General features: G+C 34.3%; 1 protein-coding gene across 1 annotated transcript; it reads left to right on the top strand.

The window, feature by feature from the left end:
* Positions 1-19,702: 19,702 nt before the first annotated feature.
* Positions 19,703-68,884, top strand: PPP1R3A (protein phosphatase 1 regulatory subunit 3A). The gene is made up of 4 exons (XM_004449277.3): positions 19,703-20,527; positions 57,914-57,972; positions 58,074-58,198; positions 60,094-68,884. The coding sequence occupies exons 1-4, from the start codon at positions 19,740-19,742 to the stop codon at positions 62,473-62,475; spliced, it is 3,354 nt and encodes a 1,117-aa protein (XP_004449334.2). The 5' UTR covers positions 19,703-19,739; the 3' UTR covers positions 62,476-68,884.
* The last annotated feature ends 3,205 nt before the right edge of the window (positions 68,885-72,089 follow it).

Below are 72,089 nucleotides of genomic sequence, written 5' to 3'. Positions count from 1 at the left end.
TTATAAACTTAAAAATATTTATTGATAAAGCAAGGAAAAGAGTTAGTGATCTTCGTAAGCATAACTTCAATAGCAACCTTTTGGGCTAAAACGTCTTATTCTCTGTATCAAATATATACTTGTATAAACTTGTCAGTATATATGCTTGATCATAATCTATTGGCATCTTTCTTCTTATGGAATGCAAGCAAATTGTTATTTACAATATCACTATGACTCTCTGAACAGCTGGATAGATGAGGCACCAGTATTGGGATTAGTCCCAATATTACTATGGAAGTTTTGACTTTGATTACTTGGAAAATTACTTTTAACGTTAATTGATGATTATAACCTATTTTTTTCTAAAACGTGGGTGTTCCATTGCATACTTAACATTTTGAATAGTGTTTTGTGTGCATGTAGTATGTCTTTTTCATCTTTGATAACACCTTTGCAAAATAACCGGTTTTTAGTGTTTGTCAACTAATGCAAGAGCTTTCATTTTTTCCGTATTATTGTGTATGATATATAGTACTCAAGATTTCTTGTTGCTTTAGTTGTCCTTTATCTCCTGGTAATATAAAAATGTACTGCTTGTGCATTTTTTATTTTACAAAACAATCATGCACATGTGTGGAATTCACATACAACACTCCTCCACCAACACACTACATTGTTGTGGAACATTTATTAGAGATTATTAAATAATATGATCAGACTATTACCAGTAACTATGGTCAATAGTGTACATTTGGTGTATTTTTTCCATACCACCCTATTATTAACACAGTACTTCTTTGGCATTGATGCAATAATATTACAGTACTGCTTTTGACTATAGTCCATAAGTTACATTAATTGTATTATTCCTATGCTTCTCCACATTTTTACCACCTTCTAGTTCATAGAAGGACATTCTTGTATTTGTACTTTTAACTACAATTCTTATCCACCTCTCTGGGTTCACTATGTTATTCAGTCCTTAGACTATTCTCTAGTTTTCTTTCTTTTAAAAGATTTATTTTATTTATTTCTCTCCCCTTCCCCCCACCCACACCAGTTGTCTGCTCTCTGTGTACATTCACTGTGTGTTCTTCTGTGTCTGCTTGTATCCTGGACAGCGACACTGGGAAAGTGAATCTCTTTTTGTTGTGCATTTTGCTGCATCAGCTTTCCATGTGTGTGGTGCCACTCCTTGGCAGGCTGCACTATTTTTTTTGCACAGGGCAGCTCTCTTTATGGGGCATACTCCTTGTGCATGGGACTCCCTGCACATATCAGTACTGTGTGTGGGCCAGCTCCACATGGGTCAGGAGGCCCTGCGTTTGAGCCCTGGACCTCCCATGTGGAATGGGGAGGCCCTATCAGGTGAGCCAAATCTGCTTCCCTAGATTTCTTTTTTTAAAAGTATTTATTTATTTATTTATTTATTTATCTATCCTCCCCCCCCCCCGCCTGTTGTGTGTTCTCTGTGTCTATTTGCTGTGTCTTCTTCTTTGTCTACTTCTTTTGTTGTCAGTGGCACGGGAATCTGTGTTTCTTTTTGTTGCGTCATCTTGTGTCAGCTCTCCGTGTGGGCAGTGCCATTCTTAGGCAGGCTGCACTTTCTTTCGCGCTGGCAGCTCTCCTTACGGGGTGCACTCCTTGCGCGTGGGGCTCCCCTACGTGGGGGACACCCCTGTGTGGCACAGCACTCCTTGCGCGCATCAGCACTGCACATGGGCCAGCTCCATACAGGTCAAGGAGGCCTGGGGTTTGAACTGCGGACCTCCCATGTGGTAGACGGACACCCTAAACACTGGGCCAAGTCTACTTCCCTTCTCTAGCTTTCTTTCAATTGACATTTACATCCCTAGACTACCCTGTTCAGTCACAATCCCATTTATAAACTAAGTGTGTTAGTTCTATTCACTATAATGTGTTACCATCAACTTTACCCATTTCCACACATTTACAGTCAAGTTAATGAAAATTGCTTTACACGTGAAGCATCAGTACCCCTTCTCAGCCCTCCTCTTATCTCCTAATAACCAATACTCTAGGTTTTAACTCTATGGATTTATTCTTAGTATTTAGTACATATTAGTGAGACAATGCAATATTTGTCCTTTTGTTTCTGGCTTATTTCACTTAACATAATGTCTCCAAGGTTCATCCATGTTATCATGTGTTCAAATTTCATTTCTTTTACAGGAGCATGGTAGTCCATCATATGTATATACCACATTTTGTTTATCGGTTCATTGGTTGATGGAAACTTGGGTTGTTTCCATCTTTTGGCAATTGTGAATAATGCAGTTATGAACATTGGTGTCCAAATGTCTGTTTGTGCCACAGTTTTTGGTTCTTCTGGATATAGTCTTAGTAGAGGAATTGGTTGATCATATGGCAGTTGTATACTTATCTTCCCGAGTATCTTCCAAACTGTCTTCCTCCTTTTTTACAATGCCACCAACAATGAAAGAGTGTTCCTATCTCCACTTCCTCTTCAGCACTTAATGTTTTCTGCTTTTTAAAATAATGCCTCTTCTATGCAGTGTGAGATGAAATATCATTGTCATGTTGATTTGAGTTTCCCTAATAGCTAGTGATATTTAACATATTTTCGTGTGCTTTTTAGTATTTATATTGCCTCTTGGCGAAATGTCTATTGAAGTTTTTTACCCGTTTTCAAATTTGATTACTTACGCTTGTGTTATTGAGTTGTATGATCTCTTATATAGAGTGGAAATCAAACCCTTATCGGATATATGGTTTCCAAATATTTTCTCTTATTGAGTGAGCTGCATTTTCACTTTCTTGACTAAGCCCTTTAACTTGCAAAAATGTGTAAGATTGAAGAGGTCCCATTTATCCACGTTTCTTTTCATTGCTCATGCTTTTGGTGTAAGGTTTAAGAATCCACCACCTATCACCAGGTCATGAAGATATTTTCCTACATTTTCTCCCAGGAGCTTTACGGTTCTATTTTATCTTTAGGTTTCTGATCCATTATGATTTAATTTTTGTATAAGGGATGAGATAGGGGTACTTTTTTCTTTCTTTTGGCTATGGATATCCAGTTTTGCCAGCACCATTTGTTGAAAAGACTGTTCTGCCCCAGTTGGGTGGGATTGACAGCCTTGTCAAACCCATATCTTGACCATAGATATAAGGGTCTGTTTCTGAACCATCAGTTAGGTTTCATTGGTCTATGTGTCCATCTTTATGTCAGTACCATGCTGTTTTAACCACTGTAGCTAAGTAATGTATTTTAAAGTCCAGAATAGACAGTACTCCAACTTTATTCTTTCTAAGATGTTTCTGGCTTTCCAGGGTCCTTTACCCTTCCAAATAAATTTTATATTGTGTTTTCCATTTCTCTAAAAAATGCTAATGGAATTTTTATTGGAATTGCATTAAATCTATAGAGCGATTGGGTAGAATTGACATCTTAATGTTATTTATTCTTCCAATCTATGAGGATGGACTGTTCTTCTGTTTATTAGGTCTTTTTTATTTCTTTTAGCAATACATTGTCGTTTTCTGAATACAAGTGCTTTATGGCCTTGATTAAGTTTATTCCTAAATATTTCATCCTTTTAGCTGCTATTGTGAATGGAATTTTTTACTGACTTCCACCTCAGATTGTGCCTTACTACTGTATAGAACCGTTACTGATTTTTGAATATTAATCTTGTATCCTGCCACCCTGGTGAAAGCATGATTAACTCTAGCTCCTTGTAGTTTTTTTGGTTCTTTCTAGGTATAAGTTCATATCACCCATCAATAGCCCAAGTTTTAATTCTTCCTTTCTGATTTGGACATATTTTATTTCTTTGTCTAACCTGATTGTTCTAGCTAGAACCTCTAGCACATTATTGAACAACAGTGGTAACAGTGGGCATCATTGTCTTGTTCATGATCTCAACAGGAAAGTTTTCAGTCTTTTCACCATTGAGTCCAATGTTAGCTGTGGGTTTTCCTATATCACCTTTATCATGTTGATAAAGTTGCCTTCAGTTCTTGTCTTTTGTAATATTTTTATCAAGAAAGGATACTGTATGTTGTCAAATGCCTTTTTTGCATCAATCGATATGATCATGTGATTTTTCATCTTTGATTTATAAGTATGGTGTAGTCCACTGTTTGATTTTCTTGTGTTGAACCACCCTTCATGCCTGGTATAAAAAGTGACTTGATCATGATGAATAATTCTTTTAATGTGTTGTTGGATTAGATTGGCAAGTATTTTGTCGAGGAGTTTTGCATCCATATTCATTAGGGAAACGGTCTGTAATTTTTTCCCCCATAATATCTTTATTTGGCTTTGGAATTAGGGCGATATTGTCTTCATGGAATGAGTTTGGTAGCAATTCTTGTTTAATTTTTTGGAAGACTTTGAGTAAGAGTGGTATTAAGTCTTCTTTGAATGCATGGTACAACTCACCTGTTAAAGCATCTGGTCCTGTGCTTTGCATTTTGGGGAGTGGTTTGATGATTGGTTCAAACTATTTACTTGTGATTGGTTTGTTGAGGTCTTCTGTTTCTTCTAGGGTCAGTGTAGGTGTTTTGTACATTCCTAGGAATATTTTCATTTTATCTACATTGTCTAGTTTGTTGGTGTACAGTGTTCATAGTATCATTTTATCTCTTATTTCTTTGGGGGTCCATAGTAATGTCCCTTTTTTTCATTTCTTATTTTGTTTATTTTCATCTTCTCTCTTTTTTTCTTTGTCAGACTAGCTAAAGGTTTGCCTATTAATCTTCTAGAAAAAACACCTTTTGGTTTTTTTATTCTCTTTATAGTTATTTTGTTTTCAATTTCATTCATTTCTGCTCTGCTCTTTGTTATTTCATTCCTTCTACTTGCTTTGTGAATAGTTTGCTGTTCTTTTTCTAGTTCCTCCAGCTATGTAATTAGATCATTGATTTTAGCTCTTTCTTCTTCTTTAATGTAAACATTGGGAGCAATAAACTTCCATCTTTGCACTGCCTTCACTGCATCCCATAGGTTCTTATATGTTTTGTTTTTGTTTTCATTCATCTCAAGATACTTATTGATTTTTCTTGCAATTTCTTCTTTGAGTCACTGATTATGTTGTTTAATTTCCATATATTCATGAATTTTCTCCTTTTCAGCCTCTTGTTGATTTCCAGCTTTATTCCATTATGATCAGAGAAAGTGCTTTGTATGATTTTGATCTTGCTGAATTTTTTGAGATGTGCTTTATGACCCAACATATGGTCTATCCTGGAGAAAGATCCATAAACACTTGATAAGAACATATATCCTGCTGTTTTGGGGTGCAGTGTTCTGCATATGTCTATTAGTTTTCGTCCATTTATCATATTATTCAAGTTCTCTGTTTCTTTATTGATCCTCTGCCCAGATATTCTGCCCAATGCTGAGAGTGGTGTATTGAGGTCTCCGGGGCAGGATGGAGCCACACGTGTCCCAGTGTCTAGTCTGTGCAGTCTGAAAGTGCCTGCAGTTGCCCAGAGATGCTGAAGAAACACCGGCCCCCTTTTTATCCTATGCAGGAGCACGGTGGCCGGGATGGGATCAAGGAAGCTCAACAAACAAGTCCACATGGACTGAAAGCACTTGCGGCTGTCCAGAGAGGCTGAGGAAAGACAACTCCCTTCTTATCCTATTGGGGGGGGGGAGGGGCAGGGATGGAGTCCCAGGGGTCCAACAATCCAGTCTGTACCAGCCAAAAAGCACCTAGAAAGGCAACTGTACGTTCTCAAGGAATTAAATCCTGTAAACCATCTTCACATTTGGGTTGAAGTAATTGAACTTCATTCTCCCCAAATAATTAATTTCTTTTCATATTGTGTTATTGGAAATGATAACGTAACTGTTTCCATTATTGCAGTAGTTATCTGAAGACAAGGACTCCATCATTTTATCCCTACTCCCTAACATGGTGACAGACACATATTAGGTAGCCAATAAATGATGATTAGACAGAAAGGAAAGTTAAGTTATATATATATATATAATATCTATGATGATTAAGGGCACAAACTTTTGAGACTTGGGTTCAATTTTCATAAATACCTCTTATCCAGACCTGTTTCTGTATCTGTAAAGTAGGCATAATAATTATGCCTCTCTTTTTGAATGATTAAAAGATTAAATGAGTTGCCTGGTAAATTAACAAGCACTCAATAAATGTGAGTCCTGATTATTATCATTTAACTCTGCTTCATTTTATCAGCCATTCATTTGCATATCAGCTAAAACCAACACCTTTCTCCTCTGATAAGAAGGATCACAGCACCTTAGATTGTAATCAAGGGAGTAGCAAGAGCATGTCAGGGAGTTATCATCCTGGGTTCTCTGGGGATTGTTAATGTCTGCTTGCAGGCGAGTTTTGGCCCTAGTGATGGGTAATATTCTTAGTGTTTTCAGGCAAAGTTAGGCTGAATTAATTTTAGAACTGACCCACTTACATATTTTTTAACTTTGGACTACGGCAGCTGAACAGCTAAGTTGGACGATTTACAAAGTGTATTATGGCTTATATGGGGCAGGTCACTCTCTAAATAGGACCAAGGGACCCGAGAGTCTGAGCAAGTCCTTGCTTAACAGATTCAAAATATCAACTAAATCCTTAACTCTTTGTGTTCTACTAGAACTTTAACAGTTTGGAGGGGGAAGAAATGAGAAAACGCTGTAGTCTGGTTAGATAATGAAAACCAAAAGGGAAAAAAAAATCATACTCAGAATGTCACAGTATAGTTACCTAATAACAGAGATAAGGGCAAATTTCAACTATATTCAGAAACTATAAAAAATATTATTTCCTCCAACAGCTGACATTTGTATAGATTTATTTCATTTTGTCATAGAAAATACATTATAAGACATATAACCATATTAACATTAAATTTCTACTATCTCACAGGAACCACTATATTTAGAAAGAAATTTAAAGGTAATAGAATTTTATCTCTTCATCCAAACTAAAGAATAATCTTATTTCAAACACTAGAGTTTATTTATTGGCAAATAGTTGCTTCCTTTCAAAATTCCATAAGGATCTGATTTTTGAAGCTTATTAAATATAATAAACAAATCAATAATAATTTAGTGAAAAACTTCTTTTAATTTCAACCATCCTCACAGACAATGAATGAGGACATTTAATTTGAGAGTCAAAGTCATACTCTGTTGACATAAAATGAATGTCTCCTGCTTTGCCTTGGCATTAATATTTTATCTAAAGTAAGGGAATATTATCTTGGGACAAGATTTTGGTCTAAGTATATAGTAATTAATTAATTGGTGAACTTTTCTTTTCAACTGAAGATAAGTTATAATAGGGACATTATTTTGCTAAACACTGGTAGAAGAATCTGAAGTTGTACTAATATTCCTCAATGTTTAACAGTAGTATCAGATTAACATATAAGAATGATGCATATTTCAACAGTATTGTTATTACATGTTTCTTCTAACATAGGAAAAGGAAAACATTGCTCCAAGGATGTGTTTTAAGTTATTGGAACTTATTAGTTATTTGTTATCTACACTGTGTGAGAAACACTTCTTAAAAACCTACCAGTGTAGAATGAAGTTGTTATTTGCTATTACATTAATGGGGCATATTAGATTAAAGCACTTTTCAGTAATAAAACAAAAATCTTTAATCAAAAAAAATGGAAATATAAGTACCACTCAAATTTAAAAATACTGAAAAATTACTACAAAATCGTTTGCTAGAGCAGGTTGTTTTCATTCCTAATGGAGAAATTGTGGGATAGTAATTCATGTCATCATTAAAATATCAGTATCTCACATATTTTTTGTCCTTTGGAAAAATAATTTATAAAACCAAAATCACATTGCTTCCCAACTTTGTACAGCTGTAAATTGTAGACTTAAAACTGTAAATCAAAATCTGTTTCACTCTTCTTTTAAAGAAACATGTTTGAAAGAGGAAGTTGTTTCTTGTAAGCATAAATAAAACATTGTGAGACTTTTAATTTATACTAATTGTAAAGTTTTATTTGTCTATTGTGCATGCTGACTGGAGATATTTTTTAGGGAGATAGGTTAATTGTGTAAAGACAGACTGATAGCAAAGGACTATCTAGAGTAAAGGACCACATTTCACTCTTTACTAGAGTAAAGGACCACATTTCATCTCTTACTCTGCTCTGCTTTGGACCCTGCCTTGTTTTTAGTCCCAATTCTACTTTCAGTTCTTTGTTTTTATGACATATTTCAAATTCCATATGAAGAACTTATAGGGAGTCCATTCATGGAGCATGCCTGCCACATGCTGGGGGAATAGAACCACTGTAATTATCTCTATTTTATAACGGATGAAACTGAGATGCAGAAAGGTTAAGCCATTTGTGAGAAACCACATATAAGTAAGCATTCTTTGAGATGGAGATATAAACCTTTAATCAAGAAGAGGTTAAAATGTCATGATTCCAAATCTGAAATAGAAAGTCTGAAATGGCAGATTCTTAAGAGAGAATAATTAAAGGAGTTGATGCCTCATTGTTTTTAACGATATCCCTTGCTGTTCCATCAAACCATTGAATAGATAAGAGGTGAGCAATAAGTTTCAAGCTGATCTTTTGTGTAGCCAGATAATTTAGACAAAAGCTCATAAGGACGGTGTAGAAAGTAAATTTACTCACCTGGTCTCCAAATTTCTCAAATTTCTGTAGAGGGTGAATGAATGACACTTAGATACATGAGCCAGAATGAATAAACAAGCTTTGTGGGACATAGAATCAGTTATAAAGTTAGAAAAGACCTTAAAGATCATCTAATTGTTTTGTGATAATGAAATTTTGTTATAACGAAAGGACTTGACTGGAAATCATATCTTCATTCTGTGGGACATGGGGATGAGAAAAAGTTTATGTTTAACCTGAGGGGATTATCAAATTAAAATGTTTTAATTCTACTAGTGTAGAAAGGATAGTATCAGATCTTCCCCATCCCTACCACTTTATCCCTTATAGTTATAGGAACTTGTGTTTTGTTGGGCTATTTTGATGTGATCTGGGGCTTTAGATGACTGCTTTTCAGGGTGGGCTGAAAGGCTTTTGGGGGAGGGGATAGAAAGATAATTGGTCTTCAGTGCAATAAAATAATAGTCACTATAACTCTTCATTCCCTTCTTTGCTTGTTCAAGTGCAAATTGTTATTTAGAAGAATTAGTAATTAATGCTTAATTGGTAAAGAGTTTCTGTTTGGGGTGATGGAAATTTTGATAACGGATGGTGGTAATGGTGGTACAACATTGTGAATGCAATTAACATATACTACATTTTAAATAAAAATTTAAAATAACCTATAGAACGGTACAACATAAACAGTGAATCCTAAATGGGCAGTAGTTAATAGTATAATTATAATATCGTTTCATCAATTGTACTAAAGGTACTACACAAGTGCAAAATGCTAATAATAGGGAAAACTGAGTGTGTGAGGGGTGTATTTTCTGTATATTTCTGCAAATCGACATTGCTCTAATAAAAAGAACAAAATGTACACAAACAGAAACCAGAGAAAACATTTGTTATAAGAGAAAAATCCAGTGGATAGTGTTTTTTGAAAAACGTAAAGTTTTATGCAAGTTTACAGTGAGAAATTACCTCATTTTAAGTTCAATGTATGCTATTGTTAACTGAACACCTGCTATGTGCTAGGCATTATACTTGCCCATTGAAAATATATTATCTCATTTAATATTCATAACTATACTGTTATCAACCTTGTTTCACATATCCAGAAAATGAGGATCCTTTAGAGAAGTCAAATACTTGCCAAAGGCCTCATGACCTTGAGTAATATTTTCTTTACTCAGAGACTCTTTTCATAATATGCTTTCTTTCCCCAGTGGATTTGAATTCAGTGGAATTTATTGTAAATTGGTAAGCAGATGAAGGGCACTGGCTCTGAGACAAATGCTACACTTTTACTAACTAACTGTGATGGAATCAAGGTACTTATTTCTGCCCTTTAATATTCATACCTGTAAAAAGAAGGGAATTTACCTAAAATTCCTTATTGCTTTAGAAATATGCTCTATTTTTTTTCAGAATGCTTTACCTAAGACCATATAAAAGATGTAGAAATAGCTTTTAAATTTTTCTTTTTATGAGACCAATTCCTTGTAATCAAAGCTTCACTATGAAGAAATTGTCCTCAGCATTTAGTTTCATAGATTATAATTACATAGATCACTGTAAGTTTGTACATATACAGGTAGGAAAATTGGGAGTATTGGACCTAAGGATCTATGTAAAATTTATATTTTTTAAACTTAATTTTTAAAAACGTATTTGAAAACAAGATGTTACAGCTGATGAAAACTTCACAAGAATAATATTGTCACTCATGAAGGTTTAAAAGATTAATTACACAAATAAAAATTGAGGGAGACTTGGATTGACAGCACTTTATCTTTAAAAAAATACAGATATTGACTTCCCCATTCTGTTATTATTCCTAATAGCTTGTGACCATAGTTCCTGCCAATAACAACTAGAAAAGACAGAAAAATGGAGTTATCAGACATGGATTTTAAAATCACTATGATGATTAAGTTCAAGATAATAGCTGACACAAATGAACTGGACTTATAAAAAATTGAGATACAATTGATATACCATAAAAGGAGCCCTTTTAAGGTGTACAATTCAGTATTTTTTACTACATTCTTGAAGTTGTACAACCATCACTGCTATCTAATTTCTGAACATTTACATTACTGCTTATATCCATTAGCAGTCCACCAATTCCTTTCTCTCCCCAACATCTGGCAACCACTATTCTACTTTCTGTCTCAATAAATTTGCTTATTCTGGACATTTCATATAAATTGAATCTATAATATTTGATCTTTTGTGACTGGCTTCTTTTCACTTAGCATAATGTTTTCATGATTCATCTTATTGCACTATATATCAGTACTTCATTCTTTTTATGACTGAATTGTGTTCCATTGTATGGTTATACCACATTTTATTTATCTATTCATCATTCATGGACATTTGGGTTGTTTTCAGTGTTTGGTTATCATGAATATGCTGCTATAAACATTTGTGTGTAAGTTTTTGTGTGAATATATATTTGCATTTCTCTTGGGTTTATATACCTAAGAATGAAATTGCTGAGTCATATGATAACTCTATGTTTAACTTTTTGATAAACTACCAAACTGTTTTCCAAAATGATTGTCCCATTTTTTTATATTCACCGGCAATATATGAGGGTCCAATTTTTCCACACTTTGTTAATACTTGTTATTGCCTATTTGTTATTGTAGCTACAATAAGTTATTTCATTGTGGGTTTGATGTATAATTACTAATGATGTTCAGCATCTTTTCATTTATTTGATTTATTGGCCAATTGTAAATCTCTTTGGAGAAATATCTATTCTAATACTTTGCCCATGTTTGAATTAGCCGTTTTTGTTTTTTTATTTTTTGAGCTGAGGGATCTTTATACATTCTAGATGCTATTTCTGTATCTATCAGATTTATGATTTGCAAATGTTTTCTCCCATTCTGTGAGTTGTCTTTTCATTTTTGTGATAGTATCTGTGGCAGTTTGGAGCTTTCATGGACCTCAGAAAATCCTGTTCTTAAGGTTAATTCTTTCCTTTGTATGCAAACCTATTGTAGATGGGACTTTTTGTTAGATTCAGTTAAGGGACACTCCTTTAGATCACTTCAGTAGGGCATGACCCAGGGTGGGGCATTATCCTTTTACTAGAGTCCTTTATAACCAGAGTAATAAAAATCTGCAGATACAGAAAAAGTCCCAGAGACAGAGAGAAACCTCTAGAGGTTGAAATCCACGAAACCAGGAGAAAGAAATATCACTGATGGAGCAGCCAGAAGCTGAAGGCAATGAAGCCCAGAGGAGAGGAGAACATATGTGTGTATGATCACGCACAGCTGTAGCTCGGAGAGAAAGGGTCTCCTGATGCACTGATTTGGATACTTTCACGACCTCAGAACTGTAAGGTTTAACCTAATAAATTCCAATTGTGAAAGCCAACCCGTTTCTATTATATTGCTTTGTCAGCATTTAGCAAACTAAAAATGTGTACTTTGAAGAACAGATATTTTTTATTTGAATTAAGACAAATTTATCTGGTTTTTCACCTCTTAAGTTTTTAGTGTCAGATCTAAGGGCATGAATATATGTGTACTTTTTGTCTATAAGCTTTATAGTTTTAGCTGTTACATATAAGTCTTTGATAGCATTTCAAATTAATGTTTGTATAGGTGTGATTTTATTGTTCTTCATATGGATATTCAATTTAACAAAGATTAAACATCATACTTAATGGTAGAATATTGAAATCCATACCCCATAGATCAAGATTTAGACAAGAATAGCAGTACTGCCTCTACTATTGAACATTGTACTAGAATTTTTTTGCCATAGCAATAAAACAAAAAATATAAAACAAAAGACGTAATAGAAATTACCTATTATTATACACAGATTAATATATATCATATATAGAAAATATAAAATAAATTGTATAAAAGCTAAAATATAAATAAATTTAGTAGGGTCATTAAATAATAAGTTATTACACACAAAAAAAAACAGCTGTACACCAACAAAAGGAAAAGTAGAAAATGAAATGTTTAAAATAACAATATTGACATTGGCATAAAAGAAGCTAAATATAAAATTAAAATATAAAAATAAGGGCTCCTCACCAAAAACTATATAATATTACTGAGAGAAATTAAAGAACTAAATAATGGAGGGTGATACCATCTTTATGGATTAGAAAACTCAATATTGTAAACTATCAATTTTGTATCATTTTCAACTCTCTTACAAATCTTCAAATAATCTATAGATAATATATTCCTAATAGAATACTAGCAGGGTTTTTCTGGTGTGTTTGTTAAATTAACGAGCTAATTCTAAAATTTAAATGGAATTACAAAGGGACAAAATATTTTTTGAGGAAGAACAAAGCTCAGACTTACTTTATGGAAACTTGTTATAAAACCACAATAGTAATTAATGTGTGATATTAGCACAGTAAAATAGATCAATTTTCCCTATTACAGAGGGGAGGGGAGAGGGAGGAGGAGGGGAGGGGGAGGGAGAAGGGAGGGGGGCAGGGGGAGAGAAATAAATAAAAAATCTTAAAAAAAAAAGAAATAAAAAGGTGCTCAACTTTAACATCAGGAAATCTTAAATGAGAACGACAATGGGATATCACTTTCCAGTCATCAGAATGACAAACAAACAATATAGACAATACTAAATGCTTGCAAGAATGTGAAGCAACTTGAGATCTCCTATGTTGCTGTTGGCAGTGTAAATTTGTCCTGCCACTTTGGAAAATTTTTTTGCAGTATCTACTAAGGCTGAATTTACACATACCCTATAATCCAGCAATTCTACTCTTAGGTATATACCTAACAAATGACATATACAAGAATGCTGTAGCAGAATTATCTTTAGTGGTCCATATCTGGAAATAACCCAAATGCTCAACAACAGAAAAATGAACAAATTATATTCTATTTATAAAATAGATATCATACAAAAAGGAGAATGGGACATTATAAAGGAAAAGAATCCAGATACCAAACAGTTTGGTTCCTTTATATAAAGTCCGGAAACAGACAAAACTAATTAGTGGTGACAGAATTCAAGAGCATGGTTACCTTTGGGAGGCAGCTGTTGGTAATGGGCATGAGAGAGATTGCTACCTGGGGTGCCGGCAATCTTTTTTTTTTTTTTAAACTACTTGGTAGTTCATGGTTAAGTTCACTTTGTGAAAAATTCATTGAGCTGTATACTTATGATTTTTGTACTTCCCTGTATGAATGTTATACTTAAAATTTTTACTTCAGCTGACACAACTTTTTATGAAGACTTTGGTTGACAAAGTTCTTATAAGGATGACAAATAGTGCTGCTAAAACAAAAATAAGATAGAACAGAAAACTATAGGGAACTAAATTTTGGCACAAAATAAGAGAGAGCTATATTGAATATATTAAAAAATGGAATGTGCTGTCTTATGAAGCAGTGTGATCCGTATCACTGTAAGTAACCAAGTTGAAGATGGAAGCCTTCCAATTAGTATTAACTTGAAAGGCAATCTCTGAAGGAACTCTCCAACTTCTAGGACCATAAAATTTTATATCTTATAATACTATACCATACAAATTCCCAAGTGGATCATACCACATGATTTGCCAAACAGTGTTCATTAGTGAGCAGATCATTTAAACTTTATTTAAACTTTCATGCTGATTCCACTTGAAGGAATATATATTTCTCACTTCCTTCTATTTTTTACAACTTTTTGTTATATGATTTTAAAATATACATGAGTAGGCCACTGGGCTAAGCAAGAGATTATGCCTAAATTTTTTTGCTAGTTTTAGGAGAAAAACAAAACAAACTAAACAGAAGACAACAAATTGCTCTATTGCTAAAAGATGAACAGCAAGTGGAAAATGGTGCTAAATATATCTACTCACTGCACCAGGAGTGTCTTTATTCCTTGACTAAATTATTCAAATTAGAAATTCATAAAGTGCATAGAGTCCATACAAACAATCAGGTATTTTTCACATTCCATGGCAAAGTGTTTTTTGTTTTGTTTTGTTTTGTTTTTTAATAATGGCTACTAATTCAGTTTAAGCTGAGCAATAACTTTAGATGCTTGGACCACTCCCAGACAGACTGGACCAGACATACCTGCCCCCAGTATGTCCACAGGGTTTACTTTGGATCTGCCCTGGGACAGTGACCGGCTTCACACAGAGTCAGTGAGGGGTGGGCGGAGCCAGCCATAGCCCATGAGAGCTTCTACTTTTAAATAGGCTTTTTCTTGTTTTGGCCCTTGCCCTTTTACTGCAGTTCTTTAACTGTATAATGGAGATTTGAGACAGATGTACCTTCCAGCTCTTGCTAATTGTCCAAAGCTTCTATGGGAGAACGGCGTCCTGAAGCATCTTATTCCACCATATTTATCCATATGATGGGGATTTTTTATTTTAATTTTTAAGAGGTACTAGGTATTGAATCTAGGACCTTGTACATGGGAAGCAGATATTCAACTACTGAGCTACATTTGCTCCCCAATCAGAGTTGTTTTTCACTTTTGTTCGCTTGTATTTGTTTTTAGGAGGTACCATTGACTGAACCTGGGATCTCATGCATGGGAAGCAGATGCTCAACCACTTGAGCTATATTTGCTCCCCCATAAGGTGGGATTTTAAGCTATCTTCTCCTTCTAAATTTTTATCCCTCATAATAATATCTGACATTTAAGAGTCTTGTTGTTTTGAAAGCTTTCCATGTATTCAGTAATTTGTCCCCTGTTACAACTCTTTGAGGAAAGGACTAAAGGAGATACTGTAAAATATCTCCTTTACAGATGGGTAAATGGAAGCGCAGATAGGTTAAGTGATTACCTCATGTCTCTTGGCTAACATAACAGAAGCAGAATTTGAGCTCATGCATTGTCTTCAGATTATATTCTTAAACGCTACAGCTATATTGTCTCTCAATAAAGGAATTATGCTAATATCACCAAAAAATTATAATATTATCACTGACAAGAATAACAATAACAATTCAAATGATTTTATTGGTTTTAATAGATTTGTGATTACTATAAGTACTTATTGACATAATCTAGTTTAATATAAGAAGAACCCAATTATTTAGGAATTATTAAAATTTTTTTATAGAATGAAAAATGAGACTCAGAGTAGTTAAATACCCTGCCAGAGATCAAACAGTTACATTAAAAAAACAAAACAATCAAACAACAACAACAAAAAAACGCTTTTGAATCAAATCTGTTTGACTCCAAAAAACTGGCTTGCGCCTCCAGAGTATTTCTTGGCTGATGCTCTCACCTGAAGTGATAGTGGGGGATGAAAACCGAGCAGAGCATTTTTGCAGGTTGGTATTTTAACACTAAAGTCTCTGCAATTGAAAAACCAGTAAAATTAACAACATAAACCCTAGAATCAGGATTTTTCATACAAGATCTGAAGCCTTGTTTACTTTGGGGAGAGCCACTGGAGTCTAGGTTTCAAATAAAAGCATTTAAAAATCTGTTCATGAAACAAAAATCCAATTCTAGCAAGATAAAGAGAAGCCTATAGGCAGAGACCTTGAAGCCAGGTTTATAAAGAATGTTCTCAAGATTTCCCAAACAATGGCTACGGCTCTTAGGACAAGAAAGTGAGACCCATCACAAAGAAGAATTTCTATTATTGCCTATCTCTCATTATATTCTAGATTATTGAGAAAATATTCTGTATTTTATATTTAATTTTGTAGCTTTAGGGTTTAGCACAGTTCCTGACACAGAGAAAGAGGTTAATAAATGTTTGTTTCATAAATAAATGGCAATTTCCATGACAAAGGAATTCTGTGGTTGCAGATTCCCTAGTTTCGAAGAGATCATAAATAATAAGTACCCAGCCATTTACACAAAATGGTTAAATGATTTTCAAGATCACACAGCTTCTTAATGACAAACGTGGCCCTGGAATCCAGGTCTACTAACTAGTAATGCAGAGTGTTTAGTGATATTTTAAAGGAAAAATGCATGTATTATGAGCATGCACTTTATGAATCAATTAACTCTTACTAAATTATCAGGTAGCATCTGTTTTTAAGGAGTTTGTAACATATTTTCCTTCTAGGGTTAATGGTGGAATCACACACAACCCAAGATAAGGATACAGTTGACAACTTGGATCTCAATTTTCTTACTTGTAAAATAAGGGGGGCTGCTAGCCTTGACATTTCTTTACTAAGCACTCTTAGAGCACTAGATTTCTAAAATTCTACTTTTGATTTTTGTAAAAGAGTTTAAAACACATTATACAATCCATATAAAAAAAGCATGAGGGCTATACTAGTTTTTTTTTTTTTCCCTTATAAATTAAGCTAAACAATCTGTATGCGGTTTTTGGCATCAAACTCTTTTGCTATAACATAATCGGTTACCTACACTGAAACAGTCAACTCTTCATGCAATAAATGACACATCCTTTAAAAATTTACCTTTACCTGGGAAAGTTTCCATTCTCTGGTCGTTTATCTATGCATTCCTTAATGGTAGATGTGAGCATTTTCAGAGGATTGTTTTTTACAATGACATCCGGTGAGCAAATTTGTGTCTCAAACTAGGTTTCAAGTAGTGTCCTTTGACTAATAGTCTTTTAAAAATACTCCTTTTTAATAGGCGCGTACCAGAGCGAGGGGACAGAGTATAATATTGTATTTGCCTAAGGGCATAGGTTTAAAAAAATGTTGAGAGACCTGCTGCAAAGAAAAATTATCTGGATGTTCCAGGAGATTTTTCATCAAATAGAAAAAAGCAGGTTCACAAAAGTTAATTTATTCAAAAGAGTAAACTAAATATAGAACACATGAGTATTAATGATTATTTCATAAGAATGATTAGGGAAGAGACTGTAGTTCAGTTGCGGAGTGCCTGCTTTGCATGTATGAGGTCTGGGGTTCAATACCTGGTACTTCCTAAAAAAAAAAAATCAAAACAAGGAGTGATTAATTTATTGATTATGAATTCTATTTTAGAATTTGGCATTGGCATCTGTATGGTATAATATAAGAACACTGTTCTAAAAATGAAAGAAATCTGTATTCCAGTCCCAGTTGTCACTAAAGAATTGGGTCTTTCATTGTTCTGGAGTTCAATTTTCCTAGGTGTAAAATGAGTGAAGGGACCAGTTTAGTTGCTTGGTAAGTGCCCTTAAAGTTCTGCTACTCTCTAACTCTCCCAAATTTTTATGTCAATTTTTTTGGTAAAAATATTTTATTGCCTTCATATCAAAAAGAGTACATAGTACTTGAGGAATGATCATGAAAATTCTTTTTCATAATTAGAACCTAAATTCCTATGACCAGTGGATCAGTAGACCAGGCATTTTAACCATGAATTTTTTTTGTGAAGCATCTTCAATCTGGAAACTTTTATTTAGTACACCTGGTAGTGGGCCTGGTCCTGTGTGGATTCTGATAGTGGACCTATCCCATTGATTTTGATATGCATCCCTAATTAAAAACCACTCTTCCAGATTCTCTTTCTACAAAATGTTTCTTGAGTTTAAAAGGTTGCAGACAGTGATCTACACTAAAAGAGGTGACAAATGCAAAGTTAATTTAAAATAAAATTGTTTCTGTTCTGGTCATCTGTGGATAAGCTCAATCTTTCTTATTCATGATTTCCACTGGCTCAGAGCTCACAGACCTTAGATATTTTAACTCTTTTGGTTGAACCTGTGACAACAGAAAACTAGGCAATAGAAATTTAGTTGACATTGAGAAGGAATATATATATACACACATATTTTAAATGCATATGAACACATATATTTTAAATTAAAGAATATATATACACATATATTTTAAATTATATGTACTTAAATACAGCACATAAATACATAAAGATAGGAAAATGATAACCCTTAATCTCTATATTCTATTTGTTCTGTCTTTTCCATCCTGCTCTCTGCTTCAGACAACTGATGTTTGAAAAAAGTATAATAGTTCCCATGCCCTCTGGTATCTAATTGAGTTTGGTCAATAGATAGGCCTGGTAGGATTTCAGATAAATGGAGAAGAGTGAATCCTAGGATATTTATATCCCTGGATCACTTCTGCTTTGTCCCTTGACCAAAGCTCACTGATCCTCTTAAGCTAGTAAATTCTCTATGATATTCTTTGCTTCCAGATTCTGATAATTTCTCCCTTCCCTGATCCCTCCAGGAGTGGTAACACCTCAGAAGTGACTAGGATATTGCACTCATTCTTATGGCTTTTCTGCTTTTACTCTTTGTAAACACACTTTGTAAATAGACTCTTGTAAAAGAATCCTGGAATTATCTTGAACATGTCATCTGTTTCCCACTTACTGGAATACTGGCTGATACAGTGTCATTTAAAAGGTATCATGTAAGGCTGGGGAAAGATAGAGGGATTGAGAGGCAACCGCTAAGGGATGGGGGCTTTTTCTTTTTGGAGTAATGAAATTGTTCTAAAATCTTTTGTGGTGATGAATGCAAAACATTGAGATTATGCTAAAAGCCATTGATTATAGGCTTTGGATAGATTGTGTGGTGTGTGAATATATCTCAATAAAACTGCTTAAAAATAAATGAATAAATGTGTAAAAATAACCAGAAATAGCAACTGTGTATGGCAGAGAAAGCATAGAGAGATTGAGAGTTGAAGAATTATCTTGTTTTTTCTTTGTTTGTCTGGCTTTTATTATTATTATTATTATTATTATTGAAATAACGAATATGTTCTAATAATGATTGAAGCGAGGAATGCACAACTATGTGTTTATACCAAATACTGTTGATTGTACACTTTGGATGAATTCTATGCTTTATTAATAGGTATCAATAAAATTGATTTGTTTAAAAAATAGTATTTTTATTCTATTGTTTTGGAATCAAGAAACAATATTAAAATTTCTCCTTGGAACTTAGGCTTATAAACAAAGGCCACTTTGAAAACCAAGAGTTAAATCTGAAACAAACTGGCAAGAGCAACATGAATGCTATCATATTAAAGGCCTTTGGAAGCAGGCTAGCATAGTTTACGCACCACAGGACCTATTTATAGAGCTGACTCCTTTTTGCAATGTCAGTGGTAACATTATACTTATTTTAATCCTCAGTATCTCAAATATCAGCCTGTACTAGTTGTACAGTTCCCTCTTATTTGATATCAGAGAGCCCAATGGAGCCTTCTGAAGAACCTAGTCAGATTAGCAAAGATAACTTTTTAGAAGTTCCTAATTTATCAGTTTCCCTTTCTGAAGATGAAGAAATTAAAACTACCTTCAAACCTGGTTTTTCACCTCAACCAAGTAGGCGAGGTTCTGATTCTTCTGAAGACATGTACCTGGACACCCCATCTGCAGTTGGGAGAAGAGTTTCATTTGCTGACACCTTTGGATTCGATCTTGTGTCTGTTAAAGAATTTGATTGCTGGGATTTACCGAGTGTTTCAACTAATTTTGATTTAGGGAAAGACAGTTTCCACAAAGAAGAATATGTTTTATCTAAACTATTTGATTTGCCTTCTTCAAAAGAAGATCTTATGCAACAACTTCAAGTACAGAAAGCAATGCTGGAGTCAACTGAGTTTCTTCCTGGGTCTACAAGTATGAAGGGCATTATTCGAGTTCTGAATATTTCTTTTGAGAAGTTAGTATATGTGAGAATGTCCTTAGATGACTGGCAGACACATTATGACATCTTAGCAGAATATGTCCCTAATTCATGTGATGGTGAAACTGATCAGTTCTCCTTTAAGATTTCATTGGTTCCTCCTTATCAAAAAGATGGCAGTAGAATTGAATTTTGTATACGTTATGAAACTTCTGTTGGTACATTTTGGTCAAATAATAATGGCATAAATTATACACTGGTTTGCCAAAAGAAAGAACAAGAGCTGGAGCCTGTAAAACCACGGGAAGAAGTGCCTAATAGACAAATAAAAGGCTGCTTAAAGGTAAAATCAAGGTGAGGCTAAATCTTACATTTTTTACTATTCATAATATCAAAGATTTTTCTGTTATTCTTTATTGCACATGTTCCAAGAAGTAGCCATTCTTTTGAAAAAACGTACTGCTTGTTATGTATAAAACGAGAGTGGCAGCCTTTAACAAGGCCAATGCAGTTAAAGTCAGGTAATAGCACTGTATTATCCCTTCTTTAAAGCAAGGAAAAAATATGGGTATAATGTAAGCAATGGGAGGGAGCACAATGTGTATAACTCATTGCCTAGTGAGTTATGCTGCTTAAGCTCAAACCATGAAATTTAGAGACTTCATATGTAAAAACTATTTTTTGAAATTTAAAGTATATTTATTTTCAGTGGTTTTTGAATGTTTATGCTCTACTCTGAAACATTTCTGATTCATATAGAAATGGTGTCTCAACAGGTACACAATTCTTGAAATTTGTATACTTACTCCAAAAGCTGCAACGGATGTCTTAATAACTGATTGAGTCACACAGGGATGTTTTGAATGATACATGTTAACTCTTATGAGCTAATAATTTAATGATAAACTAATAAAAAGACATAATATTGGAGTGACATATGAATTACATGTAAAATTTCATAACTGTAACCAAATGTAACATTATGGAAATGTTAGTATAATTTAGTAAAAAATTATGGAGCAGAATTTTTTTAAAAAGATCCAAATAGAAATAAAGATATTTAGCTATATAGATTAAGGAATTAGGATATGACTTCTAATTAGCAACTTTGCTCTCCTGTTAATATGAAAAAGAAAAAAAAACCTTGTTAAGCCTTTCTTAGTGCATAATGGGCTAATTTCTGTGACACTAGGTTAGTAGATAAAACCTTCAGGAGGAGAGAGACTCCTTCTGCTCTGCAAAGCATCCCAATGGGCAGGCCCTCACTGCTCCACCAGCTAACATCACAAGCTTTCACTGAATTCTGCTTAGAATCTGGGTGTCTGGATTCCTAACACTTTAAAAAATATATATTACACTATTTTTGCTATAGTTATGAGAACCTCTGGGTTTAGGGACTGTTCTTAAAAACATATGGTATGATGTTGGGACAATTTTAACCTCTTTATATCTATGCCTTTGTCTATTTTACTGGGACAAACAGTACCTCCTAAACTTGTTACTTCAATGCATTAATTCACTAAATACACTATAGGTGGAAGCAATTAAAACATATATTTCTATTTTCATTGTCATTTAAAGTATTTTAAAAATGGCTTAATTAGCTTTGTGAAGTATGTCAACTTTCTTAGTTCCAATCATATTTCCTCAGACTGTAATTGATGATATTCAGGAATATTATCATATGTATATATGCTAAAATAATAATGTGTTTATGAAAATCTCAAGCTACATATTAGCCATTTAGACTAAATAAGTTCATTATTTAACACAGCTAATTTATACATCTAAGCACACATATACTAAATATTTTACAGTGACTACATATTAAATATGCTGCAACTTTATATGCTAAAGAAAAGCAAAACTTAAGAAAGACACAATCTTATTGTCCAAAGACTCATAAAAGAAAGTGTTTAACTCAGTGGATTTTTCTGCAAGTTAAAGATGCAGCTTTAAAATTACAAGCAATACATTCCAAACTCTGGTAGAGGTAGGGAATTCCTTTAATAGAACAAACTTGATACTGGGAACAAATCGTGGGCAACTGATAGGCCTCATCTTCTACCCCCATCATGATACGATTGGAGCATCTCCTAGTATAAGATATGTCTGACTATATATATCCATACTCACATTGTATTCAGAATATTAATCATCAGATTCATAGAGGACACCTTTCAAGCTTTAATATTGCTTTAGGGAAAAACTTGAGAAGAACTAAACCACAAAATGGTCTAAAGGTCTGTAAAGTTTCCTAATGAGTTATAAAAATGGAAAAAAATCTCTCTCCTCCAAAACCACAAATACGTTTCTGCACTTCTATAACTTAAAAATGACTAACATAATTCAAACCACATTTTGAAAAAAGCATTTGCCTATGGAGGAGGCTTTTTGTGCAATTTCAGTCCAACATGAATTTTTACATCTGATTTATATACCACTCAAAATGGAGTGTATAAAGGAAATCCTGACAGATCCTTAGAACAGCATGTGCCATAATAGAATATTTATACAGCTTTTCCATTATATAATTTATGTGCAATGGGGTTTCAAATATTTCTAAAACTCACACAAGAGAGCATTATCAAATTTCTAAATGAATATTGCAGTTGGATTTCATTGTGAAGAATTTGGTTAGGGAAAAATGGCATACCTTATTAGTGTTATTTTATAAAACATGTATTGGGTAAAATAAAAATGAACTAATATTTATTTGATTAAAACATTGGAGCCTCTAAAATATCCTCCTCTCCCAAATAGTTACAGAATCTTCTTAAGCATTTCTAAAATTCCTGTGTAGCTTAATTTGGAGATCATTTCATCTGGAAGATAAATAATGAGGAGAAATGTATGTGAATTTTTGCTTCATACAACAAAGTAGATTAATAATAGTGTATGATATAAGTCAAAGTTAAAATGAAAATTAGGCAGTCCTAGTGTAGAGAGTAATATTGAACTTCAACTCCTCCTAAAACCAAAGTTAATTTCCTATCAGAGTGTCTGAGATAGTATCTCCTGAAAGTGTCAAAAACCCCTTCTAATAATAGAGAATGAACTGTGGCACCACATGGAGTGAGGCACGGTTTCTATGTCAATCACCCACCAAGGAACTAAGTTTTCTCTAAGGAGATTTTTTTCAGGTCAGAGTTTTCAAATCTCCATAGAAGAGGGGGCCATCTATTTTCTGTTGATGAAAGTTAGTCTATCCACTTTGAACAGAAAGAAATAACTAGTGGAATATAAAAGCAGAGTTTGTAACTCATGGGCAGGTGACCAAGAGTGACCCAAAGGTATTTAATTGCACTGAAAGGAATGTATCATGAGATATTTGTTAAGTGTCATCTCATATGTGGCACTGGGGTACGTGCTAACAAACAAACTAAACAGATGTCTGCTCTACATCCCATGGCTTTTATTTAAAATAATGACATGGCTTTAAATTTCTTTAAACATAGATAGATAAATAAGCTAAAATTAGAATGCAGAAGCAGGGTAACCTCAAATTTAAAATGTTGAGCTTCAAAGTTAGATATGCCTGGGTTTGAGTCCAAGCTCTGCAACATTTTAGCTGTGTAACCTTGATCAAGGTAAGCTTGGTTTCCCCATATTTCACAGGGGTTGTTATAAAATTTACATGAGATAATATATATAAATTTTCAATACAGTATCTGGCACAGAGTGTACTCAGTAAAGGTTAACTGTTGTAAAAAGACAAGGCTAACCCTAGCTTTGGGTGGCTCTGAAAAACCCCAACAAGGTTCAACCTTGCCCAAAAGTCCCTCTCCTTCTTCTTCTCAGAGCTCCTAAACTTTCAGGATTAGAGAATCATTACTTTGTCTCTTGCAGGATTTAAATAAATAAGCAAAAGTAATTGAAGAGCATATTTTTTTTTGAAATGTGTGTGTCACTTAATATCTGGAACATCTTAAAGCTGGAAGAGAAATTTTTAAAACAAGGTTTATTTTATTTATTTATTTCCCCCCTCCACCGTTGTTCGTGCTCACTATCTGCTCTCTCTCTGCTTGTTGTGTGCTCATTTTCTTTTTTTAGGAGCCACTGGGAATGGAACCCAGGACCTCACATGTGGGAGAGAGGCACCCAATAGTTTGAGCCACCTCCCCTCCCTTGAAAAGATTTTAATGATTAAAATTTCCAAATTCAATAGATGAGAAAACGGAAGGTCAGAGTGTGTGTGTGTATGTGTAGGGGAGATTAGTTTTGTTATTGTCCAGACATGTATATTAAGCCAAGTAAAATATATATTTTTTATCCATGTGACTGTACACATATTACTTTACTTCTCAACGTCTAAGGTCATTCATCTGTAAAATAGGGATAATGATGCCTGATGTTGTGGTAATTAAATTAAAACAAAACAAAAATTATCTGAAATTATCTTTTTAAAGCTAATAGAGTACTGGAAACATAATCATCAAAAGCCAACTATCATAATAATTATCATTATAATTATCGAATCTTATTCAGCTAACTGGTTTCCTGGTTTCTGGATTTGCATTATTTAACCATCCCTCATAGGTTTCATTACTCATGTTTCAAAATTCATTCAACAAAGTTTTATTGAGTTCTGTGTGCCAAACTTGTATAAAACGTGCAATTCAATTACTTTTGCTTGTTGATTTAAATTCTCCAAGAGACACAGTAATGGTTCTCTAATGCTGAAAATTTAGGAGCTCTGAAAAGAAAGAAGAGAGGGACTTTTGAGCAAGGTTGTGTGAAGCACTGAATCCGAGACACATGTCTGGAAACACAACCCTGTATAGCTAAGGAGAAGCCTCAAGGGAAAAGGGCTCACATGGGCAAAAAAAAGGCCAGAAACTAAACAGAGAAAGAGAACACCAAAACCAAGTTTGGATTCTCTGGGTTTACAAAGGAGGCCATGGATAAAAACAAAATAACAACTGTTTACATTTTAGGTTTTCTAGGAAATGTTATCTAGAACGGACATTGGAAGCTGGCTATAGGAGTGCCTTTCTCAACCCTCTTCCTTTCCTTCCCACCAACTTCAAAATATATACTCTGAACTGCTGGGTGAATAAGTTGACTTCATCTGGTTTTGTGTTTTAAGTAAAATTATTACATTACTTTAAGTAAAGAAACAAAATGATAGAGGTTTGTGACGGTATTTATACCTTGCCCAGGTGCATGCAATTAAATTCCTGAAAGAGTTTAATGTCAAAGGGGAAAATTGATTAATTCTTCATTTTGTTTTTTACCTGAGGGTTAGTTAGAAGAACCAGCACATTCAGGAATGGAAAAGAGAAAGCCTTTCTAAATCACGACTTTAAGAACACAGTTTATCTTCCAGGGTGGTAAAATCATTAAAATGAGGCCAAGAAAAGCATTAAAAATGGGGCATAAGATATGGCTATGTAGCCTGTTACAGTCAGAGTCATTGAATTGTGACACTGCCTTAATTTACAGTTACAGTGTAATCAGGGTCCTCAAAATATTGCAAAGAGGTGTAAACAGCTCCACGAGGCCTTTGGGACTTAATGTATTCCATAACTAGCTCAAGTCTACACTAATTGTGGAAGCTAGGTCTTTTTAAAGGGAGGGACCTCTGGCAATGACATTTGGAAACAAAACACAGCTACACAGGACCTGTCAAGAGGAATATTTGGAAACTGGTTGACAGCAAAGAGCCAAATAGAGTTTTCTTGGAGATCCACCAGTACTTTCTGTATTCCTGGTTTTTTGGAGCTTCAGGCTCATGTGAGCATAGACTTTCCCAAGAAGTTGTGAACATTTGCTAAGAAAAGAGGACCGAAAGGGCTCCAACCATTTAGAGTTTCCCTCAAGCACCAGCTGAAATGAATTGCTTTGGATGTCATATCTCAAACAGATCCTCTGGAATCTCAATGAGCCAAACTTCACCACCGGAAGCCATCTGCAGCTGTAAAAGTAGAGTGGAATTCAAGAATTCTGAAACAGAAGTGTTCCCGAAAAAAAAGGAATGGCACCTTTGGGGAGTGGTGTAATATGGTTTTTGATTGTCTTCAAATTCTGCTGACTCTTCTCTTGTCCTTGTTCCAGATTTTTACCATTTCATCCCAACAGGAATAACATAGGAGAAGTTACCTCAGGGATGGATACCAGAGGTGGCCCAATTGAACATTCTAATGCCAACTTAAAGAACCTGTGTGCTCTGACACCTCACTTGGTAACCTTGCCTGAAATCTGTATATATATGCACATGTACGTGTACATGTGTGTGTAAACCCTTCCCTGGCTTTAAATGCAGAGACCTCTAGAATCTCAGGGGCTACTTCTATCTTATACCCAATTGAGGTCAGTTGCACAGACTGTGGATTGAGTCAATAGAAATTTCAATCTGTATGAACTTGGATAGATTATGTTTTGTACCCATTTTATTCAATGTAAAATAAGAATAACGATTTCTGCTTGGCAGAGTTGCTATAAGAGGTTTATTAGCTAACATATATAAGCATCTATCCCAGTTGCTGACACTTTGTAGATACTCAAATGGTAGTATCAGGGGCATTGGTGATAAACTCCACATTTAAAAATCCCATATGTGACTAGGTCTATGCCCAAGATTAATGGAAAAATCCTTTTCATCTCATTGACATTCTGCTGCTAAGACCCAAGCTAATACAAATAGCTTCAAATTAGTTATGCTACAGATTCCATAGTTTTTGGGTACCATCCAGGGAACCTAATATTTTTGGCATTACTTCTCTTGGGAAAAATGAGTTTCCAAATTCCATTATATTCTGGGTTACAAAAATATTTGGAATACTACCTGTTCATAAGTTACAGATCAGTTTTTTTTTAACGTGAACTACAAAATGTTTTTTCTTAAGGTAGTATTTGAAGTATATGTGGTATATGTGGAAACTAAGAAAACAGAAAAATTGGATAAATAGCTTTCAAGTATTAATGGATGGACCTTAAAACCATTCATTTCTTTCCCCATTTTATGATGAAATGCATTGGTTTTGCAAGAAAGAACATTTATTCAAAATCTGGTATTAAGTCTGTGAATAAGTGCAATGGTACTGGTATTTTTAGGGTCATGTTTACCATTTTTACCCATTTTTTTGCGCCTGGATGCTTGTCTTCTAAGGTATTTTGCTTTTTTCAGTAGGACTTTTGGCTGCCCTTTGTCTCTACTGATTTCTTTATATATTATATATATATAAATATATATATTTCTTTATATATATTTATATCTTTCCCTATATCTTTCTCCCTCTGTCTATCATTTATATCTATCATCTGATCTTACTATTTCACATCTTACTAGTCTTTCACTCAGAGGAGAAGAAAAATCAGAATGATGCATGAAAATATAGTATAACAACTTGGTTTCTTATTAATTAATGACACTGGTTAAAGATTAAGGGAAAGAATTAATGGTTGGTGAATATTCTAAGAACATATACTGTATATCATTGCATGTCAGTCATTCCTCTGTTTTAAAGCATTCTCTTTTCCATATTACTATATAAAAAAGAAAAATCTCCTCAGGATATATCTCTCAAACCATTTCAGGTTTCTATTTTACTTTTCTAATAGTTTTACTTGGTTTAACTGGCATGGTTGTATATTATCTATTATATTAATAATAACTGACTTTGAAGCCTTAATTGTGCCATCCTGCTGTTTGAAAATTTTATGACAAATAGAAATAAATTACTAAATTGGACTGTTAAACTGCATTGTTTAGTGACAAAGACTAATTGTACATTAAACATACCTGTCTTAGGAAATTTTAATATTTGTTCCCCCGAAGGTATTATAAAATGGTCTATGATGTACATCAGTGCTCTAAAAGTCACAACTGTAAGTGGAATTGTAATATTTGTTAGACAATAATGATTGTCCTGTGTACAGTCATAGATTTAAATGATATTTACCTGTTTTGCAATTTACAAAATAGACCTGTAAAGCATGCTGATTTTCCGACTCCATTTAACACAGAGGACGTTCTGATCTGTTTTACAGAATTAAGCCATGAAACAATCCTAACCTATTGACTCTACATGTATAAAAAAAAACCTAAGCTGATTTTCCTTCTTAAAAATTGCTGTGGATATCTTTAAAATATTTCAAATCACATAGCTTTGTTGAATTTCAGCCTCATAAGCTATATGTGAAATGATACAAAATACTCATATTGCTCTATCTCCTTTTGAAAATTAATACTTATAAATACTTTTATAGTATATTTATAATATAACTTAAATCTTTCAAGTATTTACTCAAGGAACCATTGAACAGATTTAAAAATCACATGCAGTAAAATAAAAGAATATTTTCTTCACATAATCTTAGATACATATGATTATTGTGTTGATATTAAATAAAGTTATGATCATTATTTCCAATATTCATACAGCACTTGATAATTTTAGAACAGTTTTCATTGTATCTAATTCTATCCTTTGCTTTCAGGCAGAATTCTGAAAACCGCCTAATCCAAATGGTCATATAATTTCTTCTTAATTGTTTTGTGAAAAGATTGTGTTCTTCAGTAATGTGTTCTAACAGGAAGTTCTATGCTTTGAACATAGGCATTCCTACTATTCTATGTCTTTAAAATAGCCACTCATTTACTCTAATCCTCAGCTGAATTAAATGTTAGTGTTCCTACCTTTCTACTTTAAAGTTAAGCAGAATTATTTTTCTGCTACCAATTTCTATCTTCCATGTCAAATAACCCCAATAACTAGATTTTTTCCTTGAGGTCTTAACTGGTTTGTAGCATTTTCATGCAAAAGTCAACGAAGAAACCCAATCCCTGAGTGGATTCTCTTAAGGGATGAATGTTGTACCTATTCCAAGGACTATACATGTTAGAGCTGATGTATATGGAGCATCATATACATTTCTATGGGAGCCAGAAAAGGGTAGGAGACTTTATTTTACAAAATTGGAGAATTAAAAATACTTCAGAAGATCACCCACTTATGCCTCAATCCTACCTAGAAAGGTACTATATTTGAATTTTCTAAAACCTCTTAGTAAGACAAAAAACAAGTATTTTAGAATAATATTTATACTATTTTCTAGCACTTAAATTTTAAGTGATATTTCATTCAAAAATGTAATTGCATATGCTAGATATCGAAAGGACATTTTAAATAGATTGGTAAAATAAAATGTCATTTAGAACAACTGGAATTTAAATTAGTTTTAAGTGTATATATATTTTTTGTAGAAAAGGTTAATACTGTGTCTACAAACAGAATTCATTTGAATATGTATTAAATTTCTTCATTCTGTTTATGTGTACAATTTTCACTAAGAGGTCTTTGTTCTGACTCATGAGTATGGGCAGAGGGCTAATATAACCAACTTAGTTGACCATTTATTTAGGAAATTGAACATGAGCAGTATAGGTTATACTGCCCATCTACATACTAATCATCCTTGATACACTGCTCTTTTTGTAGAAAAAGTACACACACACACATATGAGCTTTTCACCTAAACTCTCTCTAGTTATATCTATACATATACACCAATATTTATGTATATATATACACATTGTTCAGTAGTTAATATTTTGACTAGCATTATATGTTTTCTGTATTAGTAGCATCTCAGTCAAACTAAGTTTGGTAAACCAAGCTAAGTTTTTAGGCAATTTTAGTTATGAATATCCAAGGCATTTGCTTACAGAACTTATAAAACTTGTTCAGTTAGGTAAGACCTCTAGTCCTATTGTTAATTTATCTATACTGTGGGACTTGCTTTTGACCTTTCCTTGCTTTGTATTGTTTCCTTTAAATTACCAATATTTCTGACAATATTTTCCCATGGAACAGCTACTTCTAGAGCACAAAATGAGACTACTTTTCTTAAACAAAAAGGTTGCTCTTTGCCATGATTGCATCTAGTACAGTTTATTTATAGGCAAAAAAAATTATCAAAAGTCTTTCTGTTAATCAGATATTTTTATGTTTTGAAAGGAGGACATATGCCACACCGGCCTCTCTGTCTAGTTAGAATGTGTACAATGGTGGCATAGATCAGCAGCCCCCTCAAGGAACAATTTTCTCAGACACTTTGCGTTTCATCATTGGCAATTTTATATTTTATTATGTAGCTTTTATTCCTTTGTGAGAAAATATCCAAAAATTGTTTTATTGAAAGTACTTCAGTTAATATTTAGGCTGTTTTCCAAAAAAGATTTGTTATTTGCTACATATACACCATTAAAAAAAATCATGAGACTACACTTCATTGACTGTACCAAAGATAAGACGACCAGAATGAATATTTGAACTAACTTGGTTAAATTACAGGAATGTATCCCTTTATAGCAGCAGGGTAGTTATTATAGATGAAGAAACTGAGACTCAGAGTGGTTGTGATTTCTCAAGGAAACCCATCTCAAAACAGGGATTGCGGCCAACCCTTCTGATTTCAGGTACCCCCTCTCTCTACTGCCCAGCTCTCTTCAGTATTGACGTGGCCTCACTAACTAGCTGTACCGGAACAATTAACTATATTATATCTAAATAATGTGCAAAAGGAATTGCGGTTTCAGACCGTGAATTTTAAATCATTACAACTAGGCTCGAATACATCTTTATTAATCAAAATAGGAACCATTACAATCAACACATTTTTTCCAATGAGAAATAAGTTTGTTTATTCTTGTAGCATAAAGATTCGTGCTTTGGGATTCAACAAACTCTTGGGAAGCATTTTCTGCATCATGCTGGTTGTGGAGATGCTTGAAGAAGTGGTAGTCAGTTGGTGAGAGGTCAGGTGAATATGGCCGATGAGGCTAAACTTCATAGCCCAACTTGTTCAACTTTTGAAGCATCGGTTGTGCGACATGCACTTGGGCATTGTCATGGAGAAGAATTGGGCCCTTTCTGTGGACGAATGCTGGCTGCAGGCATTGCAGTTTTCGGTGTATCTCATCAATTTGTTAAGCATAGTTCTCAGATGTAATGGTTTCAGTGGGATTGAGAAAGCTGTAGTGGATCAAACCAACAGCAGACCACCAAACAGTGACCATGACTTTTTTTTGGGTGCAAAGTTGGCTTTGGGAAGTGCTATGGAGCTGCTTTTCAGTCAAACCACTGAGCTGGTCATTGCCAGTTGTCATATAAAATCCACTTTTTGTCACATGTTACAATCAAATTGAGAAATGGTTCATTGTTGTTGCATAGAGCAAGAGAAAATGACACTTCAAAATGACGTTTTTTAAAATATTTGGTCAGCCCCTGAGGCACCCACTTATCAAACTTTTCACCTTTCCAATTTGCTTCAAATGCCGAATGACTATACAGTGATCAACATTGAGTTCTTCAGCAGCTTCTCCTGTAGTTTTAAAAGGATCAGCTCTGATGATTGCTCTCCATTGGTCGTTGCCAACTTCTGATGGCTGGCCACTTTGCTCCTTATCTTCAAGGCTCTCGTCTCCTTTGCAAAACTTCTTGAACCACCACTGCTTTGTACATTTGTTAGCAGTTCCTAGCCAAATGCGTTCTTGATGCTGCAAGTTGTCTCTGCTGCTTCTCGTGATCCATTTTGAACTAAAAAAATTTGCTCAGATTTGCTTTTTGTCTAACATTTCCATAGTCTAAAATAAATATAAAATAACAGAAAATAAGATTAGCAAAAAAAACATAAAGTGAGAAATGCTTATTAAAATGATGTATAACATAACCACATTTATTTAAGAATGTATTCCAATGGCAAGTGGGAAATTTCAACATGCAAAAGCGCAGTTACTTTTGCACCAACCTAATAGACCAGTTTGGACCAGGAGACCATCAATGTGCTGAGATTTAGATATTTAGATAGCTCCTCAGGCTTCGTTACTACAGTGCACTGACTGTATTAGACTTTTGTGGCTTATGAGTCTATTAAAGATCAGTAGTGGTACATCAACGTCAGGGGTTTTATACTCCTGTGTTAAAAGACTCTAATTTGCATGCAGAGCATGGACGGAGTCAAAGATAATTTCTAGCTTTCCAATATGCAGATACTAGCTCTTCCACCTCTTTTTGCTCATGCCTCTTGCCTGCCTTGAAAACTGTTCCTTCTTTTCTCTGACCATCCTGCTTCTACCTTCCATTAAGGATCAGCTCAATTCTTCCTCTTGCCTGAAGCTTGCTTGACCCCTCCAATCAAGTCAGATCCTTCCCTTCTCTAAGCTCCATATTTAATACCTACACCCTGTTCATCTTGATTGGTGTTGTCCTTTCTTGTACTTATTTTTTTTTTTCTGTGTGTGTGCCCTTCTTCTCAACTGGTCTGCAAGTTTCTTGAGGCCAGGAATGGTATATTATACTAATTATTATTCCCCACAATGGCTAATAAAGGGTTTTGCATATTAAAAGCTCTGAAGAAGTATCTATTAAAGGTAACTAGGTTTCTAAAAGTAAATTCTAAAAGCATCATCTGAAAATTTAAAAGGCTAATTATACTTACTATAGTATTAATGAATGGTTTTCACTATCTTTAAAAATCAATTACCTTCTGGACATCTCCATCTGGATACCCAGGTGGAAAACTTTTGTCCCAAACCAGTTATGCCTTCAGTTCAATCCGAGCTGCACTTCCTTTATTCTGTATTTTGTTTAAAGTCATACTCATAATTCCTGTCATGCAAGTAAGAAACTGCAACATCATAACTGATTTCTCTTTTGCTAACTTCTATCAACTCAACTCTACTACTATATTATATTCTATTGGCTACATAATAATGCTTTCCCATTTGATTAAAAATAATGTTTTGTAAAAATTCAGAATACAATAGAAGGTATAAAGCTTATGCATATTATAAAAACAACTGGAAAAGGGTTATTTTGTTCTTGTAATAACTACATATTAGTTGTACAAATAAACTTAAAATTAAATATAGAATGGAACACATTAACTATAACATCTTGCAGAAACTTACTTTAGATGGTTACATTCAGTTGCTAAGATGTCAATGAAAAATTAGCTTGATGAATAAATTAATATAGTCTACTATAGGATATTCTGATTATTCAGTCTTCTCTTCTTTCATATGTCTTCTAAAGTCCAGATTCGTTGAGTCAATACGATTCTACTTTCAGTTACTTCAAGTAATTCTAGCATCTCAAATAAAAAGGAGGTTCATTGGTAGGTCTCTGGCTTCCATCTCACATGATCCAGACTAGTGGGACTGAAGCCAGAAAAATCCGGCAGGCTGAATAAAACAAGACCAAAAGCTGACACTGTATGTCCATTGATCAGAATTGATTCACTCATTCTGTCTTCTTGCCAGGGCCAGGACTGGGGCAAGAGCTTGTGTTAGTGATAATGCTGATGTTTACATCAGTGGTACTCACTGACTTTGACACCTCTGGGCTGGTTCAGGTAGCTGATTTTCCTTTCTGCCCTTCTTTACGAATGACTTCTCTTGACTGGGCCTTTTGCCCATCAAGATCTTCTGCCTCTACTAGATTCATCCTCTGTAGCCAAACATTCTACTAATTTGCATACCACCATTATCCCTGTTTTGAGTTTGACAAAGAGTCTTGGTCTTGCCTCACATAAAACCAAAACTAAAAATAAAAAATAGTGGGGAGTAATGGGGAATAATGCAATGCAGAAAAACTTTTTTTCCTGAGGACCTACTTATAACGTAGTGGATCTACTAAGAAGCATTACTACTATTTTTTCCTCTTAAATTTGATTTTGATAAAATTTTAGATTTACAGAAAAGTTACAGGAAGAATATAAAAAAATTCAAATTCTTGTCTACTACTTCTTAAAACATATATGCATGCATATAGTTATTTTTGACAGGTTTAAGCAATGAAAACTTCCTAGTTTGTAGCCAATTGTTGATTTTTTAGAATATACAATATTATGCTATGTGAATATTAGCAACCTCAAGTGTAGATAGCATTATTATCATCAGACATATTATAATACTTTTAAAACTCTTCAAAAATATTTTCTTTTTGTGACAATAAGAAGTAGGGAACAAACGTATATTTTAGGGAATAAGCATAAATTCTAAATAATTGTATATTTTATATGGAAAAAATATAGCTCATCTATAAAGATAACTTAGAGCTGTTTCAATATAAGATATGTTTACTTTCAGGTGATTAATAAGTAATCTAATTAACTCTGACATTACCACCCTTAACTATTATCTTCTAGTTTTCATTAGGAGTTTTATTACAACTTTCCTAATGCCCTGAAGAAATTTTTCTTACAAAACTTGAAGTATCTACCCAAAGTGTAAATGTTTGCTAGAAGTAGGCAGTGTATAATATTTGAAAATAGGCATATACTTTCTAGGTATAGTGTTTCAATGAAATTAAATTTTTATCATGTACATTTTCTTGTTTTCCAATTAACTTTCAATATGCAAAGGTGGATGGGTTCCAACTGAAAATATTACTTGTGAGACTGAATTTTGCTGGATTTGGAATGATTTGTTGACTGAGCTATATGTAGTGATACTCCTTAGTAAAACAGAATATGTATGAGTGTGATGAATTGCAACTTATGGGGAAATTATTTACCTTTGAAATATTTTTCAAAATTATATTGGCATGATGATGTGGGTTTCTGTCTTTTTCTCTGTGTTCAATTCCTGTGGGATTCCTTAAACACACATGGTAAATTTGGACTAATTTTCTTCTGTCTTCTAGTTTTGTGATTGAGAATATGTAATACTTGTTAGAATTTGGTTACAAAATCAGATGGGACTCTCATATCATCAACAATGAACTGTAGAGCTACTAACAACATTAATTTTATGATGTTTTGCAATGTAAATAAGTAGCTTATTTTTCGTCAATTTCAAATTTCTAATTATATAAACTTAAAATAAAGACTATATGCTTTAAATCTCTCTATTATCTCTTAAGTTATATAACATTATCTCCCTTTAGATCACCTATGTACATTTGTAGTCGGTAGGACCAGTTCCATTTCATATAAGAAATTTAGGCAAAATAGATTTATTTGTTCATTTCTGGGGAAACATACAAGAATAGCTGGATTTGTGATTTTTGACCTCTAATTCCCTATGGTTCTCACCCATAGTGCCTCAATAAACCAATTAATCACAAAGAAAAATTTCTGGTGTTCTTATTATAACATAGAACTCTTCTAGGTAGCTTCTATCATCAAGCATAAATCTGATTGAGATAATATTTCTATATATGAAAAATTAGCTATCAACAGAGTACATGCCAAATGGATTGGCACCAACTCAGAGGGGATCATAGGAGTAAGCATTAGAGAAATGATTGTGCTGTAGGTTGCCTAGATTAGGGACAGTACTATGAGGCATTGAACTTGACCTTGAAATGGTAAAACTTAAGTAGGCAGAAAAGTAACATGAGAATATTTAGATAGAGTAAAAAATATTTGTGCAGTTGGCAGCAAAAAGAGATATGCTGAAAGTTTCATTAGTCAATCGGACTTCCTGCAAGGGATGGAATTATGAGTCAAATTTGAAAAGACAGATTGAAAAGGAATTATACAGTCTTGTTAGGCTGAGGATTTTGAACTTTATTCCCTAAGCTTAAGGAAAAAGTAGTGTTTTAGTTATATTAATCCAGAAAGAGTATGTAGGATACATTTGACTGGAAAGAAAAGTATGATCTAGCATGCTAACCATAAAGAAAATTGAATGTAATTGTAAGTGTTGAATACAATTCCCCCAATTTTTCTCCTAAAAACGTTTTCCATTCATGATGTTATATGAAAGATTCCTCATTTTTTTGAGAAACTGCTTATGAATGCCATTATAGTTATCATCCTGTTACTGCCTTTTGCTTTTATGGGTATGCCATGGATTAGGTTTTTGCTTACTATCTTTCTGTATATTAGAATGATTAAAACATAGATTTCATCCCCTGTTAAAATTGTAAATATTAATTATTAAATTCTGCTATAGGTAATTTTTAATATAAATAAGCAGGCATGTATTATACTGTAGACTTTTAGATATTTCTATACTTATTTCATGGATAATTTATATTACTACTCTGGTCATACTTGAGGGAAAATTTCTTTTAGTAACAGATTTTGGAACAAATACTTCCTTCAAAATCTAAGGTTCACATTCTAATTTAGTAAAAAAAATTAGTTCAGTCTTCTCAATATTTACCTTCTTGGATGGATACATGAAAATTATGCTACTTTGGTTTCTCTTATGACCTCAAGATTGAGAGGGCTTAGGTCTTGGTTAACATAAATGAAAAAATCAAATAATCAAAATATCATTAGCATTGCTCTTACTATATGCTCTTCAGCTTGGGCATTGACAGAGAGTAAAAAAAAGTTTAAGGACTGGGATTTTCACTCATTCAATTAATATTTATTGGCCAGAGTATTGAACAAATATTATGTGTTAGGTATTCTATACTTGGGATATATCAGTGGAAAAGTAACAATTCCTGTCCTCTAGTGGAGTGAAGACTACAATAAAAAATTAACCTGAGGAATGCATAGGTTATGTTGATAAATGTTATTGAGGAAAGAAAACGCAGGGCATAATAAGAATAAGGAGTAAAGTATGTTCCTTATTGAGAGGGTGACAATTGATCAAATACTTGAAAAAGAGGTGAGGGGGTCAGCCATGCAGCTATCTGGGGGAAGAGAGTTCCAGGCTGAAGGTACCAGACAGTGCAAAGACTCTAAAAGGAGGGAAGCAGAGGTATTTAAGGAATAGCAAGAAAGCCAGTGCGGGTGAAGTGTAGTGAGTGAGGGCAAGCTTACTAAGAGATGAAGTCAGGGAGATAGGAGGGAGCCAATTCATGGGTAGCATTATAGACCATTATATGAGCCACTTCAGTGTTTTAGGCATAGGAATGACAGGACATGACTCCCATTTAAAAAGGATCATGCTGGCGGCTATATAGAAATAGATTGTAAGGGGAGAATAAGAGAGACTTTCTTGGTGTCTATTTCTAATCCAGGCCAGAGACAATACAATTTGGACCAGGATAGTAGCAGTGGAAGTACTGAGAAGTGTAGTGTATACAAAGTAGAGCCATGCGAATTTCCCTATTGATTTGATATGGGTTTGGAGAGAAAGAATACTCAAGGATGACCCCAAAGATTTTGTTGAGAACCTAGAAGAATAGATTTCCCATGAAATGGCATGGGAAAAAATGCAGGCGAATTGGGGTAGAGGAAGATAGCTCAATTTTGCACATATTCAGTTTGAGATATCTGTTAGATATCCAAGTAGAAAGGTAGAATGGGCAGTTGGATATACAGGTTTGGAGTTTGGAGAAAGTTCTGCACTAGAGATGCAAAATTAGAAGTTGTAGGTCTGTGGTTGGTATATAAACACATGAGAGTGGAAGGGATCACTAAGGGAATGCTATACATAAAGAAAAGAAGAGGAGCAAGGTCTGAGCCCTGGGAGGACTTCAACATTAGGAGATCAGGGAAAAGATAAGGAAGCAGTAAAGATAATTAAAGGTAGGAGTCAAGTTATAAATTATCCGTGGTGTTCCCTAAAAGTTATGAACAAAAACTACTCCAGTTACCATGAATTTAAAAATTCCTGTCTTAGGATAGTTCTTAGTATTCAAAGTGCTTTTGTGTGTAGGATCTCATTTTGGTCCTTTAAACAACTCTGTGATATAGGTATGGTTAGCCTTATCTCGACTGAACAACTGCAGAAAGAAGATTAAAGAGACTTACATACTTCTTTGAGGTAACAGAACAAGTGCATGGTTTTGAAAGGACTGAAAATAAAGATTTCAACAGTTCTGTATATGATCTTTCCACTCTGCACCTACCACATGCCCCACACCTGGTCCAGCCAATGCTGGACCAGTGCCCCAAGCCACTTCCCAGGTTCTTGTTTGCCTAATTAGGAAGATAGTTCTCCTGTGGCAGAAAGGGTCGACTTTTATAAATTTTTTTTAAAGAAATATTTTAAAAAGAAAAACAAAATTCACCCTTCATTCCATCAATTTCTTTGTGAACTTTCAACCTTAACCTGCCCAATCTCATCTCCTTAAAGATAAACTAGCAATTTGGGGTATAAACTTCCAGGTTTATGTTAGTACACATGTGAACACACTTTTTTTTTTGACAAAAATAGAATTGTACAATGTACATTTGGATCTATTTACTCATCAAGTTATCAGGTACACTGTTCCAGGCCAGTTTGTAGAGTGAGAGCATTAATTTTCTAGTGGGGGAGACATCTATATTTAGGAACAGAAAGCTCAAGTGGTAGAGTTTCCCTTCTGTTTTGCTCAAGGTCTCATTAGGGCTACTATTGACTGTTGGGCTCTTTTCCCATAGGGAGATATCACTATCCACAGGGTCTCTGGAGGAAAGGAGAGGAGTACAGGACAGGTGAAGATGAAACCAAGTAATCAAGGGTGTCTTTAACACCAGATTCCTTTCCATAGTCTGCCTTCTAGTTGTCCTGATCCCCAAATGCTAATGTTTAAGTATCTCTTTTCCAATGAAGGACCCAGTTGTTAATTCTATTTTAGTGAGCAGATAGTTGTGTTATAGTTAATCTAATCAAATAAAAATTCCACAGTTGAGTTATCATAAAAAGCACTAAATCATTCTACCTATTGTTATTTTTCTTTTCCAAAATTTTAATTATTCTGAATGTGGACTAATAGTACTGTGTACATTGGATAAGTTTATGTAAATTGCTGCTTTTGAGAAGAACATATTTTTCAAAGAATCAGTAGCATATACATATAAATTTAGCAAACCATTAAAAAATGGTTTATGATGATGCTAAAAGAAGGCAAGTATAATCTTGTAAGTGCCTGTACTTATGTACCAAAACAGTTAAGAAAAAGAACACACACATGGTTATGGAATTTTACATGAAATATTCCCTTACACATGATAAACTCCAACACATTTAATTATCAGGATTATTCACAAACTTACACTTCAACCCTTAAATTGCATATTCTGTCTTTTTCAATAACTATTACCTCATTTCTATTATTTTCACCTCAAGACTCTAATTGTTTCTTTTATGGGATCTAACTTACTAGTGTCCTTGGCAATACATTTTATGGTACTTGCATTTACAGTAATTGTTTGGGCAATTTGCCATGTAGTACAACAACTGGAAAACATTTTGCCAGCCCAGGTCTTAATCGTCACAGACATCATCAGTTTTTATAATAAGCAGTATAGTTGTTAATGTAGAAATGATGAATGTCTCTTACCTTAAACAGCATCTAGATTTCCTTTTAGTTTAAAATAGCCACAAATTTAATTTCACTGATATGTAGATAGGTAACACCTATGATGAATCAAAAGTAATTATTTTATTGACCTAACAGTAGAAGAAGCATTACCCAAATAAAAATTTCCATTAATGCTAGCCTATTTGTACCACACACACAAACACACAATATCTTAAATCTTAACAACATAGTAGTTTTGACTTAAGGACTTTATTTTATACTAACCATATTGTCACATAGTAAAATCCAATGCAGAATGGTAGTGCAAACTAATGCATCTCACAAGTGGCTGCACATAGGAAATGTAAAAATTAAAAACCCATACTTGGGCCCTACTACAGAGATTCTAATTTATTTGGTCCTGGGCAGGTCCCATACATTGTGCACAAGGCTTGAAAACAACTGTCGTAAAAAAAGCACACGAATACAGGTGTTCTGAGTTATAATTTTAGAAACGTTGAAAGATCTTTCAATTAACCTCATTATTCACCAAAAGATGCTATTTAAGCAAAGGAAACAAAGGTAAATTAGTAAATCCAAATGAAACAACACTTTTGCAAATGTGTTGGGAGAGATTGGTAAGCGTTTAGAGCAGTGTGAAGGGCTGCGAGATATTGAGATGCAAAGAATAAGGTTTATAAATAAAGTCGTATTGGAAGATGTTTTGCCCCTGTGACTTGGGGAAGGGAAAAGGACACATTAAGTAACATGTTACAGTTAACCTCAGTTTCAAAATGAGGTAAACTTTCAGAAAGTACTCATTTTTCTTTTTGAAAAACATATTTTACAATTCAGGAATTCAAATTTTTAATTTGGTCTGTATTGCCCAGCATGATCTGCTCTTTTTCCAGTCTTATCTCTCTTGAGAAATCACTGTATGTACTCAACTGCAATCTGAGATCCATTTTCACGCATCTTTTACTTCTTTTCACTAGACATGTTTCTCTCTCTCTCTGTCCCGCACTATAATCTTCCATCTGCCTGGAATATTCTTCTGCTCCATCATCTTCATCTGACTAATCATACTCAGCCTTCAGGCATCAGATGAAATGTTTCCTCCTCCCAGAAGTCTTCTCTCACTGCCTCTTTCCCTGAGTTTGGATTAGTGCTTTTATTATTTTCTTCTGTAAGACCCTTTTGCTTTCTCAATCATGACACTTGTAACTGTGTTTTTAAATTGCCTATATGTTGCTCTTCCCTCATTAGATTGCAAAATTTATGAAGGTAGAATTTGTTTAACCTCAACATGTGCTAGCAATTTAATTTCTAGTACAATGTCTAGCATGTATTAAATATCCCTTGAATGGATACAAAATGAATTTTATCCAATATTATTCTGAATTAGCATCATGTCCAATAGGAAGACTGAGATTTTATACCCAGTGGAAAGAGGCATTCCTTAGGGCCCTGACGATAAAGTACTGTGCTGCCACTTTAAAAAAGTGTGGTAGAGCTCCCCTTCTTTGGCAACACAGCTGCATCTCAACAGAATTAGGCTCTTGCAGTTAACTCACTTAGCAACCCCAGTATGTGGCCCAACTTTCTTTCACCTGTTCCTTGTCTTTCTGTTCATGTTTGATTCCCAACTCTTACCTCTCTAAGCACCATATTTTCTTTATTCTGATCTCCAACCATTATCTAACTCAGTGAGACCTTCTCACTTCATCTTCTTAGGATTTCCTGGTAATGAACTTGGTTCCATTTAATCACCCAAAAGCCTTCAAACTGCTATGAGCTCCTCCCCACACTACTCTATCTCCTCCAGTGGTAGGTTCCAGGAAAAGTGATAAGGCATCTGTACCATAAGCTAGGATCATTTGGACTTCTTTCCTTGACTCAATAAATTCATCTGCATCATCTTTGAATTTATTTACATCTACTCCAGGCTAGTAACTAGGTAGGACAAATAACTCTTGGTTGCATTCTGGGATACAGTATTGAAATGATTATTAGTCAGAATGTAAAGTATAATTAGCTGCTTATGATGATTATATTAATGAAGATTATTCATGTTAAAAATAATATTTCTCCTATTTAAACAGTATTAGTAAAAGTTCAATAAAAGAAAATCTACATAGGTACTCTTCAAGGTTCTTCAGGACCTTAAAGCTAATTTAGGAGGCGGACTTGGCCCAGTGGTTAGGCCGTCCGCCTACCACATGGGAGGTCCGGGGTTCAAACTCCAGGCTTCCTTGACCCATATGGAGCTGGTCTGATGTGCAGTGCTGATGTGCGCAAGGAGTGCCGTGCCACGCAGGGGTGTCCCCCCTGTAGGGGAGCCCCATGCGCAAGGAGTGCACCCGTAAGGAGAGCCGTCCAGCGCAAAAGAAAGTGCAGCCTGCCCAGGAATGGTGCTGCACACACGGAGAGCTGACACAACAAGATGACGCAGAAAAAAGAAACTCAGATTCCCGTGCTGCTGACAACAACAGAAGCGGACAAAGAAGACAACGCAGCAAATAGACACAGAGAACAGACAACCGGGGGTGGGGGGGAGGGGAGAGAAATAAATAAATAAATCTTTAAACAAAAAAAGCTAATTTACAAAAGTATACACTGATTTTGTTTGGTGATTTGAATATTTTATTTAGGTTGTATCTAAGTATATATTAGAAATTACATGTTAAGAAGCAAGGGTCTCCTCCTGTAATTTAGTAGAGAATTAGTAAGCAAAGCTTTTATTGTATTTCAGGCTAGGCTAGAGTAATAAAGTGGCAAGCAAATAAATAGCAGAAACATATTAAAGTTCTAGATGAAAAGTTACAATGTAACGTTCTGTAACATGGCATATACATAAGCTTCAAAAAAATACTTGAGTAACTTACTATGAAATGTGTAGCTAATTCTACTGTAAGACTACACATTTGATCCCTTATTACATAGTATGCTAATTCAAAAACTGAGCAATTTTCAATTCATAACATTTTTCTTATGGTTTCAATAAGGAATTTAGGTATTAACTTCATTTTTTTGGCATAAATGCAAAATGTCAACCTAATAATAACAGCTAATTCTTACTTATTGCTAGTTATGTGCTAGGCACTAAATGGTTTACATCAATTTCCTCACTTAATGTATTACTTTGGCATCAATACTTATTCCTCTTTCACGGTTTAATTGCACTTTTTTTTTTCTTTGCTTCTCTCTCTTGTGCCTTCTGCTCTCTCTGTCTTTCTCTCTCTGTCTCTCTCTCTTTCTATCTCTCTCTTCTTTTTTTTTTTAAAATTCCTTTACTCTTCCCCTATCCACCTTTGATCCAAATTATTCAACTGCAGGTAATACTATTCATAATCCAGAGTCTCATTTTTATTTTAATAAGGACTTTTATCATTTTGGTCTGTCTTTCACCTTAAACCAATCTGACGTTGGAGAAAAATATCAAGTCAGATGTCCAACTAAATTTTGACTGATTTAGTCAAAATGGTTCAACCGATTTGTGTGTGTAAACCTGCCTTAAATTAAAAAAATGTGGGCTAAATGGGAGGAGGGGTTTGAATACAGAGTGGTAGATTCCACTAGTGTGTAGAATCTTTTGTGAAGAAATCTGATCACAGTGCATGAAAGAAAAAAAAAATAGAGTTCACAAAAGTGTGGGTGAGGGGTTGTCAAAGAAAATGTATAACAGGAAATGTGGATATTTGTGAGAAATGTATCAGTTCATTGCATTAAAAATTTGCATATGAAGAAGTAATGAGTCTTCAGGTTAATGAATCCCTAACTAGTCTTTGACACAATAGACTGATCCATCCCTGGAGGAGTCATTATGGTCTATCATGTCAATGATCCGCATATTAATGATTCCCGTACATTCTTATCAACAGGTAGCCTAATAGGCTTCCATTGAGTTCTTTTACATTTGCTTTTTAAATGTACCCTCTCCTCCCTTCCTTTTATAATACTATTGTGAAGAATTGACAAAAAGGTGCATTAAGGTGATTTTAATGTGTGATGTAATTTCACAAAAGCATCCAATTTAGAAATAATGCTTTAAGACTTAGTGAGTCTGCCCAGAAAACTTTGCAAATGGAGTTAAATACAAATGTAGCTTGCTAAGAGGGTTGTAATCTGGATTTTAGTACACACCATCCAATCCAATTTCTATGTTTCTGTTTCTCGATGTATCAGTTTTTGGTATGATCAGCACAAGCCAAATGGTTAGTTTGAAAATATGTTTGTGAAACTGGATTGTTTAAAAATGTAAGTGAATTCCAAAAGACTTCATATCGTGGAGGTGATTAAACACTTTAAAAACTCAAAAGTAGTAGCTGATAATATTTCTTTTAACAGAAATATGGAGGAATTGCATAGTAATCCAGAAATGTGCCCTGGGTCTAAAAAAATAATTTATAACTTTTAAATTTAACATTTAAATAAAAGTAGCTACATCAAGACATTGAGTATCTTAACATTTCCAGCCAACCTTGCCATACTTAGAAACTTTGTTAGCCTCAGTCTTTATATCATGATAGCTGGTGTATTTTAAAAAATACGAATTCTGTGATCTCCTTTAACATATACTGAAGAATTTAAGAGTTGCTCTTCTAGTATTTTCATTAAATTATACACCATTTCACCTTATTTACTCTCCAGATAAAGGGAAGAATATTGATATATGCTAGCAGTTCTTTGTCAAGAGAAGAATGGGAGATGTTGGGGAAAAGTTTGCAAAAGCTTGGTATTTTGCTTCCCATAAAAATAAAAATAAAAACGTCATGAAAATATCACCATCTTGGGGTACTTTACAGGGCACAGAGGCTCAGGTTTGATGCTCTGGTCTCACACCTGCCACCCCAGTTTGGCAAGAGATAATTTCCTGAGAAGTGTCATTTCTGAACAATTTGATTTTGAAGTCTGGAAATCTCATGCCCCTTTGCTTCCTCTTCATCACTCTCCTAACCCTTCCAAACATACACTGAAAATTTCAATTTACACTTTAAATGACCTTGTCTTAGAACAGTTTTCAGAAAAATACTATGTAACACAAACACTGTAGAGCTTGGAACTTCAAAGCTGAATATTTAACAAACCAAGTAATGGAAGTGATTGCTATATGGAGATTCTACAGAGAAGACATATTTCGCCAGGATTTCTTGAACTGCAGTTAACTGCCTCAGTAGTCATGGCTCTGTGATAATGACTTTTTACACTACCACAAATAAATTGTAGTCATAATGAAGAAAATAAAACCCCAAATTTAGTTTCCTAAGGAAAAAAATACACAAGGAAATGCTATGATAATTTTTGAAAAGTGGAGGAGTATAAAGTTCTTGGCTTTCACTTTGGAGGTGATTGTGGAGAAAATGAAAGACAGTCTTCTCAGATATTGAGACTCTCAGCTGGACATATGCTAGTTTCTTGTCATCACTCTGCTTAACTGACGACAGTGACTTGCTTAAAAACTAGAATAAAATAAGGACTTTAGGCCAATAAATCTAAGAATTTTCTTTCTGCTATTTCTCTGATACACAATTTTTAGTTTTCCCAGTATCTAGCACTTAGAAACATTTACATTTCTCTCTTGATAGAATATAATTGACAGGTTAGGGCAGAGGCGTCCCTTTAGACCAAGTTTACCTATAAATCTTTCACTTAAAATTCATGGATTCTCCTTGTAATTATATCTCATCCCAAAGCAACCTACATTTTTTTTTTCGATTCACACTTGGACCTCCAAGATTCTACTTAATTATACACTAAATCCTCACATCTTTAGAAACTACACATCTCTAGAGAATTGCACATGGTGCTCAGATTCAATCACAGAATTAAATCTAGTCTTTTTCTTCCTGATTCCTTTGGGGTGAGCCAGAAAAAGTAGCACCTACCACTCTGACATTTCAAAGAGGACTTAGACCAGCAAACCTTGGTAGAGAACAGAGTTAGAAAATGAAGAAATCTGAGAAGGGACTCACCAAAGAAATCTTCAACAAGTGCATGTCTGTCTTACAGTTAACGCTTCTTCCTCTGCTGTTGAAATTTCCTGCCTTAAGGAGGAAAAGCACCATTGTTTTCAGTACATTTTCGAGATCAAGTACTGAGGCAATGTTCTAAATTAGAAATAGAATTACAGAAGATTTTTAGGAATGTAGTAATTCAGCTTTGTGGAAAATAGTAAAATGACTCAATGAAATCATCTGTCACATAGCAGTATGTTCTCAGTTATGTGAATGCTTAAGCAATTCGCTACAGTTTGCTCAAGAGGCTGTGATTTGCCATGGTTTACGATTACATTTTAAAAGTAATAAATTAGCTTGTACAATATGTCTAACACAATACATTTGTTTATCCTAGTCAGTGGTAGACATTGCTAATGTTCTACTATTTGAAAGTTGTACTGGGGCATAAGAAAAATAAAGTGGAAATAAACCATTCCATTATCATATATAATAAAATATACTAGCTCACAAATTGTCTAGATAGCAAGCATTTCTGATAATGCTGACAGTAAGATTTAAATGGGAATTTATCTTTGGCTGTATTGCAATTTTAAATTGTTATTTTCATTGATTCTACTAGCATTTATATTTCTTTCAAAAATATTTTAAAATTTCAAAATTAAACATTTCCAAATTGTATTTATAGTTTTATAAACAGAGAGCTCTAAAACTAGAAGTCTTGTTATCTAGACTTAAATCTGGGAAGGGCAAATCGGTTCCATTTTGAGCAATAAAAAGGCTGATGGCTGTGTGGAGAAGGGTCATAGGGCTCAATCTGGTCCCAGCAAGGAAGTCCCTTGATCTGTTTTTAGTACTTGCCGTGGGTGCTGAGAGGCAGGCCAGCATGAGTGTATTGTATTTGCCATCTCTAATCTAATCCAGAGCTTTCACTTTTTTTTCCCCACAAAAATGATGCTTCCATGTAAGTTATTAGTCCCCATATTCACCATTTAAAGAGAATATAAAGCCATTTTAAAAATACTGTTGTTTTTTTCTCATGATTATTTCTGGCTTCTTTCAATCCCTATTAATAATACAGAACCATCTTCATTTTGTTTTCCTTTTTGGCATTATCATCAAAGAATTGAACTTAACGCATCTTTCACCCTACATTTCTCCTGTATAATACCTTCATTTATTTTTTTCCTTAGGCTCTTCTGTTCACAATTAGACATTTATCTCTCTGTCTCTCTTTCAATCAATTATTTCACTTCTGTTTTCAATTTCAATCCTGATCAAGAGAAGACTGCCAGTACTTAATATCAAGGGAACAGAAATGATGCCCTGGTGGTTGGCTAATATATTAAGGACTTCACCCCTAGTTAATTACAAATATTTGTTTTCCTCCTTCCTCCAATTTATAAGTGGCTATGAAATGTCAGAATGTTAGAATATCAATTTCTAGGGAAATATCATCGTAACATTATGAAAAGAAATAGTAGACAATATGTAAGTATTTACTCTAGGAGAACCTTTTCAGTAGTTAAGTATCCACTTATCAATGCCATTGTTAATATACTGTTCTTAAGTGTCTTTTTTAAAAATCTGAAATGAGATTCACATTATTTCTTATTTAAATGCTTTCTATTCATTTATTTTCCTTTCTTTCTTGTGGGGGAGAAGGTGTTGAGAATCAAATAAGCCTATAAGCTTTGAGAAAAGAGGACTAGCTGAACTTTTTGAGTAATTTAACGTTCATTTTTTTGCCATTTCTCATGGAATGAGAGGTGATGCCCAAGATATATAAGTGTGATTGTTTCAGCTGTGCTGAACACTTTCAAACAGAGTGTTAAGGAGACACAAAACAACATTCATGACTCACTTTGGACTGGATAATTCATTATGCCAATTTTTTTTTATTCCTCTTGGAACAGAGTTATGCTCTTGCTGCCTAAAACCCAAACCTGCCACAAACCCTGACTGGTTGGGTAAATGTATCACATCAGACTTAGATGCTGTCGAAAAGGACTCTGAGAGGATTCACTCATATTTCAAGAGACACGTGGGTCTTTAACACAATGACAGTATAGGATCTTAAGAAAAACGTACTATTACTTATAGTAAAAACTACTCATTTTGACAGGGTTAAAATAGAACTGCAACATACTCAAAAACTGCAGCAACATTAACATGAATCCCTAAATACTGGCAATGGATAATAAAAGAAGGTGTGACTTGGCATCCATAAAAACAACAAAAATAATATTTATTGAATACTTTTATCAATTGAGCCCTATGTTATTAATAAATAATTGCTTTCTGTTAAGTGTAGGCAATATTTTGAAGAAAAGTGGGACATAGAGAGGTTAAGTATTTTGACCATGGCTAAGTAAGTGGCTTAGTAAATGGTGAATAACAGGGAAGATTGAGTTTTGTAGCTTTCTGTTCATATTCACTGTGATTTGAACCTCTATGGAAAGAACATTGGCATGGTAGCCAAGAAACTTGGATCTAGCCCTAACTTTGCCACTAGTTAGCTTGTGTGGCTTCTGTCATATAGTATAACCTTGTTGGGTTTCAGTTTCTTTCTCTGTAAAATGATGAGATGGGACTATCCAAGTGTCAGGTTCCTTACAGAGATCTGAGATCCTATGAATTTTTAAAAAATACATTATTTATTTATTTTTAAGATACTTTGACTACATAAAATGTTACATAAAAAAACACTGGGGATTCCCACATGCCCCACTCCCCATACCTCCCACCTTTCCCACATTAATAACTTCCCTCATTAGTATGGTACATTCACTGCAATTGATGAACACATTTTAGAGCACTGCCATACAGCATAGACTGTAGTTTACACTGCAGCTTACATTCTCTCCCACTTCACTCCGTAGGCTATGGCAGGGTATACAATGTCCTGTATCTGTCTTTGCAATGTCATTCAGGGCAATTGCAAGTCCCCAAAATGCCCCCATATTATATCTCTTTTCCCTTCTCCCTGCCTTCAGCAACTCCAGTGGCCACTGTCTCCATATCAATGATATAATTTCTTCCACTGCTAGAATCACAATAAGCCTACAATAGAATACTAGTAAGTCCACTCCAGTTCATATTGTATTCCCCAATCCTGATGATTCTGGGATGGTGACACCCACTCCACCTCCTACTGAGAGGGGACTTCAATCCAATCTGGCTGATGGATGGGATTCTCTTGCTTGCAGTTGTAGACCCTCTCAGTTCCTTGGTGTGGTGGCCATCCATCCTCACCTCCTTGTTGGTTGTCCTGGGTGAGTCCAATGAACTGGTGAATAAGTGTTGCAACTCTGCTAAGACTCAGCACCCAGCTGGCACATGGAGAGCCCAGAGATTCAAGTCTCTTGGACATATACTACCAACTCCAGCACCAACCATAGGTTTAAAAAAGAGACAGAAGAGGCATGTGTAGAGAAGTTACATCTGAGTCCAACTCTGACATCTTCAGGAGCACAAACTTCAAAGTAGGCCCCACTGACAAGGCATGAAACTCTGGAGCTATCTGCCATGACCAAAGGACCTGGGTATCTCTGTAGTCATCAGGAGCCCCACTATTTGGTGGTAGTATCTACTTTGGCTGTCAATGAGATCCTGCTGGGACATGCATAAACATTACCTCTCTGATGACCTCTTGACTCATTTTGAAGTCTCTTAATCATATAAACTCATTTGTCTTTGCCATTTCCCCCTTTTATTCAAGGTCTTTTTCCAGTTGCATCACCACTCAATGCTTGGTGGTAATCCCTCTGTGCCAGGGAGGTTCATTCCTGGGAATCATGTCCCATGCGGGGGGGGGGGGAAGGTAATGCATTTATATGCTGAGTTTGGGTTAGAGAGTGTCCACACTTGAGCAATATGGAGGCTCTCAGGAGGTAACTTTTAGGCATCCTACAATATTAGGAGAAGTTGCAATTTCAAGAGCAAAAATCTCATAAGCATAATCATCTAAGATTTTTAATTTGGCATAAAAAGTAAAATAAACTTTCTAAAAGTCACATGGGCCTTAGAGGTAGAGAATATATGTCAATTTTTGAGTAATTAACAGCTGACTCAGAAACACAAATTATTTTGTTTATTGTTTACTGTTTTTTAATTTATTAGATAACTAGAAAATACCCTTCAATTTCTACTGATCAATGTTCCATTATTTTATTATGTGAGAAACATACAAACAGTTAATACTTCAATGTATTTCTCCTTCTGTGGTATATATGTGATATATAAACATATTATGTTCTTTTATGCACAGAGCTGCAGCTATCCTTAGCATAGTGGGTTGTGATTCATCAAAAAATCTGATGCATTAAGAGGTACATCCTGCATCATGTGTCCAGTGTCCTAGAACATCTGTCAGGAGTCTTTTTCATATGCGTAGTTATACCAGTGTTTCTAAACACTAATGCATCTAGAAACTTCTGAGGTATATATTAAAAACACTGATTTTCCAGCAGATAAGTTGGGGATAGAAAGAGGCATTTAATCAGCCAGGTACACATAACACCCACCACACATCATGTCTAACATCCTGCAGAAGAATCTACCTGGGCCCTTGGCTGAAGCCTGGGTGTCATCATCAGTTTCTTGCAGGTGATCAAAACCTTCTTTTAGTAAACTTTGGCACTGAATCATTTGCTAGGACAACACAAGCAATTAGGCTTTTTAATTTATATAATTCCATTGGCTTGACGGAAAGTAATGAAAGTAATAAAAGTAATCATAAGTGAAAAAATAAAAATATCAGTAATAGTTGTGTTTTTTAAAATGCTGATTCTCACTCCTCAGTCCAAAGATGCTGATCCAGCATATCTGGTTTCAAGTCCCAGAAGCTGCTTTGTAACAAGTACCAGGTCATTTTCACACAGGAGATCTATGAAACACATTTTGAGAGGCCTCTTGATCTAACAGACTACCACTTGGTGCCCTGGCTTTTAATTTTTCATTTTTCTCTAATTGTACCTTGAATTACTTGATGTGTTTAGAATAATTCTTTTTCATTGATAAAGCATTTGATCATGAGGCCTTAAGCTTGGAATTGCTGTTACTGGTCCCTCCCCTCTTTCCTAGCTAATGCTACTTATAGTTTAGGTCTCACTTCGAGGCCAGGGTCTCCTGGAAACCTTTTCTGCCTCACGCTGGACATCACCAACACATAGATTTTATTTAATTGATGTATTTAATTGTCTTTCTCACCCATAACTTGTGATCCATTTGGGTGGAAGACGTGGTCATCTTTACTGTGGTAATCTAGCACAATATTTGGAAATCTGTGTTCACTCAATAAATACTTGTTAAATGATGGATGAATATGGATCGCTATATATTTAAAATTAATACTATTCTTCATGAGGATCATCATTGGCAAGAAACCATTCACTTCTTCATAATTCAATACATATTTATTTAATATCAACTCTAGGACATCACATAAAATTTCAATTTTTCATCCCATTTCTTTGAAGTGGTGATAATTCTATCTCAAATTTTAAAGATGGTGCAAGCCTTTGTGTGATGATATTTTGAGAGATAAAGGGAAAATGACAAAATATTGACATTTTTCACCTAATAAGCATTCATTTTCAGTTTCCATTATTAATTCATAACTATTTCTGAAGGCAGTTGGGGAACTGTTGTTATACTTGAGAGTTACGGTATTCATAGGGGAAAGGAAGACATAGGTAGCAGAGCTCCTAAACAACGAGATGCTTAACAGTTCTTTATAAGCCTGATTTCTAGTTCCTTAGAAATTCCTCTATGTAAATTTAGGAAGGAGTGACAAAATCTGGCAAAATAGTTGGAAAGAACTGCTCAGAATGTTATGGACCCAGGAAAACAGATTATGGATAGGGAAACATTTATTATTCCCCATTGAAGGGCTAGAATAAAAAGTAAGAACACAGCTATAACTTTCTCCTCCATTTTCTAAGCACATGTACTAGCAATTAGAGGGAAGACTAAGGGGTGTTAACATCAGTACCTGAGAATCAAACCATCTTGCCCATAAACATCAGAAACCAATCTGCAGACTAATTCCATCCTTCTGTATCTGTAGTGCAGAAACACCCAGGTATCCACCAGCCTTAACTCTCCCTGGCTCAGGTCTTGGAAGGGGATAGTCTGTAGATTTCTGATTCCCAAGAATGCACACAAAACCAATCAGGACAGGCATTTTTAAATCCATGTATAGGGAATTGGTCAACAAATCCTATTGCTGCTATATCAAAAGTTATATAATGAAAATTTCGTTCCTCTTCTCTTTCCTCATTGCCATCACCTTTAACACTCACATCTTTTTTTGCCTAAAATATTGTGAAAAAGCCTTGTGACTGGTATACTTGCTCCTTTATGTATCCCTTCTAGTCCTTCCATTACATTATCTCTAGAGTTAGGTCCCTAAAAGTAAATCTGACCAAATCTCTCTCACATTTAAAGAAACCTCCATTCCCACAGGATAAAAAGTATCTAATGAATTCAGGCCCATTTTCCTTGACAAGCTAAGCCCTTTCACAATCCAGCTCAAACAGTTCTGTCTCTTGACACTGTTACCCCCACAGATGTAATCCAAACTGTTAAAGCATCTTGTTCTTGGATGTGCCTCTTTCTTTTGTGTTTTGCTACCCTTCCTGTTAAAAACTTGTTTAAAAATTGAAGTTTATCATTCATATATGAACATCTGTAAACAATAAGTGCATAGTAAAAGTTGTGAACTTACTTAGCAAACATGCATGTATCATACAGGTCTCCCATATATTACCCCACCACCAACACCTTGCATTGTTGTGAAACATTTTTTACAAACTATGAAAGAGCATTGTCAATACATTACAACTAACTATAGCCAATATCTTGCATTCGCTGTATTTCCCCCCAGTTATTGGCACCTGTATTAGTATTATATAGTTGTTATAGTTCATGAAAGAGTGGTCTCCTATTTATTTGGTTAATCACAGTCCATTTCTACCAAAGTATTCATGGTATTATACAGTCCCATGCTTTGTCCATTTAAAGTGTACATTCAGTGGCTCTCATATTCATCACAGAGTTGTGCTGTCATCATCAGTAAATTTTAGCACTTTTTCATTATTCCAAGAGGAAAAATCCCATATTATCCATATCCCACTATTTTTGTCCCTTGGATTGATATAATATCTTCTTAGCCATTGCTACAAAAATATTAAACTATTACTATTAACTATAACCCATAAGTTACATTAGTTTTAATATTCCTATTTGTCACCATATTCTTAACACTTTGTAAAAGAACGTTCTTATACTATTAACCACACTCTTCATCCACCACTAAAATCACTGTCATACAGTCCCTGTATTATTTTCTAGCTTCCTTTCAATTGAAATAGTACATCTACAGACTACCCCTTTCAGCCACAATCACATTTATGAATCAGCAGTGTTAGCTATACTCACTGTAATGTGTCACCATCAACTCTATTCATTTCCACACTTTTACAATAAACCTTATTAAAAATTCTACGTACATTAAGCTCAGCTCCCCGTCTCAACCCATATCGCTATCCTTACTTTTAACTAGTTGCTGTTGTCTCTATCTAGAATGACCTTGCCTTTCTTCTCTAATTGGAAAACTCCAATTAGTGTTTTATCCATAAAACCTGATTCAGAATGTTTCTCCCTTTTTGAAAAATTACCTGATTCTTTCAGCAAAATGTTGTCCTCATTTCTGTTCTCTTTACTTATCTCTAAGAAAATAATCATCATATCTTACTACTTATAAAATTTTGCTTATTATAATAATTTAATAATAACAGGTCGGCAAGTCTATTTCCATCATTGTGGAAATAATTACTTCCTTGAGGCAAGAGACTGTAGTTCATCCATCTTTGTTTTTCAGTGTTTATTGCAATATATGGTCCAGGTAGGTGTTCCACAAATCCATTAAAAGAATGGATAACTCTCGTTATGATTATATAAAGTGACTGTAGTATATGATTTAAGGTGCACTGGAAATGAACTCTTGCTCCACAAAATGCATGCCAATTTGACTTTTTATTTTTAAATGTATACTATGTTAGTTTTTAAAAAATTTTATTTAAAAATTTCCCCCATAATTAAAGCATTGTTTTGAACACTGGACGGGGTACTACTTTACGCCTTATAGGGCATGAAAAATCAAGTGTGCTTTAACTTATTAGATGATTTCCTAAAATTTTATGAAGGAGAGAAGAGCAATGTCATGTAATGTTGACTAGAGGTGGAAAGGAAGGAGGAGTAGAAAGGATGCTGTGCATTTATTCAATAGCATTTATATATTTATGCCTCTATTATATACCAGACTCTCCTTGCCACTGGGAGCATAGATAAATAAGCAATTTTCCTACTCACAAAGGACTCAGGGTACATAAAAGGGAGACTGAAAATAGGCAAGGATATATTTTGTTTACATCACAGTTTTATATAGCACTGAGCCCTGTTACCATCAACCAACAAATTCTACAACTTTTCCCCAAATTTTCTAATGTTATGTAAAACACATTCTTTATGTGTATATGGGAATTCTGTATCTTAAAATTTTCTATAAACCCACACCTTTTATAATAAAAAAAACACATTCTTTAGATGCAATTGGTCATATAACTGGTAATTTAAATTTCAAAACTGGATTGAATTTGTAGAAATCCTCTAATCTAGGCCAGAGAGCAATTAATTAATTAATTAATCTTAATAAATTATCTGAGACTAGAAGTCATCATCTAATATTGTAACATATATCATTTTGTTTCTTTGGACCTCCAGTACACTCAGAATTGGGTTAATAATAATGTCCAGTTAATGACATCTCATCATTGGTCCATACATGACACTATTTTATTTAGCTATGTACTCAAATATTTAGTTAGATATTTTCAATAATGTAATAAATAAATGCAAAACTACTCACCCAGGACAACTAACAAGGTGATGATGATGGACAACACCCATCCCAAGGAACAGAGACCGTCTGCAACTGCAAGCAAATTAGTTCCATACACCTGCCCCATGGAATCTAAGCCCCCTCTCAATTAATGGCAAGATAATAACCAAATTCTAACCATTTATTTTCCCCATCCTAATCATCCTAATTTGCCCCATCTGTTATAAACATAATCTTGAAAAACAAGTTCATCATTCCCTTGCTTTCTTTATTCACATAACTTTATATTCCTATAAAATATTTTAGTAGTTTTAGCTTAATAAAAAAGAATATCATTTCATGTAATATTTTGAGACAGTTCATTTAATACAATGTTGCTAAGATTCATTCATATTGCTGTCTATCTGTGAAGTTTATTAATTTTAAGTGCTAAGTATCATTCTCTTGTGTAACATTCCATAGTTTTTTTATCTACTCTTGTGTTGATGGGCATTTGGGTTGGTTCACAATTTATGCAGCTGATAACAAAGTTACCACAAACTCTCTTGTTGATGTCTCTTATGTTCCATGCAAGAGTTTCTCTTGGGTGTGTGTCTAGAGCTGGGTTTAGTGGGAATGGATGATATAGATATTAATTTTAGGAGATAATGTCAAACAGTTTTCCAAAGTGGTTGCACCTATTTATTTTTCTACAAATATATGTGTTTTCCCTTCTGTGAAATGTCTATTTTCTGTCTTTCATCCCATTCTATTAAATTGTTGTATTTTCTTAATATTTGAAGGAGTTCTTTATAAATTTTGCTTCTCATTTATGTTGATTTTGTGCAGTATGAGCATGCTCTTCCAGTTTGTAACTTCTATTTTTACTTTATAAAATTTTCTTTGGATAAACAAAAGTTTTAAATTTTAATAGTTAAACCAATCGTTTCTTATATAAGCTAATTCTTAAAAATTCTTATTTAAGAAACATTTTCCAACTCCAAGGTCTAAATTATATTCACATATATTTTCTAGTAAGAACTTCGGTGGTTTTGACACTTAAGTTTTAAATCCATTTGAAGTGGTTTTTTTTTAATGTGTGATGTATCAATTTCATCCTGCTCCATAAGGATAGTCATTTTCCCCATCTCCATTTATTGACAAGTCCCTCATTTCCCTGCTTTCTGATGTTTCAGGTTTGTTATATAGCCAAGTTCCAGATATGTGTGATTCTCTTTTGAAACTCTCAATTTCATTTCATTTGACAGTTTCATAATAAATGTCTTAACTGAATTTTCAAGAACTCCTGAAATCAGTAGAGTATATTTCTCTTCTCTGTTATTTTTTAGAAATATTCTGGCTGGTATTAGTACTTTAGTCTTCTCTTTAGAGTCAGATTGTCAAATTCTGTTAAACTGTTTTGGAGTTTTGATGAAAATTGAATTGAATCTGCAGATTAGTTTGGGAGAGAATTGACATCTTCACAATATCTTTTTAAAATCTATGAACATGGTATATTTTATTTTTCCAAGTCTTTAATATTTCCTGATACAATTTTGCTATTTTCCCTGTCAGAGTCTTGCACAACTGTTAACTCTTGTTTTGGAATATTTTATTAGATATAATATTTGATTTATTTTCAGGTTTTTAAAAACATATTTATTCCTGAATTCAAAGTTTTTCCCCCTATTATTTCTATATTTAATTGTTCTTGTAAGATGCCCTATATAATAACACAGAGGTGGATACAAATCATTTGTTTCCAAAATGAGTTAAAATCAGGATTCTTTTCTTTTAAATGAGTCAACTTTTGAAAATTGAAGTATTGTAATAAGTGAGTTAGAAAAAAATAGTAGGGAAGCGGATTTGGCTCAACTAATAGAGCCTCTGTCTACCACATGGGAGGTCCAGGGTTCAAACCTAGGGCCTCCTGACTTGTGTGGTGAGCTGGTCCATGCACAGTGCTGATGTGCGCAAGGAGTGCCGTGCCACACCGAGGTGTCCCTGTGTAGGAGAGTCCCATGCACAAGAAGTGTGCCCTGTAAGGAGAGCCACCCCATGCAAAAAAAGCACAGTCTGCCCAGGAGTGGCGCTGCACACATGGAGAGGGGATGCAGCAAGATGACACAACAAAAAGAGACACAGATTCCCAGTGTTGCTGACAAGAATGCAAGAGGACAAAGAAGAACACAGAGTGAATGTACACAGAGAGTAGACAATGGGGGGAGGCGGGGAAGGGGAGAAAAATAAATAAAAAATAAATCTTAAAAAAAAAGAAAAGGAAAAAGGGAAAGTAGTAATAGTATTTTTGTTAGGTAAAAGCAAAAATTTTGAATGGTTATTATTTTCCTTCTCCAAATGAGATTTTAAGTATTGTTACAGAAATAAAGAGGAAGCAGGAGCAATTAAAGCTGTTTAATAGTTTATTTTTAAAAACACATCCACATTATGTATGAAGAAGAAAAGGTGCCTCAACTTGCAGTTAGATTCTACAAAAATAAATCTTTGCATGCTTATTGGCCTCATCAAACAATATAGATTTATAGTTATGTAAATAATATATTTTTCTAATGAATTTCAATTATAAAGAAGCACTTTTCATTTATAGGACCACTGAAGGAAACAAATACTTTGGGTAAATTAAAAACCAGCTTCATAAATATACATGAAACTTAAGATTACTTTCTTACATAATCAGGATGGAAGAGTTTGAAATCTTTTCATGATTTGGTGAAATAAGATTAGCTCTCCTGGGATTTGGATAAAAATTGCCTGTGCAATGAAGACTAGAACCTATTACACAAATTTATCAGCCATTATCTAACTATCTAATGGCTGATAAATTCAAAAAGAAAAAGTCATTGCGAAAAATCACTAGAAGAAAAGTCAGCTGAGGCAGTGTAAGAAAATGTGGATATGGGGCCAAATAGTTCTGATACATAGACTCAGGACATAACTATACACAAAGCAAGCTTTTACACTACCATTTTTCCTTCTGAGGTTCATGAACACATCTAAATTTTAAAGACTTTACAAATATATCTACAAACAGATCATTATATTTGAAAGAAAAGGGCATTTATTTTTTCCAGTCAGTATGCATAATATGATAGAAAAGGAAGACTAACCTGAGTAATTTTAAAGTGAGGAAATAGATGCTTGCGTTACAGTGATCTGAATTCATCGTCATAAAATTGGCCTGTGGCAATACACATATAAGGTCTTTTAACTGAGTATAAATTTATTTGCCTTTTCAGTTTTAGTTTGTTTTTTTCTCCTTCTCTGGAGAATTAATGTTATATCAATTCATCTGAAAGAATTTTGAGTAAAATGGAATAAAAAATTTAATAATTGAAACCTTAAAAAGTAATTTCCATGACCACAAATGGACTGCCAGTTAGTAAAACTTTAGCATTCAAACCAAGAGAAAAACGTTTTCACTTGGGAAGATTAAATTCCTGAATGATGCAATAATCTACATTTACATATATTTTTTATTTCAGTTATGAAAGTTTTAATATGATCTTGTTTAGAAATATGGCATTGTGTGAATTATTTTTACATTTTTCTACAACAAAGCATTTACTATTGCATCAGTCCAAAAATTAATTTTATTTAAAAACACACAAAGTAATAGAAGAACATGTGAAGGGTTGTATAGTACTTTTTGACTTGTTATTTGCTTGAATTTCCTCCTGTATAAAATATTTGGAAGATGTAGAACCAGAAAAATATATAAATTTTGTTTTAAATTTAACAGTAAAGAAGAATTTTCAGCAACATCAGAAGAGAATAACTTTGAGAATTCAAACATTACAGGTAATATTTCTTATTTAATATGTAAACAAAATCTGTCTCTTTTATTAAAATCTACAATTTAAAAAAGAACTTATATAGGTAAAATTATATTAACTTTTCAGATACCTATATCCCGAAAATTGTGTGTAGTCATGAGGACAAGGAAGACTTGGAAACCATTCAACAACCTGTAAAAGATGTAAACAGGGAACATGATGAGCATAGTGAAAAAGAATTAGAGTTGATGGTAAGTATTCCAGATGCCACAGTATTAGAGATGAATCCATTTATGCTTCAAAGATGCTACAATGTCTGCCTTTCAATAGCTTCAATAATATAATTTGCAAATGTGAAAACACTCCCTATTCTGTCCTTGCATCCCTAGCATGATCAATTTCAGTATGTTGCTTCGGGTCTCTGCAGAAATAAATGAATGGTATTCATGTCTTATCTCTTCACAGAGGCTCTGAGTAACAGTTTTTAGGAACTACAGGAGAGGTAGCACTATCTTGATATGCATTTCTGATCTTTGTGACAAGTGTTCACTTACATTAACTCCTCATCTGTGAAATGAAGGAGCTGGACTAGACGATTATTAAGGTCCAGTCCAACTCTACCAGTCTCTGTTTCTTGCATTTAGCAGCATTTTTTCTTCCTTTCTTCCTTGTAATATTCTCAAAGTTCGATATCATTGTAGAATATTAAATTACCAAGTGAGGGGAAGATAGCCTCTGCCATAAGTTTTGAATAGGAAACAAATTCTGAATTGTACAATTTAGAATTAAATTGGTTATAATAAATTTCACACTTGGTGAACATTCAATCTATTTGGAATATTTTGGGGATGGTTTAGATAGCATTTTTATCACAAAGGAAGAAATAGAAGTAAACAAGTCACATAATGAATTTATCCTTTTCTATGTTTGGTTGGAGCACATAATCATTGGGTTACATGGATTCATAATCATCTAATATTAAAATGACATTTGCCTCTTCAAGTGTCAGTGCTGAAAGAGAAAAGAAATAGGGCTCACCTCTTTCCCCACACATTCCATCTTTTCTATACTGATATGGGAAGCTGCATCACTAAAGTATGCAATTTACTTTGCTCCAACTTTAAGAAACTACAAAGTTGTCACCCATTGTGAGAATTCTCACAGCTGAAAGTTAACATCGCCATTTTTTTCAAACCACAGAATATAATGAAAGGGCCCTGAAAAATTACATACTTCACCAATACACATCATTACAATGAGCAGGTTCAAATATAAAAGTTTGTTTAGAAGTTACTGAGAACTGTACGCCCAATAAATGAACAGGGAGCTGTAATTTAGATGCTAATTTGCTCCATGCTGATGTTAATGCATAAAACAATGAAGCTCTATAATAGATGGAAATACAACCAAATCTGTGGAACCCACAGGCATTGGCTTACAAGACAGCTGTGCAGTTGACAAGTAACATGAGCCTTATGTGAGAAGAAGGGGAAAACGTAAGATTTGCATATAATTATTGAGATCATGCAAATGTCAGTTATGAGGAGGAAAAAAAACAGGCATCTCACTGTTAAATCCTGACAGTTGGCATCACTGAAGAACTCAAATACATTTGAGTACCAGTTGGCAGAGGGTCATTAAAACAGAATTTGCAGAGACATTAACTCCCTCACTTTTCTTTGAGTGACGTTTTGCTATTAATAGTTTGCAGAGGCTTTGCAGAAAACATATTAATAAGAGAAACTGTAATGGGGGCACCTACAGCAAGTATAAATGCAGCAAGGGGCACCCAGGAAGCTGCTCTCTAATTGATTAGCATGGAGCTATCAATGTGTATATCCTAAGTGAGGAGAAAGTGCAATGACAAGCAAGAATAGTTGAATAATACAATGTGATATTTGGGAGCTGGGAAGGCGAGTGATTAATTTGGGCCCCTTTTCCTATTAATCGTATTCGAAAATCATGCCCTACAAGTATCTCCCCAAAACATCCAGCTTCCAGAGTTTGTATGCAATATCCATGAATGAAATGAGTCAAGGAAATCTATCCAATAATTACTAGCCAAGTTAATGAAACCTACCTAATTTGTTTTGTATATTTAAAAAGATCATTTGGTCATTATTTTTTGTCGTTTTTATTCCTTAAGATAAATCAACATTTAATAAGAACTAGAAGTACTCCTCCCAGAGATGAAAAGAATACATTTTCAACAGATCCAGCCAATTTTCCAAAGAAAGCTGAGGGGTTAGAGAAGCAAAGCCATGGTGAAACATGCACTCAATTGTTCAAAAGGCCTTTGTCTCCAAATTCATCAGCAGAAAGCTCCTTAACGGGAGGTATTTCCTATAATGAGAAATATTTTTCAGAAAATGAGTGTAGTCATCAACCTTCAGAGGAAATTATTTCAGATACAGAAGAAATCAAGCCATCATTAGGAAATACTAGTAGTGATGAATTAGAGCATTTTCATATCAGCAGCAAAGAGGTACTGGATGATAATGCTAATCCAGCCCAATGGAGAGGCAGAGTGCAAATATTTTGCCCCTCCTCAGATCAAATAATGGCAAGCAACCTTAATAAAGAACATGAAGGAGGAGCTAAGAAAATGGAAATAAAAGATTGTGAATGTTTTAGAAGAAATTTCTGTTCAGATGTATCTGCACATTTGGAGGAATCAACAGGGAAAGGACTTTTCAAGAAAGATTATGGCAATGAGGAGGAAGAGGAAAGAATACATTTAAGTTCTAATGAAAAACAAAACAAAAAATTTCAATCACTCTTACATGACCAAGAAAGGAAGATGGGCCATCCTGAAATAAATATGGAAGAGATTGGAGCTAGTAACAGAGATCTAACTGCTCTGTTGGGCAAAGAGACCACAATTCCCAACCGCGGAATAACTGCAAATGTGTTCCATTCACCAAGGACAGGTTTAAGTAGGGAAGAAGCCATGTTAACAACCCCGGAGTGTGTTCACTCGACCAACGAAGGCACCACTTTAGGAGGGATAACAGATCAAGTTTGTTCACCAAGAAATGGAAATGTTTTGAGAAGTGATTATCTTTTCCAAGTTCAAGAAGAAAAATTAGGTTGCATTAATCCTGAAGGTGAGTGTAAGAACACAGAGCATAAACAAAGGTGGAATGTTCTGGAAAGTAAAGGAAAAGCAAGAGGGAGTAACACAAATATAACAGGACAGATCAAAGAACAAGCAGATTATGGAGACATGTGGGATAAAAACGATAATACAACAAATTTGAAAGCTTCTCCTACAGAAGGATTGTTTACCTGCCAAGAAACAGTGCGATGTGAACTGTCTTCTCTAGCTCATCATGGGATTGCTGAGGAAGCAGAAGCAGGTACAGCTTATATAATTAAGACAACATCAGAAAGTACTCTAGAAAGCATGTCTGCTAGAGAAAAAGCAATAATTGCTAAGCTACCTCAAGAGACAGCACGAAGTGACAGGCCCATAGAGGAAAAAGAAACAACGTTTGATCCACACGAAGAGAGAAATGATGATTCACATTATAACCTTTGTCAACAGGATACAGTAGATGTAATCTATGACAATGATTTTGAAAAGAAATCACATTTAAATATTTGTATTGTACCTGAAGATGAAATGGAGAAGGAAGAAACTATGTCTATATGCAATCCTGGGAAGATACATGACAGGGAGAAATGTGGCAGTGGAAATGCATCACCTGTGGAAGAATCCTTACAGGCCATTACAGTGAATCAAAAAGCAACTTCAAAACTGGACTTGCATTTGGAAATGTTGCCAACAGACACAAAAGTATTTCCAGAAAAGAGAGATTATGGGCAGGGTCAAGAATTATCAAAGAAAATGGATTCAGATGCCCTTATTCATTCTGCTTTTAACTCAGACACTAATAGAGCTTCTCAGAAGTATTCTCCTGCTTCCTCTCACCATACTAAACCTTCCATGCCAGCTTATGAACAGGCAATTGGTGCAAAGAGTACAATACCCACCATGACTGTTGAAACTATTTTAACTAAACCAGAATATAATTATAAGCTATCAAGTGAAATTCAGGGTAGTGAGAAGCAAGCTCTTCCTGGGTCTACATCTGAAGAGATTTCCAAAAGTTCAGGAATAGTGACATCTGGTAGTAGACGAGAAAGAGGGATAAGCCAGAATTCCCAACAAGGAGAATGCAGTGAGGAAAAACGTCCAGAGACAAAGATTTTAATCAGTGAAACTTTTGAGAACATGGAAGAGACGAGGTATGAAAATGAAGGATTAATAAACTCTGGACAACCCTTATTCTCTGTAAGTGACAAGGAATGTGAAAGCCCGGCCCAGGAAAGTCAAGCTCAAAGCAGTGAATCTCTACTTTCAAAATACACCAATTCTAAAATACCTTATTTCCTTTTATTTCTGATATTTCTTGTAACCATCTACCACTATGACTTAATGATTGGGTTGGCATTCTATCTTTTTTCGTTGTACTGGTTATCCTGGGAAGGGGGGAGAGAAAAAGAATCTGTCAAAAAGAAATAACCTCAGCAATATTATTATTCTCTCTTCAAAGATAAGCTATTTAGCCCCCAACATTTGGATTGGTGAAAGAGACTATTCATTGTTCAAAGAGCCAGTGCAGTTTTTCTCTTGAAGGATCATTTAAAAAGAATGCGTATGAAGTTTGCTCCTTCATATAAGTAATTATTCTATATAGGACCATTATGCTTGGATCATTAAATACCTATATGAATATGAGATCTGAAGCACGTCAAGTTGAAATTAGGTACAGCTGTTGCTCCTTAGCAGGCTATGAAGTTGCAATGCTTCATGTCTCTTCACTACTTAAACTACCATTTCTTGCATTCATTTCTTTTGCAGTAAAGTTTCATTTTTCCCCGTGAGAATATTCCCTCCCTCCATGGTTTTTAAAAATAGGTAAAACATGGACAATGGCAGGACTTTTTTGATCTTTTAGTATTGACCATGAAATTTGCTTTTACTGCTGTATCATTTATCATCATATTTTGATGGATCAAATCTTTCAGCTTCCATTTCATATTTTTCAGAACAACACCCATGCATACTGAAACGAGTAAACCTATGTTGAAGAAACACATTATGTTCGCTTGAATAATACTTTATACAAGGCTTCAAAGTCAAGGCATCCATAAACCAAATGTGACAAAGTCTGAAATAATTGGAAGACTGTCTTTCTATTCTACAAATTTTGTGGGTGGCCATTTTTAAGAAATGTTTCTCTTTTGTAAAGGGAGACTGTGTAACAAAGCTTAACAATTTCATTGTCAGCTATTATTCAGAGTTAAAATTTTTAATTAAAATTCCACAAGCATAATTTAAGAATGAATTTGTATCTATAAGCATAAAGCATTAAATAATTATAAAGAGTTTACAAATGAACTGAGTATTTGTTCTGCTTGGAAGTATTTTTGTCTTCAAACAAATTTTTATTCTTTTTTCATATAAACCAAAGTATTCCACAACATACATTTGGAAAACAAACACCTGAACTCATTGGTGATATTCATTATATGATTATCGGGTTGTTAGTTGATACATCAGAATTTTAAGTAAGCAAATAGGTAGATATATAAAACTAATGATGGAGAAATGAATATCCAGTATAGCAATGACTTTGGCTGTTGTTGTTTTGTTGTTATCTATGACTAAGTGTGTGAAATAATGGAACTAGTGATTTATTCAAGTAAGAGTAATACAAGGATTCATGTTCAATAGCTTCAACTACCTATTGAGTACAAAACGCTGTGCTCTGTTCTAGGGCACAGATATCCCACATAGCTAGTCCTCAGGATGGAGTCATAGGTATACAACTGTAGAGAATATAGAAGAAAGTCACATGGGGAAGCCTATTTGGGTGATTCCTTTTCATAGGAACTTCTTTCAGAGAGCGTGCAACATTTTTCTTCAGTGCAGAAGAGTAATCTGTTTATACTTCACCCCTGTAAAGGCATATTCAATGAGTACAATCCCACACATTTAATAAGTGTGCATTTGTGGGAAAACAAAATCAGAACAAAGTATTTAAACTGACTTTCATCATGTATTAAATGATTTCCTTAATGGTCATTCAGTATACAACCATTTCCAAATCCTCTTACTCCATGCGTCTCTCAAGTTCCACTGAAACTGAATCCTTGACTCTAACTTTTTAGTTGAACAATATAAACATTCTGAAGTAGAACTTAGGGAAAATATTTGATTGTTTGAGGAAGCATATTTTCATTTATTATAAGTAGAAAACTGTTGGCAGTACTGAGAATATTATCTCTAAAATTACTATACTGATAATTTTGTTGACAGGTTGAAATTACAATGGAGTTCAGGTTAGCATTTCTTTAGTTCTTAATGGCTTGGATTTTGCATTCCACCTTTAAGAATTTTAGTCAATATGTCATATCTTATTAATACAAAGATTCCTACATTACTTTATGAACACAGGTGCCTGAACTGTAATTATTCCATTAAAAGAGCAATAATTTTTTTTCTCTTTTATTTGACTTTTGGCAACTTTAAGTTACTAAGCCCTCTCGTACATATTTGTGATATGACAATAGAAGGTTTAAAGAATTTAAAATACACAATTCTGTATTTTTCTTCATGTAATGAAGATGAAGAAGTAATTGGTGATTTAACTGACTTTTCAAGCATTATTTATGAAGAGCTTAAAATAAAGTCATAACAACTTGTGAAACTATCACTAAGTGGAGAGACAGAGAGTTTTCCAACCTCTTTTGGTCAGATCATTATGTTGAACAAAAAAATGGATATCAAGAAGAACTGGCAGTCACTGGTTAATAAAGATTCCACTATTAAGTCATCATGGCAAGTGTAATCTTTGTAAGCATAGCTCTTCATGTCTCCCCAATAATGCTTAAAGGACCAAAGAGGGTGTGGCATGATAGTAAGGCAAGAGAGATGCATTGCACATCTGCTTCCTAAATTGAGTAAGAAGTGTGATTTAGTAACTATCACCTTTTATCTTGCTGGGGCTTCGGATTACCAGACAGAAGCAACATTCTAAAAATTAATTGGCAAACTAAGCAACTGTAGCTAGTAAAAATAATTACCTTTAAAAAAATCACAATTGTATAAACCATCCATATCTCAATATGAGATTTCTCAGTGGAAGAGGAAATGAATCACTGCTCAACACTAAAGAAATGTGGACAAATGTAATTTTTTTTTGTTTCCTTGCTGAGACTTAATGTTTTGATAGTGAAATACACACACACAATTCAGACCCTATCTGTCATCTTAAATCAGTCTGCTAATTAAATGGAAAACATAAAATGCAGACCAAATTTTGCCCGTTGCTAATTATTTTTTCAGTCATACATATCATTTCATATAATTAAGACCATTGTCTTCTTTATTATGCTCACTTTTTGCATATACATAAAACCCCAAAAGCAAACAAGATAAAATGATAGAAAAGTAGAAGGAAAACTAGCAAAAACGCAGGCAGGAGGGCTGTCAATTGCAGTGCCAGTCACTTCACTGATTTCTGTAATCATGATCTCCGAGCTTTCTTTCAAATTTTCATTGAGTGAATATAGACACTGAATCATGCAATAAGGATTGTTTTATTGTTTGAATCCTGTCTTAGCCAATTCTTGTGGAACTAAGGATAGGATGGATTCTGATTCTGCAATAAGGTAAGAAAGAAAGAGGACATGCCATGCTTTTCCAGCATCCCCAAGACTGTCCACTTAAATGAGGAGAACAGTTAATAAGGTTACTTTTTTGATTAAATCCATTCATTTGCTTATTTTTTTTGCTTTCAGAAATAATAAAAATCATGACAAAATAAATTACTTCTCATCTTTTAAAAATAAATTTAGTCAAAAACCCAATATGTTTCCATCACTTTTCCCAAACCTCTTTAAACAGCAAATTAAAATCTCACTAGCTTTTGAGCCCAGCTTTGAATGTTCACATGTTCTACAACAAAAATTCTTTTTTTTTTTTTTTTAAAGATTTATTTATTTATTTAATTTCCCCCCCTCCCCTGGTTGTCTGTTCTTGGTGTCTTTTTGCTGCGTCTTGTTTCTTTGTCCGCTTCTGTTGTCGTCAGCGGCACGGGAAGTGTGGGCGGCGCCATTCCTGGGCAGGCTGCTCTTTCTTTTCACGCTGGGCGGCTTTCCTCACGGGTGCACTCCTTGCGCTTGGGGCTCCCCCACACGGGGGACACCCTTGCGTGGCACGGCACTCCTTGCGCGCATCAGCACTGCGCATGGCCAGCTCCACACGGGTCAAGGAGGCCCGGGGTTTGAACCGTGGACCTCCCATATGGTAGACGGACGCCCTAACCACTGGGCCAAAGTCCGTTTCCCCAAAAATTCTATTTACAAAAAGAACTCTTTAAAAAGCCCAGCAATTTTATTCTGCACCATTTCTATATCTATTAAATACCAAAATTCCTTCATTTTTTTTCAAAATATGAAACAATATATTATATAAATTTGAAGAAAAATTCCCAAAGTCTTTTCCTAATCTATCCAATTCTTTATATGCACCATAAAGTAGAGAGGGGCATGGGTTAATCAATAGTGAATTACAGATAACCAAACTATCCAGCCTTATTTCTCTCTGCTCCCTGACTCAAACCCCATCAGTCAAGCAAGTTACATTGTCCCCAGAACATGCCACGCTTATCTGTTTCTCTGTGACTTTGCTCATGTATGCCTCTCTGTCTAGAAGACGCTTTCAGTTATCTCTGCTCATTTGTTCTTATCCAAATTCTGCACATTCTACTAAGACACCTCAAGTCCCTGTCCTTTTGACGTCTCCTACTATTTCAGCTGGTGGAATCTTTCTAACCTCAGACCTCCCATGACATTTAACTCTTCTTCTTTGCATGCACTGGGCATTTGAATTATCATCCTAACTGGACTGTCTGCTCATTCAGGCAGGGAAAATGGCTTCACTTCCCACCTATCACTGCCCTCCTTGTCCTGATCAAGGTCTAGTTTAGTGTGAGAGTTATGTAGGAATCCTCAGGCAACACTTGTGGGATAGAATTGAAACGCAGTGATATCTTCTCCCTCTTCTGACCCTGAAATGTGGAAAGGATTCTCTGGGGTCTGATATAAACATGAATAAACAACTAAAAGGGCTAGGATATTTTTGCAAACTCTTGAAAAGAAAGTAGGAAAACACAGAAAGAGTGTGGCAAGGGGAGAGAGTGACAGTGGATTTTGTATGTGAGGAGAGGAACAATCCTTTCTCTCCAGTCTTCTTAACAATTAAATTGATTTTATATATTTATAAACTTTCTTAGTGCATGAAACATTCCCTTTCTTCTATTTCATGGAAAGTAATATACAGATTATACATTAAAATAATAATAATGCATAAGTTAATTCCCTGACTAGTGTAAAAAGTAATAGAAAAGGACATGTTTTCAGCTAAACTCAGTGGCTTAAAAGCCAACAAACATCACAAGGTATAAAGTGCAAGAAATTCAATCCTCTCAAGTGCTGCCATGCCCTTTGAAAATGGCTGATCTGTCAATTTCACACCTGTGCTGTATGTCAACCTTAGGGTAAGCAAATAGAAAAACTAGCAAACATAGTCCGTGGATTTTTAAAAAAGATTTTTCAGAAAGAAAGCTTCTGCCTGGCGAATACATAAAAGAGTATACACAAACACACAACACACACACACACGTACATATTATCCCAATATCTGAAAAATGACAACAACAGCAGGGAACATAATCTATGAATACTGTGTGTTGTAATGTATGTAATATATGAATTTTGATCTTTTCCTTGAGAAACCTCATTCTATCAGGTTTAGATGTAAAATTAAAATAATAACACAAAGACATACTTGTTTCTGAGGCAAAGGCCAATGGAAAGCTGTGTATGGCCTAGAAATCTACTAGCATATCATATAACAGCTTAAAATCATCACCAACTAGTTTCTTAAGGCTTAAACAGAAGCCACATACATGTTTACTATACTGTAGAATTCATCACTATCATGTATTGGTTGACTTAATTCTGAGTGGAAACAGATTTAAAATTTCCTAAAGACACACTCTATAAAACATGATATCAAACAGTAGTAAGATGATGCTTAGAATTCTTTATAAGAATTAGAAACTCTCTTTTTAAACACTTAAATAACTGATATCTTCTTTTAGTAGTTTAATATATGAGGCTTTCATGTTAGAGTATATAAAATATTTTTTTAGCTAAGAACCATTTAAGATAATAATCACAGGTAAATGATTTATATATATGCTTTAAAATTGATATTGATATTTTGTTTCTATACATTGAGAGTCTCCCCAGTTAATAAAAAAATAGAATAAGTTTACCAGGGGCCAGGATGGGGATAGGGAATTGGGAGTTAATTCTTACTTGATGCAGAATATCTGTTTGGAGTGCTGAAAAAAATTTGGTAATGTATAGTGGGAATGTATGGTAGCACAACATTATAAATGCAATTACACCACTGAATTATTTATCTGAATGTGGCTAATGGGGGGACATTTTAGGTGGTGTATGTGTTGCTAGAATAAAAATGATAAAACAAAATAAAATGATAAAACAAGCATGGGATGATAACATAAACAATGAGCCCTAATGTAAATCATGGATTACACTTACTATAGTTTATAGTAGAATTATAATTAATAGTCTCTCTTCAGTTGTAAAAAGATAACCCTCTATGCAAAATGTTAAAAATGGGGGCAGGTATAAGGGTAATGTATTTTCTGCATGGTATTTCTGTAAACCTACAAATTCTCTAATAAAAACAAATACCTTAAAAAAGCCTTTGGGATATTCAATTTTCTGTTTCCATTATGTATACAAACTTTTTGTGTTTTTAAGTGAAACAATTCTGAGTCCTACTTAAAGAAAGGAACAGAAGTAGAGAGCAGACAAAATTGTTACCACTTTACAGATAAAAGTGGAAATATATTTAATACATTTCTATTTTTTTGAAAATTGGAAAGGAAAATAAGTAAAGGTAAGAAATTATAAACGTCTTTCACATTTTTTGATATGCTTCTGTGTGTGGGATCGGACCTATAGATTGCTCTTAAGTCATTTGGCAACTCCTATGCCATTTCTTTGGCGTATCTGGTGTTAATCCTAATCTTAAATTATTTAATTCAAGTTAGTTGATTTGTTATCACAAAAATAACCGAGGAACATAGTTGCAGAGTGAATCTGTTAGTATTTATAACATCTCTCTCTCTCTCTCTCTCTCTCTCTCTCTATCTATCTATCTGAATGTGAGGTTCAATATTAAATAATTATAATAATGATAGTGAGCTCTTGAGTGTTTACAATGAATTGTGCACTATTCTATTCACTTTATGTGAAATAACACATTCAATTTTCACACTATCCCATAAATGAAGTGCAACTATTATTCTATTTTACAGATAGACACAGAATCAAAGAGAGGTTAATTTCCAAGTTCGCACACCAAGTTAATGGTAAAGGCTAAATTTGGACCCTGGCAGACTGTCTTCAGGATTGATCCTCTTAGCACCATGTTGTTCCTTCAATCCCAAAACATCAGGTTACCTTATGAATTGCACAGTTTTATGTTAGCAGGATGCAAGGTATTCTAATCATATATTACATATAACATGTCATAGCTCTTGCACAGGTAATCCTCTTCATTAATGCACCTAAAATGGAAAGTTCCTAAAAAGATTCTGTTCATTTCAATTCATTTTCAAGCTAATCACTAAACTGAAAAACACTCACTGATTTCTTTTTAAGCTAGAAACAATAGGAGGGTCTAAATCTTACCTAGATAAAGTACAGCAAAGGAGATGGGTGCATAAAACAATAATTGTGATATCTTATGACCAATATAATAATAAAGGTAAGATTTAGGAACAGAAGTGCACAAAGAAATGACTGTTTGCCTCTGTGAGCACTTTGCTGCTTACATTTCAGAGATGTGCCATCATCTTAACACTATAATTTTAGGGTTCAGAGGAATCACAATAAAACCCTCCAAATGGCTCATTACAATGAAGTTTTACATACATAATTACAAGGATGAGTATATACCTTGATGTGCTTGGTATAGTCCTGGTTTATGCTTGACATCCCATTGTAATTATTAATAGCATCTCTTTTTACTTTCAAAAGTAACCTGGTTTGGTTGATAAATTATATGACCAGTCTAATAATCCAAGAAAATATCCTAGCCAGTAGGTATAAATCACTCTGTATCAGAGGAATGAAAAGGGCAGCTTCCAATACAAACACTAGCTATAACCTACAGTTTTTGTCATTAGGGTTAGTAGAATATAATTAAGATATATCAGCCCCTATTCAGCCTAGGTAATGTACAGCAATATTTATACAGATTCATTAATGCAGAGGACAATGATGAAAATCTATGGACATTTTGTAAAGAATGCATTGGTCAAAATTCATTAGCAAGAAGTCATTTACATTACTGACATCAGATAATTTTAACATTCTGGAACCAGAAACGATAGCCTATTCAGAGAACTGAGTACATGATAATTCCATCATTCAGGATGGCCAATGTGGATTAACATGTAAGAAATTTTTGCAAAAGTTGTAGAGGCTACTGTGAATTCCTCAGCATTAAAATGGTGTATGTTGCTGGAAGTTATGCTATGAATGCATATTCTAACCATCATCAGTAAAAGAAACACATTTGTTGGCAGTAACTGGATTTTAGCACTGGGATTTAACCACAAGGTAAAACAATATTATTAGAATAATAAAAATAAATGAAAATATAAGCAAATGACATGAGATAGCCATTAAGAGACAAAGACATTTTAAAGCCATTGTCACCCATCTAGCTTTGACCTTGCAACAACCTTAATTTTTTGCCTCACTTTATACAAGTAACGCTGTACTGAGACTGTGATTGACAATGGATCTGCACTTCTTTCACTTTTGCCTGGGTCATATATGCATTGGAAACTTATCCAAAGACTTATTACCATAACTTAAGACTCCAGAGTATGTTCATGCTTACTGAGTGGCAAGCCTGGTATAGTTGTCCTAAAAGCCTTTAGCCACGCCTCTACAACACTTCAACCCACCTTACACACACAAGAAGCAGAGAAATTCATGAATACTGTTCATTCTATATCTCCTCTTCATTCACTTAAAAAAAGCTACAGGGTCAATTTTAAGTACCTATCAAGCTGTTTCATCTTTGAAGGTGGATAGTGTGTTGTAGTTTATAAAGTTGGACATCATCATTTTTAAATGTTAGAGCCAAGGGTAGTTTGATAATAGGCAAAATTGTGTCACTGTAGGCTCTCTGGTTAGAAATACGGAAAAAAAAAACCCTCAAAATAGATTAAGCAAAAAAGTGCAACTTATTACAAGGAAATAAGTATCTCAAACCAGGACTAGAAGTAAAAATAGGTCTCACTGGAGACAAGAGCTAGGACATGGAGATCTCTCATACTGTCTCATCATTTTTTCCTATCTTTGTCTACATATATTTTGTTTTTTTTTTTCTTGTCAGTGTGCTTGATCTCTCCACTTACTTTTCAAGATTCATGGTCTTTAAAATAGAATCCCAAAATGGTAACCTTACATCTTGAACACATAGGTCCAAAAGTTAATTGGTTACGTTTTCTTGGTATCAAATGTAAACTCCTAGGAGGGAGAAAATGATTGATTCTATCTGGATCAGATGTTCAGTTCAGATCCAATCTAGGGACCTGAAGTCATAGGGAATTCAAGAGAAGACTCTATCTATAAAGGATGTGGGTATTAAAGTCCCAAGTAAGGATGGATGGGAACACTAGATTTGTAATGTGTGTCTTTAATGCACTAATTTTCTTATTTGTATGGCTATGTTTGTGCATCTCTTTTTCCTTTTGTAGATCTACACAATACTAACTTCCATAAATTTATAATACATCTTGATATCTGATGGGGCAAGAGTCTCTATCTTGTTCTTTAATATTCTAACTCATGGCCCTTTGCCCTAACATAGGAAGTGTTGAATCAGCTTATCAAGTTTCATGACACACTTGATTTTCATTGGAATTTTACTGAATGAGTACATTAATTGAATGAATATTGACATTTAAAAAATATTGAGTCTTTCCATCTATGAGAACAGATGGATTC

Source organism: Dasypus novemcinctus, chromosome 5 (assembly GCF_030445035.2).
Source record: "Dasypus novemcinctus isolate mDasNov1 chromosome 5, mDasNov1.1.hap2, whole genome shotgun sequence".
Lineage (NCBI taxonomy): Eukaryota > Metazoa > Chordata > Mammalia > Cingulata > Dasypodidae > Dasypus > Dasypus novemcinctus.
Note: the sequence above shows the minus strand (reverse complement) of the source record. Positions and strands in the feature narration are given on the sequence as shown.

Excerpts from the sequence above, each read along its gene's own strand:
- PPP1R3A (XM_004449277.3), top strand. The coding sequence starts at position 19,740 with ATGGAGCCTTCTGAAGAACCTAGTCAGATTAGCAAAGATAACTTTTTA. Across the intron at positions 57,973-58,073 it reads TGAGAATTCAAACATTACAG|ATACCTATATCCCGAAAATT; the intron begins GTAATATTTCTT and ends TTAACTTTTCAG. Across the intron at positions 58,199-60,093 it reads AAAAAGAATTAGAGTTGATG|ATAAATCAACATTTAATAAG; the intron begins GTAAGTATTCCA and ends TTATTCCTTAAG.